The sequence below is a fragment of the Astatotilapia calliptera genome, chromosome 6 (assembly GCF_900246225.1).
Source record: "Astatotilapia calliptera chromosome 6, fAstCal1.2, whole genome shotgun sequence".
NCBI classification, from domain to species: Eukaryota; Metazoa; Chordata; class Actinopteri; order Cichliformes; family Cichlidae; genus Astatotilapia; species Astatotilapia calliptera.
This window is the reverse complement of record NC_039307.1, coordinates 11,073,657-11,139,587: the sequence shown is the minus strand read 5'-3', so window position 1 is coordinate 11,139,587 and position 65,931 is coordinate 11,073,657. Positions and strand designations below refer to the sequence as shown.

At 40.0% G+C, this 65,931-nt stretch overlaps 5 protein-coding genes across 6 annotated transcripts in view; 1 reads left to right on the top strand and 4 right to left on the bottom strand.

Moving 5' to 3' along the window:
* Positions 1-2,675, bottom strand: part of LOC113023406 (uncharacterized) — a 2,966-nt gene extending 291 nt beyond the window's left edge. The window contains exons 1-6 of the mRNA XM_026169407.1: positions 2,605-2,675; positions 2,159-2,479; positions 1,169-1,285; positions 1,048-1,089; positions 807-955; positions 1-112 (exon numbers count right to left, since the gene is read on the bottom strand). The exon at positions 1-112 is cut by the window's left edge and continues 171 nt beyond it. Of these exons, the coding sequence (XP_026025192.1) occupies positions 1-112; positions 807-955; positions 1,048-1,089; positions 1,169-1,285; positions 2,159-2,479; positions 2,605-2,641 (778 nt within the window). The 5' untranslated portion in view covers positions 2,642-2,675. The remainder of the gene's footprint in view (positions 113-806; positions 956-1,047; positions 1,090-1,168; positions 1,286-2,158; positions 2,480-2,604) is intronic.
* Positions 2,676-25,237: 22,562 nt separating this feature from the next.
* On the bottom strand, positions 25,238-29,922 carry LOC113023237 (uncharacterized). Its single transcript, XM_026169263.1, has 6 exons — positions 29,879-29,922; positions 27,944-28,288; positions 27,515-27,673; positions 25,649-25,744; positions 25,523-25,554; positions 25,238-25,407 (listed from the first exon to the last, which is right to left on the bottom strand). The coding sequence occupies exons 1-6, from the start codon at positions 29,916-29,918 to the stop codon at positions 25,252-25,254; spliced, it is 828 nt and encodes a 275-aa protein (XP_026025048.1). The 5' UTR covers positions 29,919-29,922; the 3' UTR covers positions 25,238-25,251.
* Positions 29,923-39,963: 10,041 nt separating this feature from the next.
* On the bottom strand, positions 39,964-43,664 carry dnajb1b (DnaJ heat shock protein family (Hsp40) member B1b). The gene is made up of 3 exons (XM_026170273.1): positions 42,998-43,664; positions 40,953-41,551; positions 39,964-40,799 (listed from the first exon to the last, which is right to left on the bottom strand). The coding sequence occupies exons 1-3, from the start codon at positions 43,206-43,208 to the stop codon at positions 40,566-40,568; spliced, it is 1,044 nt and encodes a 347-aa protein (XP_026026058.1). The 5' UTR covers positions 43,209-43,664; the 3' UTR covers positions 39,964-40,565.
* A 2,767-nt stretch (positions 43,665-46,431) lies between these two features.
* tecrb (trans-2,3-enoyl-CoA reductase b) lies at positions 46,432-62,440 on the top strand. Of its 2 annotated transcripts, XM_026170272.1 has the most exons (12): positions 46,432-46,568; positions 50,431-50,481; positions 55,629-55,680; positions 55,799-55,843; positions 55,955-56,058; positions 59,035-59,150; positions 59,813-59,918; positions 60,080-60,152; positions 60,265-60,308; positions 60,403-60,460; positions 60,900-60,988; positions 61,805-62,440. In XM_026170272.1, the coding sequence occupies exons 1-12, from the start codon at positions 46,554-46,556 to the stop codon at positions 61,976-61,978; spliced, it is 927 nt and encodes a 308-aa protein (XP_026026057.1). In that variant the 5' UTR covers positions 46,432-46,553; the 3' UTR covers positions 61,979-62,440. The 2 variants fall into 2 exon arrangements, with proteins under 2 accessions (XP_026026057.1, XP_026026056.1); XM_026170271.1 differs by lacking the exon at positions 46,432-46,568 and having other exon boundaries at positions 49,556-50,481.
* Positions 62,441-62,614: 174 nt separating this feature from the next.
* ndufb7 (NADH:ubiquinone oxidoreductase subunit B7) lies at positions 62,615-65,038 on the bottom strand. The gene is made up of 3 exons (XM_026170275.1): positions 64,782-65,038; positions 63,261-63,429; positions 62,615-62,777 (listed from the first exon to the last, which is right to left on the bottom strand). The coding sequence occupies exons 1-3, from the start codon at positions 64,891-64,893 to the stop codon at positions 62,690-62,692; spliced, it is 369 nt and encodes a 122-aa protein (XP_026026060.1). The 5' UTR covers positions 64,894-65,038; the 3' UTR covers positions 62,615-62,689.
* Positions 65,039-65,931: the final 893 nt, after the last annotated feature.

Genomic DNA, 65,931 nt, shown 5'->3' with positions numbered 1-65,931 from the left:
CATCAGATGTTAAAGGATCTGCTCTTTGTTGGTGAGCAGAGACAAATGAACTCTTAGGAGACTTGTTACTACCCTTTTTCGTCTTGTCAGTGTCATCATAACCACAGCTGCCCTGTTGACAAGTGAAAAAGAAAAAAAATCAGCATGCTCTTATATGATCCGCATTTATTGGGTTTGTGTAGAAAATCAATTTTTAAATGATTATTAATTTAAGTACAAAAAAAAGGATTTCTGTGAGTATCCATACATTTACAATTATCTGGATCTGTGTTACAGAGTAACCAGTCTAAGCAAAGCTGATCTACGTACCTCACCCTAATGAGGTACCCAGAGCTGTAACTCTGTCAAACAAGCTCAGTCCCAAAGAAAACAGATTGAAGTGTGTTCAAAGAGTGTTTTAAGCTCGTTTTTAACAATTCATTGGACAGGGTCAGTCATTTCCTAACACTGATTTTTGGCTAATCGGTGCATACTGCAGAAGCTAAAGAAACTCTACCAAAAATAAAACATGAGATCTAAAATATTGAATGATACCCTTCAGTGATGTTGTTGCACAGGTTTATCTGTGGATAGAGGCAGTATAAAGAATATTTTTCTACCATTACATGTAAAAGAAATGCATGAGGGTGGTAAGAGTATTTTTTCATCTAACAGCATGTTAGTTGTGTTTTGATATAACACAGAAGGATTTACTCACATTATACTCCTTTAACTACAAACATGAACATGGTTTTGTGCTTCAGTTTATATTGCCTCTTTATATTTGTGTACTACTTTCATAGTGATCCCCGTTTTCTGATTCATACCTCTCTTTTGTTTGCACTGGTGAGGTCTACACCTTTGGAGCAAATTAATTGTTTATGTTTTGAGGTTTTTCTGGACTTCCGGAAACATACTGCCAGCAGCAAGACGGAGATCAGACCAACACCACCAACGGTAGCAAACACGATGGTACCTGATGAAAACAAGACAATTATCAGATCTTGTTCATGTAAACACTTTAAGCCAATAAGCTATTAGCTAAGCTAATATCAAACAAAACTTTACCTTTGTTGATTTTAGGTTCTTCTTCAGCTGTGAAGTTTAGGGCTGTAGGAAGAATTAAGTATTACTTCATGTAAGTTTATCTGTGAGTCACATTCATAAGGACTGATATGTGTATTTATACCTGTTGAAAGTTCTATAGGCTTCATGGTTCCTGTTCCGGTTGTGAAGTTTGTTGTGTTGGTATTTTGATTTGTCCATGTGGCAACTCCCAGTACGACAGTTGTCTCGGTTGCAACAGCTGTTTAAGAGAGTGGTTATTTACAAGGTATTTATACTATTTGTACTTACCTTTGTCAGAACATATACAACCCCACTTCCAAAAAAGCTGGGATGTTGGGCACTGGTTCACCAATATGGGTGAACCTGTGCCAGTTTCCTCGGTGTGACAATAATCAAGAGATTCAGAGAATATGTAAAACTCTTTATAAGAGATAAGCCTGATACTCAGTACTGGATGTCCATGACGTTTGGGTCCTCAGTTGGCACTAAATTAAAAGCAGCATTGGTTCTGTTGTGGAATTAACTGCATGAGCCTCAAAATCATTGTCTGTGAACAAAGTTAACAATGCAATCCACAAGTGCAGGTTAAAGCTCTGTCCTGTAAAGAAGAAGTCATATGTGAACAAGATCCAGAAATACCACCGTCTTCTGTGAGTAAAAGTTGATTTTAAATGCACTGAGGCAAAGTTTAATGTGTTCAGACAAATCAAATCTGAAATTCTTTTTCACAAAAATAGGTGGTGACCATCATTGTTGAGATCGGGTTGAGAAGCGTTATATAAGAAGTGGTCCATTTACCACAATTATTGTGTACCACAGGATTATAAACATTTATAAATGCAATTCTAAGTATCATATATAATAAAACCTTAGCTGTAATAAATTTATGTTTATTTCTCTGAAATCAAAAAGCCATTTTTTTCATAACTGTTGTGTAGAAGAAGTAGTAATAAAAGCAAAACATTGAAATATGATACTGCAGTATGAGTGGGTAAAATTGTACAAAACTTTGTTGTTAAATTTATTTTGTTGCATTAACCCACAAACTGGGAATTGTACCTGCATGAATGTAAATACAAATATAAAATCAAGCGTATTCATGTATACCTACCTTTCTTTACTGTTAGGTGTACCTCAGCATATGTATCGAAACCAGTCCGCTCCACTGCACACCAGTATTTCTGTGAGTCTGACAACTGAAGATTGCTGAAGGTCACAGTGAAGAATCCATCCCCAGAGTCCACCAGAGCAATCCTCCCTGACTCTGCTCTTCGTCCAGATTCTACAGTAACCAGTATGTCTCCTGTGCTTTTACATGGATCTATGCAGAAATACTTGTTGTTGCTCCATGCATATGTGTGTGAGCACTGGAAGGACACACTTCTCCCTTCAAATTCCTCTACATTGATTATGACTCCATCAATCAATGTAACTGTTGAAATTGAAGCAATAATGTAATAAGTCATGTAGTAATAATAATAAGTGATGTGATAAGATACAAGACATCAAAATAAACATTTAAATGACATAAACTACTACACTTGTGTAGTCACTTACCATATAAAAGGCAGTAGAGGAAAGAAGTCTTCTTCATTGTAGCTGAAAAACTGACACTTGTACGTAGTTCTTTAATTTAAGTGATCTCTTAGACTCTACATTTACACATTACAACCCAGACCTGCTTCTGGAGGTCTGCTGTTAATCTGACTTTTGAAGGTTTGTGGGCATAAAGGGAGGAAATGACACCTACACAACCCACAACCTCGTTTATGACAGTTTCTTTTTACCGTTTCACGAACATTGTCAGTAGCTATATATATATATATATATATTGTTACACCCCGGCCTAGGCAACCGGGGTGCAACGTAGAAAAACAAAGATAAGGAAAATAAAAATAAGGAAAATAAAAATAAGGTAAAAAAAACACACGAGAAAAAACTAATACGGGTTTCCACAAAAATCATCCCAAAACGACCACTATTTTCTTTAAAGCAAAATGATATTTATTTACAACGCAAGGCGCCAAACTATTTACAACGGGGGGGGGGGGGAAAAGATCACGACCATGACAACTGACACACAGGGCTTAAATACATGGAGGGAACAATCAGGGAATGGACAACAGGAGGGAAACACAGCTGGGGCAAATCAGAACTGACGAGACAGGGAAAATGTAAACTGAACACACTAAGATGACACAGACTTTCAAAGTAAAGTAGGAAACACATAACAGTCACGCAAAAACAACACATTACCAACGCCAAATCGTCAATCCCGGAGGAGCACCTAGACACTCAAATCCACACACAATTACGGTCACAGCCGTAACAATATATATATATATATTTATACTCTATTATACTCTATTATACTCTATTCCTTATGCAAATAAAAGCAGTGAAAAATCACTGGCTGAGCAGGAGAGGAGATGAAAATAGTTTTTGATTTCGTTTTTTCCGTTGTTTTTTTTTTATTACAGACATGTTGGATAATTTCACACAATATCATAAATTTAATTGTAGCAATTGTTTAACATTTTGGAAACTTAATTGAATGCTTTCTTTGAGACAGCAATTTCACAGATATATATTAAACTGTTAACAATCGTCCTGGTTTGAAATTTGAAATGTTTGTCAAAATGTTTTTTTCTTCTTCTGTAATTACACTCCTTTTACAAACAGCCAAATACTGAGGTTTTCATTAGTACAGATATATTTTGAATATTTTTAGGTGCTATCTCAAACCTTTCAGTCAAAGGCTGACAGGTCAACAGTTGGCAGTTTACTCATAAGAGTCATTGTGTTTTAGAGTTATGGTTTTGTGGTTTATAAGCTGTCAGTGTCTACCCCTGACTTCTATCACCAAGAACATCCTTCCTGTAAAACGAGTAATCAAGACTTTCTAGCAGACATACATGTGTGCATGTATATGCAAACACATGTCATACAGACAACACTATACTAAAATCACGTCTCGTATAAAACAAAACAGTTATATTAAAACATTAAAGCAAAGCCACTTTACAAAATGAACATGTGTTTTAATGCCACCAAAGAAAATATTTTTTTGACTCCTTATGAATAATCCAATAACAAAATGATCAACTGGTTAAATGCTGTATGATCTTGCATGCATGTTACACTGAAGCTGGTTTTTTTTTTTTTTTTATCTCAGTGCAAATAAATCTGCCTACAAAAGTCACTTTACTCTTCTGTGTAGTTTCTTTAGGGTCTAGTAAGTACAATGAGTGACATGAACTGACAGACAAGCAGAAATTAAATGGTTGTTTTAAGGCTACATTTTACAAAGGCTGTCAGAAGAAAGTGGAACGCTTCAATCATAGCAAAGATGTTTAGCACCCTCTTTAGATTATATACAGGGTTCTTCTGCGTCTTTAAATCTGAGACATAGATGCACTGTAATTGGAACCCCTTCTGAAATCCTATGCCATAACGTAACAGCATGTGCACCTAGAAATATAACTCTATGTTACACAGGGTATGGCCTCCAAGAAATAATGTGTAACGCATATGAAACACAGGGCTACTAAACCCATTTACGTCATTTAAAGCTATTGCTTTTTATTGTCACACGGGGGCGTCGTGAGACTGTTTTGCATTACAACAACCTTAGGTCTGTGAGACTGTCATATCTTAGGTCTTGTCCACAGGAATTTTTTTCTGTCTCTGTCTTTGAGCTTTTTCCCTCTATTGTTTAAAGTGTGTGTTGGAGGAAGATGAAAAATATACTGGGCCCAAACTCTGAGCACAAAGACGCTAACATCTGAGTTATTTGTGTTATAAAATCGTAATTGGTTTTTTTTTTAACTACTAGAAAGGACTCTGGAGAACCCTTTATGACGGGCCCAGCACAAATGGGATTCTGGATGAAATTTCTGAAGAACTGAGTCAAGCCATTTCTTGAATTTTAGCCTTATGCACTATTAGTCCTAACTGGGTAGTAGACAATAGGGTCTGCACACTGACACTTCCTTGCAGTACTGATGTTTGGGTCTCAGTGAGCATTAAAGGACAATTCAGACTGGATTTTTTTCATTTCAAGATAGAAAGAGTTTATTTTGTTTAATTCATTTTGTTCAATAACTGAAGACCAGACACGTCTGATCCCCCAGATTTTTCCCCAAAGAAACTACAGGGGGCCGAGAAGATAAAGGCTGTGCAGAAGATAATTAACACCATGCAAAAAATCATTGCCAGCCCTGGAGACCATCGCCAGATCCTCCTGTCTCAGGAAAACCAGGGCCATCACAGGGGACTCCTTGCACCCCGCCCACCCCTCAGGTCAGTCAGGTCTCACACCTCCAGACTCACACTGGGCCAATTAGATAGTCAACAAATGTTTTATTTTCTATGCACTAGCTCCCAGCACTTTGCAAATATTCTGATCTCCAGTGTGTGCCTTTCTCTTATATTATATATATTTCTCCTGTTTGCTATGTATTTCTTCTGTCTACTATTTATATTTATTCCGGCACAGTTGGTGTGGAGCACCTACAATTTCGTTGTACATGTACAATGACAACAAAGAGCTAATCTATTCTATTTTATTCTATCCGCAGAAAGGACCAGTCCAATTTAACTATGACTGATAATCTGCCTGAGAGGGCAAATCTGCAGACACTGAGGATAGCTGCAAAAGTTAATAATCATAACTGGAGATTATGGTGCACATAATTGGAGAAATTAACTTGTCCATGAATGTTTATGAATAACATACAAATTTAGATTAAGTCTGATTAATTTCTGATAAATCTAAACCAAACCAAAGAGATTTTGGCTCCTTTGCGGTTGATCCACAGGAGACAGAAGGAGATGCCTTGTAGGTACAGCTCTCTATATTTTTGCACGACTTAGGTTTAGTTGTCTTTTTGACAAGTACCTGTTTGGGTTTTTTTGGCACTAGAGCTGGCAAAGTATTGACATGTATCCCAGAGTTATTATCATAGACATTTTGGTGCTGTGTTGTTGAACATTCTGAATCTGCAGGAAGGCTGGGGAAACAGATGGTTTCATAGATACGGGAAGGTACACTGCATTTGGCTGCTGCAGGTTCAGATTCAGATGGTGGATCTGAATGGCATCTTTGTTGGTGAGTAGAGACAGAAGAACTCTGAGATGACTTTTTACATTGGTTTGTCCTGTCGTCAGTGTCACTGTACTCACAGCTGACCTGTTGAAAAGTGACAAAGAAAAACAAAATAATCACATTCGTGAGTGCTCTATCTATGTATACTCTATGTATGCTCTACATCAACTGAGAAGTTCATCTATATTTCTTTATGGAATCTTTATTTATATATTATGAAACAAATTACTAAATAAATTAAGTATGTTGCATGAATTAGCCAAAAAAAAATGGGCTTATATAATTTATTCACACATACGTACATCTTCTAACATTATCTGGTTTTGTGTCCCAGAGCCTCGAGTCTAGGCAGAGCAGAGAGAGAACATTTTCAATACAATACAAAAAAATCAAACTAAAATAAGAAAACTCTGGAAACTAACAGAAACTTAACTAATTTAAAACCAAAAATCAAAATGAAATAAAAAATAAAAAGTAGTTAGAAAATTCAAAACTATAATTACTCAAACTCGGAAATGAATCCAGCCAAAGATGAGTTTGAAGTGGGTTTATGCTAGACAGTTACTTGGACAGGATGTGGGACTTTTCCTCAATCTGCCTAATGATGGTTAAGGATCTCAGTTTGCAGATCAGTGTCTATTTGCTCTACTGATTTGCAGCACAGCAAATTAAACTGAGATCTAACGTGCTAAACAGTGTTTCAGTGATGCACTTATATTTAGTTTTATCTGTGGAGAGAGCCAGACTGACAGTTTCCTTCAGTTCTAATGCATGCCATTTAAATGCATGCAATGCTAAAGACAGGAAATGATTACCTGGGCTTGCCAAATAAACTATTTCCATCTAACATCAGTTATTTGCGCTCTCACAAAATACAGACTCTAGGTGCCATAATGTGTCATGATTTACTCTCGTTGTAATTCTATAAATTCAACCCAGAACATTTTTATTATGCATTTGATTTATATCGATTGGCTTCAGAGACTGTTTTCAGGGCTTATCTCCAGTTTCTAACTCATACCTCTCTTTGGTTTTCATTGCTGAAGTCTGTGCTGTTGCAGTAATCTTGTAGTTTATGTTTTGAGGTTTTTCTGGACTTCCTGATGCATACTGCCAGTAGCAAGAGAGCAATCAAAGCTAAACCCACAGCAGTAGTAAACATGATGGTGCCTGAGGAAAACAGGTTGAATTTCAAAATCTTATTACTTACTTACTTACTTACTTAATCCTTCTAGGCTGGATTATTGTAACGCACTTTATTTTGGGGTTAGTGATGCGTCCATTAGGCGCCTGCAGGTTGTGCAAAATGCTGCAGCACGTCTTTTAACTGGAACAAAAAAGTTTGAGCACATTACCCCTATTTTAATTTCACTCCACTGGCTACCTGTACATTTTAGGATTGTTTTTAAAATTCTCTTATTTGCTTTTAAATCTCTTAATGGCCTGGCCCCCCCCTACCTCTCGGAGCTACTACAACCATATACACCTGCCCGTTCCCTTAGGTCCGCCAATCAGCAACTCCTTAAGGTACTGAAAACTAAGTATAAACTTAAAGGTGATCGTGCTTTTGCTGTAGCTGCTCCAAAGTTGTGGAATGATCTGCCCTTGCATGTTAGGCAGGCCTCTTCTCTCTCTGAATTTAAAAGTCTTCTTAAAACATATTTATTCGCTGAAGCCTTTGGCATTGATTAGAGGGGTTGACTCAATTTGTTTTAACATGTTTCAATTTATTGTATCTATTTATTTTATTGTATCTCATTTTAATTTTCCTTACGTATGCTATTAACATGTACAGCACTTTGTGAAACTCTGGTTTTATGTTAAAGTGCTTTAGAAATAAAGTTGGTATGGTATGGTATTCATGCAAAGTCTTTAAGTCATCATGTCAATCAGAACTTTACCTGTGTTGGTTTTAAGTTCTTCTTCAGCTGTGAAGTTTAAGACTGTAGGGCAAAATATAATATTAATTAATGTAAGTTTGTCTTTGATTTATTTTTATGTGGACTGAAATTTAATTATGTCAAATGTTTATTATACCTGTTGAAAGGTTTGTAGGTTTCATGGTTCCTGTTCCAGTTGTAAAATGTGTTATGTTGGTGTTTTGATATGTCCATGTAGAAGAAACATCAGATATGATAGTTGCTGTAACTGTATAAGGAGGAGAATTGAAAGAGTTACTTAGATTGTTGGTTTTTCACTCTTTTCAACATAATATGAATCAAAACAAAACCATAAATGTATTTCATTAAAAATCCCATCATGAGTATCATCAGCATACTGTACTTAAATCTTGTTTTTCATGTTGATACACTGCTCAACAAAATGGCTTTGTAGTAAAACAACTGAACTCAACTGCGTGCAGTCCGGAATTTTCACCAATTGAAAGTATTGTACACATTATCGCGTAACAAATATGACAAACACGACCAAAGACTGTGAAAAGGCTAAAGTCCTGTCTCAGACAAGAATGGGTCAACGGTCTTCTTCTAAACATCCAGCAACTGGTCCTCTCACTTCACAAACATTTGCAGACTGTTGTTCAAAGAGAACTGGCTGCTACACAGTGGTTCTGTGCCAACCTTTTTGAGATGTGTTGGCACCATCAATGTCAAAATAAGCAAAGTTTTTCTTAAGTCACAATTTCTCAGATTAAACGTTTGACATTTTTTCTCTGTCCTATATGACACAAATTTGACTTAATGAGATTTGCAAATAATTCCCCTCAGAGAATGAATGCATAGATGCACTTTATACTACCAATTAGGAGCTGTCCCTCCATTAATTTACAGGTGTAAAATTAAGAGTATTGGTGCATTTTATTTAAAAGTGATAGAACAATATACGTACTTTTCTTTACTGCAAGCTGCACTTCAGTATATGTGTCCAAACCAGGCCTATCCACTGCACACCAGTATTTCTGTGAGTCTGACAGCTGGAGATGACTGAAGGTCACGGTGAAGGATCCATCCCCAGAGTCCATCAGAGCAATCCTCCCTGACTCTGCTCTTCTGCCAGGTTCTACAGTAACCAGTTTTTCTCCTTCGTCTTTACATGGATCTTTGCAAAAATACTTGTTGCTGTTCGATGCAATTTTGTGTTTGCACTGGAAGGAGACATTTCTCCCCTCGAATCCCTCTACATTGATTATGGCTCCATCAGTAAGGGGAACTGCCAAAATTGATCATGTAACAAGATATGAAAGATGAAATTAAATCATTCAATGAAAAAATTTAAGTACTAAATTTGTGAATTCACTTACCAAACAAAAGGAAGTTGAGAAAAGAAATGGTCTTCATTGTTGCTGAAAAAGTAACAGCTATGTACCAGTAGTTCTTTCTTGCTCCCTTCAGGCTCAACATTTACAGCCTTAATTAAACTTATACAGTATACTAATAAATAAGACAACAAGGTGCATGTAGAATTAACTAGCCATAAGTGCACAAAGCACAGTTAGAATTGGTGAGCGGTGGAGGACAGAGTTGCTTCTGCAGGTAACTCAGATCTGCTTGCTTTGGTTTGTGGGCACAAAAGGGCGGAAATGACACCTACACAGCCTCCCTGACGAGAGCCTCTTTTAACTGGGTAGCGAACTGGGGCAGTAATTTAAGTGGCGTTTTATACCACATCTGCTTAAAATTAAAATTTGCTGCATCAACTATAAATTTAATTTTTTTTAATATGTGCCTTTAGATTTACTGACAGTTGAGCACTTCATTCTCGGACTGCAGGCTTACTTGTTGTTCATAGAGTGTTTAAAAGTAGAATGGGAGGGAGAGCCTTCAGCTTTCAGGCCCCTCTCCTGTGGAACCAGCTTCCAGTTTGGATTCGGGAGACAGACACTATCTCTACTTTTAACATTAACCTTAAAACTTTTCTTCTTCTTTAAGCATATAGTTAGGGCTGGATCAGGTGACCCTGAAACATCCCTTAGTTATGTTGCAATAGGCATAGGCTGCCGGGGGATTCCTATGATACATTGAGTATTTCTTCTTCAGTCACCCTCTCACTTATTATGTGTTAATAGACCTCTCTGCATTGAATTGTACTTGTTATTAATGTCTGGCTCTCTTCTGTAGCATGTCTTTTATCCTGTCTTCCCTCTCTCTAGTCCCAGCCAGTCCCAGCAGATGGCTGCTCCTTCCTGAGCCTGGTTCTGCCGGAGGTTTTTTCCTGTTAAAAGGGAGTTTTTTCTTCCACTGTCACCAAAGTGCTTGTTCATAAAGGGTCATAAGATTGTTGGGTTTTTGTCGGTATGTATTATTGTAGGATTTACCTTACAATATAAAGCACCTTGAGGCAACTGTTGTTGTGATTTCAAATCAAATCAAATCACTTTTATTGTCACATCACATGTGCAGGTACATTGGTACAGCACATTTGTACTGTATAAATAAAACTGAATTGAATAAAATCTAATTGAGTTGAATTTTAAAGTCCAAGAGATTCTGGGGTAAGTGCTGAAGCATCCAGGCCTAAATGCCTAATTCTAAAAGACTTGCCAGCATTGCCACCCAGCCTCCCCTGGCATTGCTTCCTGAACTCACTTGCCAGCAGCTGAGTCAAAAACTACACCCAGCCACCACAGTGTGCTACCAGCAAGTTAACTGGTAATAATTTTTGAATAATTTTGCCACTAACAGATATGTAATATATATTAATACTTAACACAGTTCTTCAGAAACTACAGTATTCCGGACGTGCCCACTTCAGAGATTGAAGACAATTCATGGCCCACGCTGCATCATTTTTATTAACTATTACCCACAAAAAGGAACCAAGTTGAGTTTTATGGGCGTGATGCTGTTTCTGCTTGGATCCGCTTGGATCGGTAAATAATATCATGAAATTCGCAAAAGGGCACCAGAAAAAATATGTATTTATTTTAAAAAGAGAATGCAGTCATATTCAGTGAACCTTGTTTGACTTCATTTTTTTTCCCCCCCAGGTTATCCTCGTCCCACCTTTTGCAACACCCTGCCCCACCAGTGGAGCCCTGTCCCACAGTTTGAGAAGCACTGTCTTACAAAGTGGCCTTAAAGAGAATCGAGATGTTTCAGATGGCCTCAGGGCCTGCGCCAAAATCCCAGCAAATGCCATGGGTGTTAGTTATCAACTCGAGAGAAATGAGAGGACATTGACTTTGTGTGTGTGTGTATACACTTAGTTTCAGTCAAATGATTCAATCTTCAGCATGAATTAACAAACTAAAACAAAGCAGGAACTGAAATCAAGGAAAGCTACAAATTGACAACAACAAAGCCAATTACACTTTGCTATATACTGCTACATTTTCATCTTCACAGCTTCGCTCATTCATATAGCCAGCTTTTTGCAAAGGATAAAATTTTATTATTTTAAACAATAGCGAGATAAATAATTCACAATATAATCTGTTCTTTTGTCAAGAGGACAAAACAAAAAGTAAACACTTTTTAACCATTTTTATTAAAAAAGTTGATTTCTTAACACACAATAAAAATAACTGGTGAAGCCATGAACACATATTCAATTTGAAAATGGTTGAAATACATAAAATAAAATATAGGTACATAAGATAATATAATTTCATGGTAATCTTTTGTATTATTTGGATGCAGCTTGTTTTGTTTGACCTCTCAATCACTGCTTTGTCTTTCTTTTTTCATTTAACTAATCATTTGCTTGTATATAATCCCTAATTTCTCACTTCTTCCTGCTTTGTTTTTAGAAAGTCTTTAGCATACTGAATTGTAGATGCACTGTATTAGTGCAGACACAAGCTCACTCACATTTTTCACAAGCTCTCACTCACTGCAAACACACAGATTGTTACATACACACTAATGTTCACCACAATATTCATGCATATACTCAGAAACACAGGGACAAATGCACAGGATACTACACTATCTAACATTTACCCACCAGAGATATAGCACAACACTTACCCTGACCTTAACCAGAAGTGTTTACCCTATTTCAGATCTGGTTAACCTTGTGTGGACAACTTTGGTGCAACAGAAGTTTGATTTATGTAAATACAGGGAGCCACAAACATGAAGTGGTAACAATGACAGCACAATTTAATGTACATGATTAGTAAGATAAAGACTCATTATTGAAGAGGTTCACTGGTCTTTGAATATCCATAACATTAATAAAAATTGTATCTCTAATATTAACTGATTTATTCCCATAAATCTAAACCGAATCAAAGTTCGCTGGGCTTTTTGAGGGATTCACAGGGGGCTCTGCAGACACAAGGACATTCACTGTTTGTAGAGCTTTCTGTATTTTTTTATTTTTTATTTTTTGCACATTTTCAATTTAAATGTGTAGTTTCTGAGGATACTATCACCTGTTCTTTCACATATACAAAGCTGGCAAAGGACTCACGTAGATCCCAGAGTTATTATCATGGTGATTTTGGTCCTCTGTGAGTGAATATCCTGAACCTGCAGGAAATTTGGAGAAAGAGATGTTTTCATAGATATCGAGGGGTACCCCCACATTTGGTTGGTGTTGGTGGATCTTGTCTGTATTGGTGAGCAGACAAAGAGAACCTCTCGTGTGACTTTTTACTACACTTTGTCTTCTTCTGTGTCATTGTAGCTGGTGATCTGTTGAAATGGACAAAGACAAAAGAAACGAGCATTTTATGTCCCACATTTATCCCATAATGTTTACTTATGTTAGAAAATCCAAATTCTTCCGCTTATCTTGGGCTGGGTTGCGGGGGCAGCAGCCCAAGTAGAGAAGCCCAGACCTCCCTCTCCCCAGCCACCTCCTCCAGCTTATCCAGCCAGCCGAGAGATGTAATCTCTCCAGCGTGTCCTGGGTCTGCCCTGCACCCTCCTCCCGGTGGGACATGCCCGGAACACCTCACCCAGAAGGTGCCCAGGAGGCATCCTTGTCAGATGCCCGAACCACCTCAACTGGCTCCTTTTGATGTGAAGGAGCAGCGACTCTACTCTGAGGGTTAGGGTTAGGGTTACTCCGCGAAAAGCAGAGATGAGATTCTGAGACCACCCAAGTGAAAGCCTTCCATCACTTGGCTACGCCTAGAAATTCTGTCCATAGAAATTACAAACAGAATCGGTGACAAAGGGCAGCCCTGGCGGAGCCCATCACCCACGAGGAAAGAGTCCGATTTATTGCCAGCTATGCGGACCAAGCTCTTGCAGCGGTTGTACAGTATAAGGATTGAATGGCCCGTAGGAATGGGCCAGACAACCCATACTCCCCGAGCACCCGCCACAGGACACCCCGAGGGAAACGGTTGAATGTCTGCAAAACACATGTAGACTGGTTGGGCAAACTCCCATGTACCCTCAAGAATCCTTGAGAGAATAAAGAGCTGATCCAGTGTTCTATGACCAGGACGAAAACCGCATTGTTCCTCCTGTATCCGAGGTTCGACTAGCAGACTAACTCTCCCTTCCAGCACTCTGGCATAGACCTTACCAGGGAGGCTGAGGAGTGTGATTCCCCTATAGTTGGAACACCTACCCGGTCTGCCAATCCAGGGGTACTGCCCCTGGTCTCCATGCAACATTGTAGAGGCATGTCAACCAAGACAGCCCTACAACATCCAGAGCCTTCAGGAACTCGGGGCGGACCTCATCCACCCCAGGGGCTATGCCACCAAGAAGTTGTTTAACTCCCTCAGTGACCTTGCTCCGGGGATTGGCGGGCCATCCCCTTTGTCCCCAGAATCTGCTTTCTCTGCGGAAGACATGCCAGTACGATTAAGGAGGTCCTCAAAGTATTTCTTCCTTCTTTTTTTTTTTAGAACACCTTAGAACACACATGCATCAACACTACAATGAGCGGGTGGAGGGAGGTTTGGAGTCTTCTCCCACCCCCATTCTCTGCGGCCTGCTGGAGCAGGAGGGCTAGGTGGAGTTGGCCGTCCGACTGCGGTCTGGAGTGTGGGGCCTCCCTGCTGCTACGGAGTCGGGGTGGTCTGCCTCTCCCCACCGCAGGGAAAAGGGTAACACCACCTGGGTCTGGGTGCAGTTCCCCCCTCCAGGGGCAAGGGTACCTAGACCCGGTTTGTAGAGTACGCTTGGGGAGTGTGATCGTGTGTACAGCGTCTCTTTATGTCTGTCTCCACGTTGGTTGAGTGTGGAGTGAGTGCATATGAGAGCATGAGGGGGGGAATGGATGTTTGTGTCTGTGTGTGCCTGTATGTCTGTGTCTATATGTCAGGTTGGGTATGAGACGCCACCTCTCTGGGGACACCTCAGGCCCTCCAAGGTTTGGAGGCCTATCTCCACCTACCACCACTTCCCCTGCCGGTGGCGGACTCCCTCAGGTGTCGGTGCGTTGGTGGTTCTTTGTGTCTGGGGGTGGGCGTCCAGGTACACACCGGCTCACTCCTTGGCGGCCGCTTATCGGGGCCTGGAGCCTGGGGCTCGCTCGGGCCCCTTCGGGGGTGGGGTGCCCCCGGCCTCTCGGCCTGGGGCTCGGTCACTCAGGCACAGCTGGCGGCCGGCGGAGCTCACGGGCGCGTCACTGCAACTCCCCCTGGCTTCTGCTCCGCGGCTGCTGAGTGAACCCTCATCTGGGACTCTCCTCAGCTCTTACTGGAACAGTGGCGCGGCTGCCCCTCTGTTGGTCTTCCATGGTTTCTTGTGTTCTGGGGGCCTCTGGATGTCTGGAGTTTTGATCTCCTCCATACCTGCTTCACACCCTGGAGGACGGGGCTGTGGCCCCCCCACACTCCCTAGCAGATCGTTACATGGAGAAACCTTTGGAATACAAGCGCGCTGATCCACACAGGTATGCACACGGGTGTTCACTGCTCGTAGACCCAAATTACACCTTTCTTGGCTGCTACCTCGAAGCACATCTGTCCTGCGTGCTGCACAACAACATTGAATATTTAGTATTTACTGCTGTTTACACTTAGCTAGATTAATGCGATGGTGTTGTGTTTAGTATGTTGCTTTGTTTCCTTTTTTTTTGTCTTTTTTTGCTTGTTTTCTATTCTTCTCTCAACAGGTGATCCAGGAGATTTTTATTTTTTTTCTCCCCCCCTTTCTCACTGTCCCTCTCCCCTTCTGTTTTTCCTTTCCTTCCTCTTTCTTTCTCCCTTTCCTATCTCTCACTCATGTCTGTCCCGTCTGTAACATCTGAAAAATAAAATATAATAAATAATAAAAACAAAGATCGACCAAATGGACCAATACGGCAATGCCACGATGATCCATTTGGCAAAGTAAATCCATTGGGTATCCTTGTTGGTCTTCAGACAACAATTCTGATGGCTAAAGAACCAAATGGGACAGGCGAAAAAACAAAAACAAAAAAAAAAACCAAAGTATTTCTTCCACCGCCCGACAACTTTCTTAGTCGAAGTCAGCAGTGGTCCGCCCGCACTATACACAGTGTAGGTAGAACACTGTTTTCCCATCCTGAGTCACCTGACGGTTTGCCAGAATCTTTTCGAGGCAGTCCAAAAGTCTTTTTCCATGGCTTCTCCGAACTCCTCCTACTCCCAAGTTTTTGCTTCAGCCACTACCCCCGCAGCGTTCCGCTTGGTCTGTCAATACCTATCAGCTGCTCCGAAGTCCCACAGGCTAACTATGCCTGATAGGACTCCTTCTTCAGCGTGGTGGCTCCCCTTGGTGACCCTGAACATGGTCCATTCGGACTCAATGTCCCCAGTCTCCCTCGGGGAGCTAGAAAATCCAATATTTTATTTTTTTTAGACTGCTAAAGTATATTGTGTGAATTAGGAAAAAAAAAAATCAGGACCTTTGTATCCATACATATATCTACTACAATTATCTGCAAGGATGCCCAGATCTGCCTCAGCCTAGTGGAATCCAGCTCTCCTGTCAAAATACCAACATTCTAAAATGACGATCTAACCACCAAAAGGCTACTTGAGGGAATTTAAGTCACTTCCAACTTGTGATTAAAAAACTGAGGTCAGCCCCTTGAGCTAAAAAAAAATACAGTGCAAAGAAAAAAGAACAGGACATCAGAACCAGTTACCTCACATGAGTGAAAAACTGGGTGGCTTTCTCCTGGCTTTTAGAAACAATTGTCAGGGTGATCTCCAGTTTCTGATTCATACCTCTCTTTTGTTTGCATTGCTGAGGTCTGTTATGTTGCAATAAACTTGTAGGTCATGTTTTGAGGTTTTTTTGTACTTCCTGAAGCATACTGCCAGTAGCAAAATAGAGATCAAAGCAAAACCCCAATGGTGGCGCCTGATAAAAGCAAAAGAATTGTCAAATTTTATTCATTTAGGTTCTTCAGTAATGAAATTCAAGGCTGTATAGGACAGAAAGGAATTTCACTTTGTTTTAATTTATATGTGACTCATATTTATATGGACTGAAATTTTATTATGTTATATATTTATTGTACCTGTTGAAAGGTATGTAGGCTTCATGGTTCCTGTCCAGTAAGTGGGTTCTGTTGGTGCTTTGATATGTCCTTTTGGTACTTTGATATGTCCTGTTGGTTACTCTGAAAGGGTGAATGAGGCAACTTGTATAAAGTTGACTAAAGTTGTATAAAGTGCTTTGATTGGTCAGGTAGAGTACAAAACTGCTATATAAGAACCAATCCATTTACCATTTTACCATTTACTATCTAAAAAGAGCATCTATAGAGAGTTTTTTAGAAGATGGGCGGAGGTACACCAATGTGCAAAAAACTCCTCTCCATAAATAGTAGAACAATTTCACAATTATCCTGAAAGTTTGATGCCCAGATGTACCCTACATTTCATGGTGGTGGGCTGCTCGCTGTAGGCCTTTGGGTCTATCCATATTGGCCCCACATCTGTCCCAAGGGGGCATGTATGGTAGAAAAATGGATTGGTGGATGTTACCTTCTCTTAGTTGAAACACATTTGATATGCTCTCTATGTTCTATTCTCAATAAACTGAGATTTGAATATCACTGTATTCTGTTTTTATTTACTCATCTGTCACAAGGAGTTACAGTCAAATCTTAATGCAAAAATACTGAGAAGCACAAAATTATTAACATTTATAAATACACTTTATTTTATAAGCTCTGCCTGTAACATAACTTCAACTGCTGTAAGGTTCTTATGGGGTAAATATATATTTACTTTTCTGTAATCAAAAAGCATGTTTTTCTGTTGATTAGTTGCAGAAACTTAAATTTCCTGACTTACACTACACCATTAATGGGGAACAATACCTTTGTTAATCCAGAAATAGCAATTAAATTAAGCGTAACTATACATTTTATTTAAATCAAATACAAGCACCTTTCTTTACTGTAAGATGAACTTCAGTATATGTGCCGAAACCACACCTGTCCACTCCACACCATTATTTCTGTGAGTCTGACAGCTGGAGATGACTGAAGGTCCCAGTGAAGGATCTATTCCCAGAGTCCACCAGAGTTATCCTCCCTAACCAGTATGTCTCCTGTGCTTGTACATGGATCTTTGCAGAAATACTTGTTGCTGTTCCATGAAAATTTGTGCGAGGACTGGAAAGAGACACTTCTCCCCTCAAATCCCTTCTACATTGATTATGGCTCCATCTGTAAGTGAAGCTGCTATAAAATTTGAGAGATATTAGGCATCAAAACGAATGTTTAATTAACTAAAGTATAAATTTTTGGAAATCACAAGGCAGGATATGAAAGAAATAGTCTTCATTCTCACTGATAAAGTATCATCTTTCTTATTCTAAGTGGTCCCTGCAGGCTCTACATTTACAACCTGAATAGTGAAAAACATAAAAAGGGGTAACATGCATCAACATAATCCACAACCGTGTGAGCTTGCCACAATCACGATAAAATATGTAAATGAATATTTAGCAAGTAAATATATTCACTGACAATTTCAAAGGCTGGACAATCAGGCCCTAAGCTCACACTGCAGTCACTGCACACAGACTTGCCTATTGAGTCGTGGAGGACATATATCTGTAAATGGGTCAGGTCTGCTATTAATCTGACTTTTGAAGGTTTGTCAGTACAAAAGCGAGTAAATGAGAGCTACATTTCCACCATGGTGACAGTGTTTAAACTGTTTTGACATACGTGCTGTTTTATGCCATATTTATTTATATTTTGAAAAGTAAATAAAAACTCGGTTTTAGCCATATGCTATTACATGTGCTGACAACTGTCAATAAAAAACATTCTTGCTGTTTGTTCTTTTTTATTCTGATATCAACATCAGAGGTCATTCCACCAATTATGAGAAACACAAGATCTAAGCAAAGGCTTATATTCAGACCACATGAGGGCAAATAAAAAAAATAACCAAGCATGATTTTTTATGTCAGCCCTGCGACAGACTGGTGACCTGTCCAGGGTGTACCCTGCCTCTCGCCCTATGACAGCTGGGATAGGCTCCAGAGCCCCCCGCGACCCTGAAAAGGATAAGCGGAAGCGAATGGATGGATGGGTGGATTTTTTATGTCATTTGTTGTGGGTAATGTAATAAGTTATTATCATACAGCATGTATACTGTTGCTAAGCTTCACTTACTTTCAAACATCCTGGAAATCTGTTTCAACTGCCTGGTTTTGGGAATTATCTCCTTGCCTCACCTGCCTGCCCTCCTGCCGTCACACTACCACAGAACCTTCAACGCTCAGGACAGCCGACACACACCACCAAACCCACCCGGACCGCACCACCTCTCCTTCAACGCTTCCGTCTCCCACCTGCACAGTAAGACAAAGAAATTCATAGCCTCCAGTCTCTCCAGAACTCCTCACTGGCTACCATTTGTTTTGTGACACACAGAGCTTATTCAAATTATTTTATTAAAAAAAAAAAACTAAAGCAGAACTTCTTTTTAGACTAAAAACATATTTTCATATCAAAATTACAAACATTCTACTTTTTATGTTTGCATTTACCTCCCAACCCAGTGTCAGGGAAAAACGTGAAATACAGTGGCTTGCAAAAGTATTCGGCCCCCTTGAACTTTTCCAGCCCTCCTCATCACCCGTGTCCAGAACATACAGCCACAGAGTTGATGATACAATTAAAAAAAACTGAAAGTCAACCTGAGGCCTAGGGTGTGAAACCCTAGGGGGCCATTACACATTACAGCCACAAACATGAATCAATTTTATTGGAATTCCACATGAAAGACCAATACAAAGTGGTGTACACGTGAGAAGTGGAACAAAAATCATACATGATTCCGAACATTTTTTACATATAAATAATTGAAAAGTGGGGTGTGCGAGCAAAGGGTCTTGGTCTGAGTGCAGTCAGTTGCCCATAGACATTGCCTGATGAGTGCTAATGACTAAACAGAGTGCACCTGTGTGTGTAATCTAATGTCAGTACAAATACAGCTGCTCTGTGATGGCTTCAGAGGTTGTCTAAGAGAATATTGGGAGCAACAACACCATGAAGTCCAAAGAACACACCAGACAGGTCAGGGATAAAGTTGTTGAGAAATTTAAAGCAGGATTAGGCTACAAAAAGATTTCCCAAGCCTTGAACATCCCAGGGAGCACTGTTCAAGCGATCATTCAGAAATGGAAGGAGTATGGCACAACTGTAAACCTACCAAGACAAGGCCGTCCACCTAAACTCACAGGCCGAACAAGGAGAGCGCTGATCAGAAATGCAGCCAAGAGGCCCATGGTGACTCTGGACGAGCTGCAGAGATCTACAGCTCAGGTGGGGGAATCTGTCCATAGGACAACTATCAGTCGTGCACTGCACAAAGTTGGCCTTTATGGAAGAGAGGCAAGAAGAAAGCCATTGTTAACAGAAAACCATAAGAAGTCCTGTTTGCAGTTTGCCACAAGCCATGTGGGGGACACAGCAAACATGTGGAAGAAGGTGCTCTGGTCAGATGAGACCAAAATTGAACTTTTTGGCCAAAATGCAAAATGCTATGTGTGGCGGAAAACTAACACTGTACATCACTCTGAACACACCATCCCCGCTGTCAGATATGGTGGTGGCAGCATCATGCTCGGGGGGTGCTTCTCTTCAGCAGGGACACGGAAGCTGGTCAGAGTTGATGGGACGATGGATGGAGCCAAATACAGGGCAATCTTGGAAGAAAACCTCTTTTAGTCTGCAAAAGACTTGAGACTGGGGCGGAGGTTCACCTTCCAGCAGGACAACGACCCTAAACATAAAGCCAGGGCAACAATGGAATGGTTTAAAACCAAACATATCCATGTGTTAGAATGGCCCAGTCAAAGTCCTAAATCCAATCAAGAATCTGTGGCAAGATCTGAAAACTGCTGATCACAAACGCTGTCCATCTAATCTGACTGAGCTGGAGCTGTTTTGCAAAGAAGAATGGGCAAGGATTTCAGTCTCTAGATGTGCAAAGCTGGTAGAGACATACCCTAAAAGACTGGCAGCTGTAATTGCAGCAAAAGGTGGTTCTACAAAGTATTGACTCAGGGGGCTGAATAATTACGCACACCCCACTTTGCTGTTATTTATTTGTAAAAAATGTTTGGAATCATGTATGATTTTCGTTCCACTTCTCACATGTACACCACTTTGTGTTGGTCTTTCACGTGGAATTCCAATAAAATTGATTCATGTTTGTGGCTGTAATGTGACAAAATGTGGAAAAGTTCAAGGGGGCTGAATACTTTTGGATACACAATGCCCTAGGGATCCTTCTCTGCCTGAGGCTCTCAACTGGTTCTATACCCACTTTGAGGACCCTAACCTAACCCCCTCCCCAACAAACAGACTCTCACCACCATCAGATGAAGAAACCCTCAGTGTGACCACAGCTGAAGTGAAGAGGACCCTCAAGAGGATTAAACCCCGCAAAGCTGCCGCCCCAGATAACATCCCCAGGCGGGTTTTGAGGAACTGGGCTGATCAGCTCACTGAGGTCCTGACAGACATCTTTAACTCCTCCCTCATCCAGGCAGCTCTCCCCACCTGTATGAAGACCGCCACCATCATCCCAGTCCCCAAGAGCTCTGCTGTGACAGGTCGAAATGACTATCACCCAGTAACCCTCACGCCGATTGTCACAAAATGCTTTGAGAGGCTGATTATGGCCCATATCAAAGCCACCATCAGTGTCACTTCAGACCCAGACCAGTACGCCTACCGGAAGAATCGATCCACAGAAGATGCCATCTCTTCTGTGGTTCAAACCACCCTCATCGACCTGGAGCAGAAGAATTCATACGTTCGAAAATGAGATTTTTATTCTCAATGAGATTTTTTTACCTGGATGAATAAAGGACTAATAGTATGCTCTTTATGGACTTCTCATCTGCATTCAACACAATGATCCCGCAGACACTTGTTGATAAGTTACTGACTCTTGGACTGAGTTCCTCTCTTTGTAACTGGGTTCTGGACTTGCTGGCCAACAGACCGCCGTCTGTGAGGATCCACAATGTCTCCTTATCTTCCATAGTCCTCAGCACTGGCTCCCCTCAGGGCTGTGTGCCAAGTCCCCTCCTGTTCATGCTGCTTACATATGACTGCTTACCCAACCATCCAGGCTGTCATATTGTGAAGTTTGCGGACGACACAGCTGTGGTTGGTTGCATCACAAACAATGATGAGACAGGTTGCAGGAAGGAGGTGGAACACTTGGAGGACCGGTGCAGGAAAAACAGTCTCTGAGGAGCATTAAATGCAAAACCACCAGACTGAGAAGCAGCTTCATTTTGAAGCTGTGAGACTTCTCAATGCATAAATGGACAAGAGCTGATATTGTAGCACCTTAATCACTAATGACACTTACTGACACTGTCACTTTATCAATGCTGGTCATCATGCCCTTTTGCTGCTAAAATATTTATACCTATATTTATACCTACATTTTATATCCATGCTCCATACTGGTACTCAGGTTGTTGCACTCTATGTCTATGTGAATGACAATAAAGCTCCTTGAATCCTTAAAAAGTGCTGAGCTGTCAGAGGAAGACTGGGGACATTTAGCCTAAGCAGACCATGTTCAGCACCTTCATTGGTGAAGCGGCTGCACTGAGCTGCAGCTGCAAGGTGGTTGGTGCCTGTCATGGTGCTAAACCTCAAACCAGATGGTGGACACTGGATCTGAAGTAAACCATCATGCTGAAGGAGCCGCATTACCAAAAACCAGGGGATGAAAGAAATGGTCTTCATTGTGGCTGAAAAACTGTTAGTTAAGTAGTTCTTTCTTTTCTAAATAGTCGCCTCAGGCTGTGCCTTTACAAGGCTAATTGTTAAAAACTTAAAACATATTTAAATATGTGCATATGATCCACAACTCTCCATCTTGTCCTATAAACAATTAGTACTTGGTAAATTATATTCAGACATTTTCAGTCTATTAAAAATAATACAACAAGGTGAGTGTAGACCTAACCAGCCATGAGCACACATAAGAAGCCACAATGAAGGACAGACTGGCTTCTGCAGGTTCTGCTTTTGAAAAATCATCTTTATAAAATAATCTGTCGATTTCTGTTGGCTCAGTTTCCTCCTGTTTATCACTTATAAGCTTAGGTAAGCAAGTTGTCTTTTGGTTGGGCTTAGGGCCCTTTAGAGTTTTGTTATTTTGGCATTGCTCACTGCTGACTTAAATAAATGGCTACATAGTATTTTGAAAAGTATTCTGTTTTTGCTCTTTCTTGGGTGGTGTGTGACTGGAGGGTCACTTTTCTTGTTGCGTTCAGTTCCCTCTTTAGACCAAGAATGTAACAGCATTAAATGACAGAAAAGCTTTTTTTTTTTTAAGAACAAATTAAATGGCCCACACAAAGTAATCTTTACCTTGAGAAAGCTCAGTAATATGAGTCATTGTTTTTTAGAGTAGTCGTTTAATGGTTTAAGAAATGACTGTGCCCCCCAATGACTTTGTCACCAAACACATCCTTCCTAGCAAGTAAGCCACAAAGAAGTCAACATTTTGTAGCAGACGTGCATGTCTGTACCAGTAGATGTCTGACTCATCGTGTGGTCACAGTGCTTGCGAACATTATGTTCTTTAAAGAATACTGAAGCAGAACCACTTTATAAACTAAAAGAATATTTTCATATCAACAAACGTTTTAATAATTTTTGTTTCCTTTTGTCTCCTTATGAATAATCTAACCAAAATAATCTACAGGGAGTGCAGAATTATTAGGCAAGTTGTATTTCTGAGGAATAATTTTATTATTGAACAACAACCATGTTCTCAGTGAATCCAAAAAACTCATTAATATCAAAGCTGAATGTTTTTGGAAGTAGTTTTTAGTTTGTTGTTAGTTTTAGCTATTTTAGGGGGATATCTGTGTGTGCAGGTGACTATTACTGTGCATGATTATTAGGCAACTTAACAAAAAACAAATATATACCCATTTCAATTTTTTTTTTTTACCAGTGAAACCAATATAACATCTCCACATTCACAAATATACATTTCTGATATTCAAAAACAAAACAAAAACAAATCAGCGACCAATATAGCCACCTTTCTTTGCAAGGACACTCAAAAGCCTGCCATCCATGGATTCTGTCAGTGTTTTGATCTGTTCACCATCAACATTGCGTGCAGCAGCAACCACAGCCTCCCAGACACTGTTCAGAGAGGTGTACTGTTTTCCCTCCTTGTAAATCTCACATTTGATGATGGACCACAGGTTCTCAATGGGGTTCAGATCAGGTGAACAAGGTGGCCATGTCATTAGTTTTTCTTCTTTTATACCCTTTCTTGCCAGCCACGCTGTGGAGTACTTGGACGCGTGTGATGGAGCATTGTCCTGCATGAAAATCATGTTTTTCTTGAAGGATGCAGACTTCTTCCTGTACCACTGCTTGAAGAAGGTGTCTTCCAGAAACTGGCAGTAGGACTGGGAGTTGAGCTTGACACCAACCTCAACCCGAAAAGGCCCCACAAGCTCATCTTTGATGATACCAGCCCAAACCAGTACTCCACCTCCACCTTGCTGGCGTCTGAGTCGGACTGGAGCTCTCTGCCCTTTACCAATCCAGCCACGGGCCCATCCATCTGGCCCATCAAGACTCACTCTCATTTCATCAGTCCATAAAACCTTAGAAAAACCAGTCTTGAGATATTTCTTGGCCCAGTCTTGACGTTTCAGCTTGTGTGTCTTGTTCAGTGGTGGTCGTCTTTCAGCCTTTCTTACTTTGGCCATGTCTCTGAGTATTGCACACCTTGTGCTTTTGGGCACTCCAGTGATGTTGCAGCTCTGAAATATGGCCAAACTGGTGGCAAGTGGCATCTTGGCAGCTGCACGCTTGACTTTTCTCAGTTCATGGGCAGTTATTTTGCGCCTTGGTTTTTCCACACGCTTCTTGCGACCCTGTTGACTATTTTGAATGAAACGCTTGATTGTTTGATGATCACGCTCCAGAAGCTTTGCAATTTTGAGACTGCCGCATCCCTCTGCAAGACATCTCACTATTTTTGACTTTTCTGAGCCTGTCAAGTCCTTCTTTTGACCCATTTTGCCAAAGGAAAGGACGTTGCCTAATAATTATGCACACCTGATATAGGGTGTTGATGTCATTAGACCACACCCCTTCTCATTACAGAGATGCACATCACCTAATATGCTTAATTGGTAGTAGGCTTTAGAGCCTATACAGCTTGGAGTAAGACAACATGCATGAAGAGGATGATGTGGACAAAATACTCATTTGCCTAATAATTCTGCACTCCCTGTACACCTATGCTGCATTATACTGCATGTATGATGTCCATCTAAATAATCTGTATACAAACATCCAAAGTCACTCTTCTATTTCCTTTCTGTAGGTTTAAGTAAGCCGTGTGATGTGACAGCAAGTAACAGACAAGCTAAATGAAATAAATGTGACCTAAGGCCACATTCTGTAAAGGCTGCTAGAAAAAAGTGTAAAGGTTGAATATACCGCTTGTGTGTCGGACCATGATTTGGTATGACTATGATACCACTTTGAATTTATGTTTAGAAATACAACCTTTAGTTGTTAATCATAGTTCTTTATGCTGTTGTTCATGTTTCTAATGTCTCAGCTTATTGTTTATGATATAAAACCAACTAAAGGCTCCAAATTCAAATATAGAAATATGAAAAATCTCTCAAAGAATTAGAGTCAAATAGTTTACTTTATTTTTTATGTAAAATTCAAAGAAGAAAATAAGCTGTCAGGACAAAAAAGACTTCTCAGTCCATGGTTTGAGGTTCTCGTGCCTCGTAGATGGCAGCATATGCGGAGGTGTAATTATCATCGGTCTCTGGAGCAACATCTGACTCAAAGGCCTGCAGCTCCACTGCAACCTGACCAGATCCAACATCTGTATTTTCCTCCCGATGATCACCCTGTGAATAAATCACCATTGTAGCTATTTTCTGAGCAGTGAACATTAGTGTTTGAAACAGCCTTTAGATATGGAAACTCAGTTTTAAAATAGTTGAATAACAAATGGTCACTCACCTCACCCTTGTTGTCTTCAGCTCTGTTCGGACCTTTTGAGATAAACAAAAAAATTTGTAATGTACCTGAACAATACCCTGCCATGGAATTATTATACTTTACTGTCTCTAAACCTGTGCTACTAGCCTGTGTGACTCCGCCAGTGTCCATAGAAAATAACAGGGATGATGGCACAGACCAGAAGAGCTAAGCTCCCTGAGACAATGATGACCATTGTAGTGTCTGCACAAAACAAAAGACTTTCCTTTAGTTTGGAGAACAGCAGGTTCAAAAAACAAATCAAGACAGTTGTCCTAAACACATTTTAAATCTTCTTATTTTTATGGAAAAAAAAGCACTGATCAATATCTTGTGTCATGTTAAAGTTTAATTCTGTTGATAATATTCCCTGTATTCTAGGAGTAAAGTTACTTTTATGGTGTACCACTTTGCCAAAATTTGTGTGACAAATGTGACAGTATAGTTAAAACTTTAAATTTTCATTTATTACATTTTTTTAATCTATGACAACATTTAAAAATTATCTCAGGTGAACTACAAAACATGACATTGTACACTGTGTCGTTATCTATTTAACAAAACCTAAACCAAAATGGAGAAGCACTGTGTGGAAAAACTAAGCAAACGTTTGATGCTTGCATGGGAATTAAGAAGGAAAGTGAAAGGTTTGTAGCTTGAACCTATTCGCTGGAACGTTGAAGGCAATATAATTACACAGCAAGCAAGACACGAAGTAGGCAAAGTTCTTCTTGTTACTCATGCATGAGGGAGACCTGCCTGGAGCCAAGTGTCGTTCCACCACTTGACCCCCATCAGGCTCTCAGCCAGGTTCCCCATAGCACTCCTTTTATTGTGGTTACATGAATATGCATAGGGTCATTAACATATAGCATCTTACATAGGTATACATGTGAACAAAGAATACTGTGTGTGTGTGTGTGGGGGGGGGGGGGGGGGGGGGGTCCTCTTGGTCAGGAAGAGGGTAGTCTCCCCCTCACCCTAGATGGTTCACCCTAGATAACACGGTGAGGAAGTCCAGCAGTTCATCTAAACAAAAAGCACTTAGACTAGAACAGACGTAGCTACGTTAATCCTACCGTAAAACAATAAAACAAGGTACGACCTCTCTCATGCTCCTAGAGTGCTCTCTAATGCACACAAAGTTTGCAGACTATTAAGGATCAAACCTCTACCAATCTACAACTAATTATAAAACTCTAAGCATACATAAGTAAATATTTCTAAGCATAAATGACAATCAACAATCCAAATCTAACAGAAAGCAGTAGCCAGGTGCTGCTAGTGTAAGTGGGACTACCTCTTGCACTAGTTGTAGCAGTTTGCAGGTCTGCAGTATTCAGGTATTCACCTGAATGTTCTTAAGACTTCTGGAACTATGTCCCTTAGACAGATGAGACCAAAGTGGAGATGTTTGGCATTTTAACAGTGCCACATTTGGTGAAAGCCAAAAACCCAAACCACTAAAACAATTATTATATTACAAGTAAAAATTTAAGTCCATTTTATCCATTCTCTTCCGCTTATCCTTATCAAGGTCGCAGGGGGCTGGAGCCTATTGCAGCTATCATAGGGCAAAAGTCAGGGTAGAGACCCTGGACAGCTGGATACCTGTCCAGGGTCTCTACCCTGGATACCTGTCCAGGGTAGAGACCCTGGACAGGTATCCAGCTGTAGCTAGATTGTGAGTACCACAAATACAACTATGACATCTGCACCATGAATACATCAAAACAACGAAATGGAGAATGTGTAAGCAAGACTGTGGAATGTCATTATTTTGTTATTACTGAGCAAGTATCTTCATGCCATCAGTTGGAAGCAATGCTATGCTGTAGCACCCAAAAAATCAACTTTGGTGTAATGTATAAATCTGAGTCTGATTAAACCATTCTTATCCAGAGTTTTTCTATACATACATGCTGTATTTGTTGTTGTTAAGCTTGCTATCAGATCCATTCAGCCTTGAAATACCTGTGAGTCGGGATGCTTCATGTCTGTTTCTCTTTCCATCTGAGGGTGAAGATGGTGCTGGTGATTGCTCGGTGCTGGATGTAAAGCTGTCATGTGACAGAAGTGCTGTTTTGTTCGGAATGATAGTAGTGGAGGAAGGAGATCTGGGAACAGTGGAAGCTTTGAGAGAAGAGGACGCAGGAAGACTGGTGAGAGATAATGCTTGTGTGCTCATGTGACACTGTTATTAACTTTGTTAATAACGAAGTTAATATACATTTCAGTCTTAATTTAGTTAAGTATTGCAAATGCCAGCCACATACTGGTGGGCTCAACATTAGTGCACAAAAATGGTCAAATGATTGCATTATGCTAACCTACAGTTAAAACTTTAACCTTAAAATGGGTCACCTGCACCAATGGAGGAAACCTGCAGGAAACTTAACCTACCTTCTACAACTATGAGATTAATTTCCCGATACAACACATTCAAGGTTTTCTCCACTCCACAGCGATATCTCCCTGTGTCCGCTTTCTCCAGCTTCTTTATGGCCACATTGAAGACTCCATCTTCTCTGCCATTGTTAATGCTGTATCTCCCTTGACTTGCGACGGTGGATCGCCTCCTCTCGCTCTGAATGAGAATGCTTTCGCTGGAGCAGACTCCTTTGCAGAAATACATGCTGTTGTGTTTGGCACCGCTGTCTCTGTTCCAGCTACCGGAGCAGAGGATGGAGACCTCACCACCAACACGGCCGCTCACCTCTAGCACTTCTGAGGCCACCATACTCACAGCTGCAGTTTGACACAAAAAGGCCTGGTTACAGCTTAACACTGGCTCTAACCAGCATACAAATGTGGTGAACACAAATTATAATTCTTGCTGTACTGACTTCTTTATTTAGTCAGTACAGCAAATGCATGATTTTTTCCAAAATCATGCATTTGGAAAAAACATTTCATTTCATTCAAATTGAAACTTGATGTCCACATGACATCATGGATCATGCCCTACTAACCTGCTCAGGGTTGATCTTTATGTTTGTTTTCTCTGAATGCTTGTCTTCTATCTTTCCATTTTCTCCTCACCCCAAATGGTTCATGCTTTTTTCCCCCTGAGTCTAACACCGGTGAGTTTCTTTCTTTCCAAGGGAACCATTCTCTTTAGCTTTACCTTATGATATAAAATGCACTGAGGAGAGTGCTGCTCTGCTATAAAAATAAGATCAACTGATATACCATAGTTAACTGTTGGTTTGAGTCAAGGAAATTATAAAATACAGTTTAATGGCATTAAAAGAAAGCACTGTAGACTTCTAATCCTTCAAACATTCTCTGCAAATTAGGAAAAAAATGCATATCCATGCAGAGAAGAGGCTAAACAAAGAAACCTTTTATTTCACAGCCAGAGTTAAGTATCCTCAAGCATTATAAAAACATTGATGAAAAGATAAACAGTTTAACTGATTTCTGCCAGACAAGCTCTCTGATATTTGTTTACTATTTTTGAAAGGGACTATTTTAACCCAAACCATGGTTCTTTCATAAACTTAACCAAAATGTGACTGAAGACTAAATTTAAAATATATATAAAATACAGACTACTTCATAATTTATTATACTTGCAATTCATTGCATTGAAATAACAACATTTCCCCACTCAATTCTATTCTATCATAATATTATGTTGCCATTTCATTATAAATATGTAAGTAATAAAGTTAAAAAAGCAAAAATATTAAGAATTGTATGACTGTAACTTATAATTAATATAACACAAAAATGATCACACCAAACATCTTAACTTACTCTCTTGTTGTACATATCAATTTAAGATGATATTAATGATATTTATATCATTAATTATATTAATGATAATATAATAAGAGTAGTACATTCAACTATACTGAATAAGATCGCTTTTGATGGCTTAACATTATGATTATATTGCATGCATTGCAAACAATTGCAAAAATTAGTTTTTATCTTTTTTTAGAGTTTAATCAAGATTCAAAGTCACTGCACTGCATTACAAATAAAAACCAGTTAAAGTCTATACATCATATTAGAGCAATCTTTGATTGTATTCAGAATAGCCTCATAATTCACATAAATTTAATTAATCAGACATTCATTAAAAGTAAAATATTCTATTTATTTTTGAAATTACTGGAGATGACCTGACAATTTCAAAACTGCTCTAACAGATCAAAAAGATCCATTTTCATTTAAGAAAATGCCATGAAGATAACTCCAAAAAATGATTCACCTACACATATTGCATTTATTTCTTCACTTCAATTCATGTATAAGTACACATTAAAATAGAATATAGCTTTTACTGATTAAAACAAATGCCTCTGGATAGAACTGATCAAAACTCACCTGAGAAGCAAAAAGACACGAGGACATGAAGGGGCTTCATTTTTTTATCCGAGTAGAAAATAAGGTAAGTAAAAAAAATAAATAGCGCAGCAGAAATGTCTAGCAGTCCGCCTCAAATTAGTCATCTGATTCACTGCTCAAAGATTGAGTAAAGCTACAAAGCTGTGATTGTACCAAGAAATGATTGCATCTTGTTTGCCTTCAGCTACTGTCATTATTAAATGGGCATGATGTTGTTTGACCGTCCCTCTTTAGCTAAAAAAAAGAGGGAGAAAGAAACAGGGAACATGCCATATGGAAGCCTTCATCAGTCTTCTAAGAAGAATTAGTTCATGACTCTTTCAGGGTATGAACTCTTCACCACTGGCTCTTCCATTTGTTTTAGTACATACAGTCCATTAAGCTCAAGGGCATCAAACTCAACAAGCAGACTCTGCTGACCATGTCACGGGTATCAGAGGACAGTCTGAGGATTCTTTCATATTGCAAAGTAGCCATTCAAACCACAGCTATATAAGAAAATCATACTTATGTTCATTAAATACTCCCAATGAACTCTAACTAACTGGGATGAGAAGGGGCCAATCCAAGGCATCTTCTTGGCATTGCTATCTCTATTATTAACTAAGAAACTGAAATGCCTTGTCTTCTCAATATCTTAATATTATAACTTTATTAAGAAATTTACTTATTATATTTATGTTTTACAGACATTACCTTGAGTGAACCAGGGCTGCACGGCCCTTTTGATTTAGTCCAAATTAGTCCTGCATGCAGGGTTCATACGCCTTTTTCAGGGCCAAATTCAAGCACTTTTTAAGCACTTTCAACGTCCCTTTTCAAGCTTTTCCACTAGTAGAACTGACACACAAAACAAAACAACGACTACACTACACACTAACTACACAAGACCAGTGTTGGTCAAGTTACTTGAAAAAAGTAATCAGTAACTAATTACTGATTACTTCCCCAAAAAAGTAATCCCGTTACTTTACTGATTACTTATTTTCAAAAGTAATTAATTACTTAGTTACTTAGTTACTTTTTAAAAACACGATTTACAACCTGAAGAGGTGATAAAGTGATAGATCTTTCAGCCCAATTCTACTTTTTCTGCATAATCCATCATACAAAATGTAATCAAATGGAAAAGTCTCTTTTTTAACTTGTTTTATTAGTTTTAATCTTTTAACTTTATGCATCAAGCAAAAATTTAATTGTATGCAACATTCTCTGACTTGAATAAATTAGTTTAACATTTAAACCTATTTTCTGCACATAAAATAAAATATTTTTTGTGTTTACACTCAGTCTTTCAAATAGATGCAAGTGAAACACAGCAGAAAATAAATAAAGTCAAAGACTCAGCGGCCCTGTTGCTCTATTTTCACCTGTAAAGCAGGACCGCGGTAGGCGGAGGTTTACCCTGGTGCAGGTGTGCCGTGGTCAGTTGAAGAATCCGCGAGTTTCTCTGTGAATTTCCCATTACGTCGTTGCGCACTCGGTGCTTGCTTGGAAGTTTAGGGTTTTTCGCTGTAAAAAGTTTTCTTCCCACGCACAACGGACACTAATGTTTTTGTCACTTTTTATGGAATCAAACTCAAAATAAGGTCAGTACTTCCACGCTTTAAACGCTGCACGCTCATACTCTCTCCCACAATCGATTTATGATCCATTGTTGATCTGCACACAGCTGTTGTCACCAGCGGCTCACTCGCTTATGTCACTGTCATGAGACATTCTCGCAAAAAAATCACGGTTTTAGTAACGCAGCCTTCCTACGGGAAAGTAACGGTAATCTAATTACCAATTTTGCAATAGTAATCCCTTACTTTACTCGTTACTTGAAAAAGTAATCAGATTACAGTAACATGTTACTGCCCATCTCTGCACAAGACAACACACTAACTTGAGACTCCAAACATGGTAAACGTCACAAATCTCTCACGTATCAAAACACTCTGGCTGTATCCCAATTCAGGGTCAGCAGCCTTTAAGTACTGAATATTATGTCACTCATTTATGTGAAAATGTTTAATAATGAGGAACATTAAAACATTACTGTTGGCCACATGTCAGCAAAGTTATTTGCCATTAGCGGTGTTTGTACTTTCAGTGTTTACTTGGTTTAAAAGCCTTTAAAATATAATAATACAATAGCTGACCTTAATCTTACAGAGAATGTGATGATTTTATGGATAATTAAAGTCAGTCATATATCCACAAACACAACAAGCTGAAAGTCAGTGATGCTGCTCGGTTTGCAGTCCTGAATATCACGGCACCAGCAGGATTCACTGCACTGTTAATGTTAGCTATGTTATATTGCTGGTGGTGTCGAACTATGAAAGACAGCAACAAGTTTAATATTCAGAAAAAATAAATTATGTATCAGCAGCAGAATGGACCTAAAAATAGATGTCTGTTTCAGTTCTATGAAGCTTTGAGTATTTTGGATTAGTAGCACTGCTGTGTTTGTTGCATCATATTGCTGTAATTGTTTATATGCTTTATATATTCTGAGGTAAGTTGATCTATAGTGTTACATCATATTCTATAAGGATGTTATGTGTTTGTATACTTTCTGCCCAGTTTGACCCATTTAGCAGAAGTCAGCCTGTTTAAGGCTCTGATATCTATTCTGTATGACGTAAAGCAGTTATGACATGGTCTGATTTTCTCACCCAATGAAGGAATGTTTTATATATCAGTCTACTCTTCATTCTATCAGAAACAGTTATCACAGCTCGTACATTTGCTTTTTACACATATATGTAAGCATTGAACCACATTTAGTAATGCCAACATATAAAACGAACAATATTTGTCTCTTATGTACAATACACCTATATATACAGTGTCAAAGATACTCGTCTTTGAGTGAAGATTTAAGGTGATAGGAACAATGAATAAATGCAACTTGAATCTTTATTGAAGCTCAGTATTTGACACGGAGTTCAAACTCCCTGCTGTAATGACTAATAATGATTAATATAATAACTATAATATTGGCCATATTATATTTACATTACCATTACTTTAGTCTCATGAACAACATTAGCTAATTGTTATTCACTAGCTAATCTTAAAATGACTGTTCAGTGTCACGGCCCAGCGGCACGAGGGAACAGAGATGGACACAGGTGCAGAAACCAACCCGGAAGCGAGACGATAGGGAATAAATGATTTATTTCCGCCCACAGGCAAACAAAAGCAAAAAACAAAGCGACGCCACCACACTAGTGGCGCGTAGGATTATCTAAGATAATGGAGGGCGACCTAGACACCTCTAGGGAACGGCTGAACAGCAGAGGCAGCGGGGAGGTAGAAACAGGACTAGGTAGGGGCCGGGGCACTGGAATAAGAGGAGATCACGGTCAGTGGGATCCAGCAGACAATCAACGATCCTCCACAGTTGAATTGAGTTGTCTTACTTGGTTTCAGGTGGAGGGGACAGGTGGGGCGGAAGGCCCGGAAACGGTCGAGACGTGGGGAGGCAGGTAAGTGAGTGGTGGGCCGGCAGGCCACGTCGTGTCAGCAGCAGGCGGCCCAGGTCCAGGAAGGCGGGAGTGAGGGAGACAAGATCTCCACTCCAGGTGCTACCTCTGAGAACAAGAAGAACAAGTAAGTCATCACACGGCTTCAGGACAGAGTTATGATGCTCCACTTGACTAACATGGGGATAGCAGATACTCAGGCGATGAATGGTTGAGAGCGCAGGTCTGATATACTGCTGGCATAATTGCTCACAGGTGGACAGCCAGGGAGGAGCAACCGAACTCCGCCTAAAGGAGGAGGGGCCGCTGTCGGAGACCTGCAGGTGCCCACCCAGACCATGACAGTTCAGTACAGAAATGAAACCCAACAATCATGTTTTTACAGTCCCGTGGTCTAAGCCTCAGATACTTATTAAATCACACAGAGCTCATGTAGAGACAAATGAACTAAATGTGTTCTCCTTCATTTCTGTCAAACAAAGCTGTATGACACGTTTCCAGCTGTTAGTATCATGGTTGCTAGGCAACCTGGGTAGCTCGACGGAGGCTAGACCGTCCCATGCAAGCCTCGCACTTCCGGCCTTAGCGGTCTTTGAGTACGCGGCCCTTTAGGACCGTTGAGGCTGTGTACTTTGAGGCTGCAGACTCTGAGTTGGGATACAGCCAGAGGCGCAAGACAGCCCAGGCAGGGAAATTTTGCTTTTACATTTTGTGACTCATTTTATTTTTCCATCTGATAAGAAAACTATTCAATCAGATAGTTATTTGTGGTGAATGAAATACAGTTACACTTTCAAGCACCACATGTGAAATTCAAGCACTTTTCAAACCTTAAAAAATGCAACATTAAATTCAAGCATTTTCAAGATTTCAAGCACCCGTACAAACCCTGTGCATGTTGTGAGCAAAATCTGTGATCTGCAATGTATAAAACTGAAATAAAGATATGACTTTTAGGAAGTTTTTTTTTACCATATGTCTATGCTTTAGCATGTAGTCGGGTAAAAACGACCCAAAACACAAAATAAAAAAATTAAATAACCTTCTACTAATACTTTTATTGAATTAGGACAAATGTTAACATCCTGTGCAGAAATACATGGGTTCAATAAATAAAATTAAATTTTCTTTTGTGAAATGGTTATCATGTGCATATATTTTGATAATAAAGAAAGCATTATTCAGAGATGTCAGAACTAGTCCGGATTCTGAATAAAGGCCATAAATGAACAACATTGAGATGAACATCAAATTCGAAATGTAAATGAAAAAGAAGCAAATCTAAGTAATAACCACTGCAGGTGCAGTCAAGCCTGCCTGGTGATGTTGGCTGGTGGTTTGTGTAGAGTGTGCCCTACCCAGCACCATCTTTTCTTCCTGATTTCTTCCTCTATTGGGAGTCGACAGGTTCTTTCCCATAGGTTGATGTTGCTGATGGTGTCTGGCCAACAAATGTGGGGGTTCCTTTTGAGACAGCTATTGAGGAATGTTTATTTTTTTGAGGTCTTTTTTTTCCCAGGTGTCATCCCCGTACAGCAGTACTGACTTCACGTTGGATGCCCAGATGTTCTTGATGTGGATGAAGGTGACTATTGTTTTGCCAATCCTTGCCTTGACATCTGCATCGGTTCCACCTTGTTGGTTGATGATGCTGCCCAAGTAGGGGAAACAGTGTACTTCCTCTAGAGCAGCGGTCCCCAACCCTCGGGCCTCGGACCGGTACCGGTCCGTGAGTCGTTTGGTACCGGGTCGCGAGAGTTGAAGCTCAGGTGTGAAATGTATGGTTTTCAGGGTTTTTATCGGTTTTCAGCGTTATTTTGTTATCGTTTTTATCGTTAACTCGGTTTCCCTGGGTCTTTTCACGTGTGTTATGAATAAATCTTCTTTTTTTTCGGTACCGGTAATAGTTTTATTTTGTTGTATTTATCCACGACACCTTAAAGGCAGGTCCGTGAAAATATTGTGGGCATAAACCGGTCCATGGCGCAAAAAAGGTTGGGGACCGCTGCTCTAGAGGACTTCCATTAAGGATGCTTGGGTTGTTGCTATTGGAGTTGATCTTGAGAATTTGGGTTTTCTTCTTGTTGATGATGAGTCCACCATGTGCTGATATAGCTGCCAGTGCATTGGTCTTTTTTTTGCATCTGCTGCTGGCTGTGAGAAAGAAGTGGCAGGTCGTCAGGAATGTCTAAGTCATCAAGCTGACTCCAAAGGGTCCACTAAATTCCATTCCTGCATTCACTGGTGGAAGTCTTCATGATCCAGTTGATGACGACAAACAGACAAGCAGGCATCCTTGTCGGTCTCCGGTCTTCACCTGGAAGCTGTTGGTGAGTTGCCCTTCGTGGATTACTCTTCAGGTCATGACCTAATATGAGCCCTTGATCATGTTGACCATCTTGGCTGGGATGCTGTAGTATGCTGGAGGAAGTTCCAATGGCCCTCTCAGTCCACACCAGGGGCGATTTTAGCCCATTTTTGGGGGCACCCCCAAAGATTTCTTACTTTTTTTGACAATATTTGCTGTTTGTGTGACACACTACTAAAAATATAAAAAGCATACAGTACTGTACTTGTTTGCGACATAACATTGTAACAACAAAAGTATAGATAACCCCCCCTCCCAAAATGGTTTGTTCCAGCTCGCCTCTCCCCTACTCTGGCTTTAGCACTCTTGCTGCCAGAGCGATGGTGGCTGAGACACAGCGGAGCAGAGGTGTAAGTGCCTGTATACATTGTATACATTGTATACATTCTACCACAGGCAAAGTTGCCTCCATTTTTATAGTTTTTATTAATATTTTGTAATAATTATTTTGAAATAATTCTGTTTTGGGAGTGTTTTTTATGTATCTGTATTATATTATACAAACACATTAAAAGTGAATCTCTGTCCAAAAAATGCACTGTTTACTTTTTACTCACTATGAGCATCATTCATAATTCTCCCCCAGTAATTAAGGAACTATATGTATTTTTTTTTTTTATTACAATCCATTCTTCTTTTGCAGCATTTAAATAACCTTGATCAGATTTGATGGTTTTGTTACAGACTTTTTAAAAAAGTGTTTTGCTTTTCTTTCACAAATGTGGGGATTAAATTGTGTTAAAATGTACAAAACAGTGATGTCATGTTTTGTGACGAGGACTAGGGATGGGTATCGAAAACCGGTTCTTGCTGAGAACCGGTTCCCACTGTTTCAATTCCTTGGAATCGTTTGCCATTTTTGCAAACGATTCCCTTATCGATTCCAGTCGCCCCGAATGACGTCACCACGTTGCGGAGCGTCATTTACCTGGCAGGAAACACGGCGCCTAAGCGGCTCAAACGCTCAAAAGTTTGATTATACTTTATGAGAACCGATGACAACAGGGCAACTTGCAAAGTAGATATTTCATTTAAGGGAGGAAACACTACGAATATGCAAAAGCATTTGCTCACAAAACACGCGATGACACGCGTTTTTAATTCCGCTCCGGACTCGTGACTCTCAACCCAGCAGCAGCGCTAACGTTTGCACGTCCTCTCCCGTTAATGCGGCAGGTAAATAATCAACTAACAGTGCATATTATGTTAGCGCAATCTGCCTTATTCCAAAACCTGCCATTACTGTACATGTAGGTGACCATGATGAGAGAGACAGACAGAGTCTGGCTGGCGCTCGCTGGTAGTTCTCGCTGCAGTCTACCGGGAGCGTCTCCTTTCAGGCCAGGATAGACTAATGTCACCGAGCAGTGTCTAAGTTTGTGGTCAAAGGCTTGCACCCATTTGCCACAGCAGATGCCCCCGATTTTTGGTAAGTGAATGTGTTTAATTGTGGGCAGGGACATTACTGGATATTCTTGTGTAATTGCCACAGAACAATTTATGTTATACTTTGTTATTGCTACAGAAGAATGTTGCAGCTTTAAGGCAGGGATGACTCCTGGAGTTGCTTTCTCACTGCATATGCTTTATTTCACAATCAGATCGATTCGATAACAAAAACATACAGCAGCTCCTCTCCTACTCCTAGCCCTTCGCTGCGGTGGAAAAAAGAACGACTTCAATCCCCTTCAAGGAACATACGTACAAAATAGTTTTCCTGATACACCAATGGGGCGTTCAATGCCATCTTGTAAATATGAGTACTCTGGCAGAGTAACAGTTCAAATGAAAAATACACCAGAACAAACAAGCAAACAAAAAAAGAAGTGTGGGGTACCTTTGAACCAATGAACAAAGTATAACAATTTATACTTTTTAACATAACCCGACCCCGTCAATATGTGATATGTCTCACAAGAATATTTATTTTATTATTTTACATTTACAATTTTTTTTCCTGGGGACCCTGTGACACCCCATTGAAGAGCCGTAGGCTGGATCTCTCAAGATCTCACTGTTGGGTTTGTAAGGCCATGTTACTCCTAAATTTCTATCTTGTTCAAAGAGAAGATATAAAACAAAGCTCTGAGCTAATCGACCTTAGTGTTCTCCTTTTTTAAAAAAAAAAAAAGAATCGATAAGAGAATCGATAAAGAATCGAATCGTTAAACAGAATCGAAAATGGAATCGGAATCGTTAAAATCTTATCAATACCCATCCCTAACGAGGACCCAGGCACAGAGAGACTTGATGAATTTAGGAATCTTATATTAATAAAGAAATTTGCAGACTTGCACAGAGATGGTAAAATTATGATGACTGATAACGGAGACGAAGACAACAGGCGATGAGGACAGGGAGGAACAGGGGTTTAAATGCACCAAAGTGACAGTCAGACAGAACTCGGGACAACATTTAAGGATGCAGGGACTGACAGAGACAGGTTTATCTTGCCTGGCTGGGCAGCTCTCCGGGTGCTCAGCACCCCCAAAGCTCTGATCCTAGAATCGTCCCTGGTCCACACTGTCAAATGCCTTCTCCAAAGACTGTTCAATTATGATGCATAATGTTGTGATCTGATCTGTGCATGATCGGTTCTGTTAGAAGTTGAATCTTGATGTGTACAGAGCTATACTCTACTCAGATTCAGCCAAATGCTGCAAAACTGATCAGGTCGTGAGTCACATTGCAAACTGATAAAAAACATACTGTAAAAGAAACCCAAAAATTTCTTAAAGCAAAGAAATTGTCATGGTCCTGAGTCTGAGGACTCAGTGTTTTGTGTTTCCTTATGCTTTTGTTCATTCCGAGTGTGTATTCTGTTGTGATTTTGCCATTTGTTAGGTTTCTGTTCTTTGCCTGCCTGCTCCCACTTCTCTGTGTTCCCTCTGTCTGTCCATGGTGTTATTGTGTCTGCTCATGAGTCTGCCTGTCATGTTCAGTGTCCTGTCTGATTCTCTGTGTCTGTTAGTTTCCTGTTTTATTCTGAAAGTTCATGTCTCATGTCAGTGTGTTCAGTTTTACCTCTCCCCTGTCTCGTTAGCCTTATTGCTCCCAGCTGTGTCTCCCTCCTGTGGCCCATTCCCTGATTACTCCCCGTGTATTTTAGCCCTGTGTTTTCCTGTGCTCTCTGTCGCGTCGTCTGTTTAACTCCGTGTCCGTCTGCATCATTCTGTGTAACCTGGTGTTTAGTCTGCGTCTCTCCGCCATCTTTCATTGTGTATTTTGTTCCTCCCCCTGTGCGTGTTTGGTTTAAGTTGAGTTCTTTAGTTTTCCCCAGTTTAGGTTGGTTTACTCCCCGCTCTGCTCCTCCTGTTTTTGTCCCCTTATCACCTCTGCAAATAAATATTCACTCGCACCCCAGTCAGTGCCTGCATCTTGGATCCTTTACTCAATTCACCACACGACTGCTGTGCAGCCGTGACAGAAATGGTATTCTTCAAAAGCAAGTCAATCACATGAGCCTATCCCAGTTGAGTTGGGAACCACAATGGTGTAAACAAACCTTTGGGTTCTTGACATTGTTTGTGGACTTGATTTCCATCCTAGTATTACAAAAAAAAAAAAATCATCTTAAAATGATTAAAATGGAAAATGTGCTAGGTTTTCTCTGGATTCAGATTAATAGTGGCTTTCAAAGCTTTTATCAATATTTTTTAAGACCTCATATTTAGAGTTCAAGTGAAAGTTATCATATACAAGCTCAAAACCTAGAATTAATTCCAGATCTTTAATCTGCTTAATTTGTCATAAAAGTAACAAGAGAACAGGACTCAGACCATGGAACCTATCAGCCAACAATCCAGTTACTTTTGAACCTCTAAAACTGGGGAAATATTTATTAAAAAAAAAAAAAAAGTTGCACGTCCATTAATACAATGTTAATACAATGGTTAAACCCCTTGAGATGTATCTTATAGTCGGCACTTTAGTTATATGCTGTTTGATTTAAACTTGACTGTGGTGGTTTACAAAGGCAAAATTTCAAAGAGATTAAATTATAGAATTAAGTACCGGTATGCATATTTATAGCGGCAGCAGACAAGACTTTGAATTTAAACCTTGTTAGTCAAAAGTGACATCGCACTTAGTGAATGTAGGAGACTCGGACAGTTCCCCTCATAGTGTTCCTTTCATCTCTGTAGAATAGCAGACATTATTTTGAAATACTCACAGAGCAATAAAAAAACCAAACAAACAAAAACAGTAAGACTACTCTCTTTAACATTAAACAATTTTAATGTCTTTATTGTCCAAAGATAGCACAACACTTGTGATTTAAATGTCACTCCTTACAGCATCAACTGCAACACCACTCATTCAAACACACATAAAATCTCTTGATGTCAAGAAGCAAGTCTCTCAGAAAAGGAAACTTTTTATCTATCATTAGAAATGTTATAAGACCTCTATACTAACTATGTAAACATTGCAATGGAAACGTTCCTGTTGCAATTTCTTACAAAAAAATAAAAACTTCTTAATGAGACTTTTAGAATGAACAAGAGCTCCCGCAGAATAGTGCACATGAATTTTATATACACTCAGTGTCATCAAAATATAATATTCAGTAAATCAAACACCACACAGTATCGGTCATATATTTACATTCTAGTATGTGAATTGCTTCACCCATTCAGGTAAGCGTGTTCCAAAAGGTGGTTCTGACACTACAGATGATCAAGTAGACCGAGGATGATCTGACTCATCAGTTTGTCCTATATTGGCTGGAGTGAGTTTAACCGCCACGAGTAACCACGTGATGTTTGAAAACATTTATATTGGCAGCTTTGTTTTCGTTTTGTTGGTATGATTGTCTTTTTTAAGATCGAGGAAGGACCTGAGCAATTGTGTCCCGCGCGCTCTGAGTGAGCCGCTCTGGGAACCTGACCTCATACTCTACTATTAGGTCTCCCCGACGATCAGGTCGTTTGGGATAAGGTAGCCCTTCTCCACTAATTCGTCGCTTCATCCCCGGATGCACAATATCTGTTGATGACACAGTGACTGTTCTGCCATCTACTGTGGGTGCATTGACTGTACAGCCACACAAAGCCTGGAGAATCAGAAGATAAGATAAAGAAGAAAAACATTAGGAATTCCAGTTAACTTCATATGTCATTTAGTTAACATTTAAATTGATTAAAAAAAAAAACAAAAAAAAAAACATTGAAAATGTATTTTTAAAGTTATATGTACTCTTACTTACATCTCTGAGTGAGATCTTAGCGGTGTAAATGATGTCAGAGCCGTCACGTTTGAACACTGGATGTGGCTTGTCTTTCAACACAAATGCAATGTCAGCTGGAATGTTTGTAGGAGTCTCGTCTCCCTCTTTAGGAAATGTAATTTTAGTGCCCTCTTTCCAGCCTTTCTTTATTTGCACCTCTAGGATTTTCTCTTCTTTCCTTAATGTTCGGCCATCAGGGTTCAGCCTTTTCCGTGAGATTTTCATTTTTTTGGTGCAACCTGACAACACTTCCTCCAAGGTCACCCGGAGATCGTGAACTACAGGAGGATCCTGCTGCTTCTTTACCACACTAGTGTGACCGCCCATACCAGAGCTGAAGGAGCGAGGGAACCCACCCATTCCCCCCATTCCGCCGCCACCCATCCCAAAGCGGGCAAATGGCTCATCAGTGTCCATTTCCTCATCCATGCCTCCATTCCGCCCGCCAAAGAACTGTTCAAATGGGTTACGTCCACCGAAGAACTCTGCAAAGATGGCATGGGGGTCACCCTGGAAGGTGTAGCTGAAGGTGCCAGGACCACCACCACCACCACCAGTAGGGCCTCCGCCTTTCAGTCCTGGAAGCATAGTAGAAACAATCAGATTAAAAGGATTCAGTTTGGGTTTGGCACACTGCAGTAAGTTTGTTTGTTTGTTTTTTTTATTCTTGTAAGAAACAGTTGTTAGTCATCATTATCTTACTTTTGTGCAACTTATTTAATGCAAATTACTAATTTTAGATTTTTATTAGTAATGATTTTAAAATATCCCATACACTAATGAGGTTCACGTGAATGCTGGTATAAAGAGAATTTTATCATGTTTTTTCATTTAAACAATAGTATGAACAAAGTTATTTTGTGCTTTGATTTTGCAAACACCCTTTAAAGTACAAAAGCAGATGTGAAACTAGCATAACACTAAAATCAGCCAGGAAACAGGGCTAAAACACATTTGTCATGTTAGAATTAATAGCCCCCCCCCCCAAAAAAAAGTGGCACAAACCGCTGCTGTATAACCAAAGTTATACAGCAGCTGCTGTTTAACTGTGTGCCAAAATATTACTTGTCAGCATCCTTATTTGGAAATGCTCTCAGTTCAGGAGGTACCAAGAAGAATGTGAAGAAACACAACACGAATGCTTGTGTAATGCTGTGATCACTGGGGATAACTGAGGTTTCCACTGCATGAGTGCACTGGGTAGGTGATTTTTCACAATTTTACCAGGCTTTACTAGGAGTAACTTAAGTATTCCATGAGAGTAGCTGGGATATGTCCAGTTGGGTGCATGGAGTGGCACTGCCCCCCTCTACCAATACCCTTGCGCTAGAGTACTGTTAATCTCACAATGTCCATCATTGTCTAACAGCATGAATAGGAGCAATGGTGGACTGCAGCTTAGTACAACGAGGACAACGCTGAAGCACTTGAAGGTTATGCTTCCACTTCACTATACTTTAGATGTACATTTTTTACATTGATATCCATTTATTTTAAATCTTTACTTTGTTGTTGACTTTGAAGACTTTAAACTATAAGCATTTTATGCTTTATACTTTGGCTTGTTGTAATGTTAAAAGCTCTGTGCTAATACTTAAGTAGAAGTTTCCACCATTTCAGGTTTTTGTGAACTAAAAATATCAACACCGAGGTTAGCTAGTCATCGTTAGGGCCTAAAAGCTGAACCCCCCGCCCCTTTCCTGTCCCGTCAGATGCAGAACCCTCCAGCTTCTCTACGTACTTCATCAAGTTCTTGCAGAAACATGCAATGCGAGTATTGCCGTCAGCAGACCAGCTCTCCTGTCCTGGCTCAGAGACAAGCCACTGACTGAAGGTCGGAGGACAGGAGAGCCAGGACAGCGCCATGACACACAGGATTATCCCAGTTTAGTCTACACATGTTCAGAACTGTTGTTTCCACCCAGCCTTGTTGACAGCTCGTAGCTCCAACTGTGTTAAACGTTATTCTGACGGCGCCTTGACGATTATTGGCCCCGCAATATTGCATGATTTAGAAAACTTACCTTCTTCGCCAAAACGGTCGTATATATCTTTTTTCTTAGGGTCGCTCAAAACGTCGTAAGCTTCAGCAATCTCCTTGAATTTCTCCTCGGCTCCCGGTGACTTGTTTTTGTCAGGATGATAACGCAGAGCCTGCTTACGATAAGCTTTCTTGATGTCGTCCTCCGATGCTCCTTTCTTAATCCCCAAAATCTCATAGTAGTCTTTACCCATTTTGACCAACCAGTGGTCTAACCTGTTGTAGCTGTTGGTAAATTGCTGGTGATGAACTTCTGCCGCACGTCCTCAATCCTGACTCAACTCGATCCGCTCAGCCCCGCATATTTTCTTTATAAACAGTGTGGAAACTTCCAGAGTTTTCCATAACCAGCCTGAACAATCTCCTCGGTGACGCTGCGCCAGGGACACGCCCAGCGGGACGTCACGCCATGATGCCTTCATGTGGTGTCGGACATATTTCTCAACCTACGTTTCATGCCTGATCCAAGAGTGTCAAACATTTTAGTTTACGGGCCACACACAGCCCAATTTGCTTTCAAAAGGGCCAGATCAGTACTCCAGTAAGTACTCCAGAACAACCTACTGAAAACATTTTCTGCTAATTAAGCAGAATTTGTTTTTATTTAAAATTATATTAATGACATATAAAGCCCCATATGGTCAGACTCGTGTATGTATATGTATGTATGTATGTATGCTTTATAACACCAAATGGCCTCTCAGATCATCTGATCAGGGTCTCCTTCAACAATCTTATTTTAAAACCAGAGGTGATCACTCATTTGAGGTTGGAGTGCCTAAACTTTGGAGAAGCCTTTCTCACCCTGTCAGGGCAACTGAATCAGTGGTCTGTTTCAAGGCACTGCTGAAAACCCTTTTTTATAGGTCAGCCTTTTCTGAATCCTTCTCCTATTATTTTTGGCCATAGTTTACATCTGATGTGTGCATTCAAGTGTGTATGTTAGAATTAGAACATAAGAACGTCTATTTGACTTTGTGTCTGTATGCTTGAACATATATACTTACCTTTAATATGGAGTTTTGTTTTTTACAAACTGTGTGTTTCAGAAAGCACCGTACAAATAAATAAATGACGTAAAAGCATAAAATTTTTATATGTAGAGTATTTGTAAGTAAAGAGCATAGTACTTTATGTCCATACATTTTTGTTCTTGTGTAGCAATGCTGGCAATACGTAACTTTACAGAGAATACCATTTCGTTGAAAAACTTTATTTCAGGGCTTTTCTCCAATTTTCACACCCCAGATTCTGCAAAGCCATGACTAAGTTGTTTCTGGTATGTTTGACGGCCCTCGCTGTCTTGATAAACATAACTTTAGGTTTATTTTGATGCAAAACAAGATCACAAGACCACTCTTGATTACTCTAAAATATTTCAAACATTAGAAAAAATCCATTCCTACATGTCCCGTGGGATTATTGGCTTGGCACACCAAATGCAATCTGAAGCTGAGTGAACTGCTGGCAGGAACTTTCACGCTTGGGTGCGGCCCAGATTTAAGACAAATAAATCCACTGCTTACTGACTGGTGGTGAACAGGAAGATGTAACAATAACACTGTGCCATCAGGAGGGATCAGCCTTTTTTAGACCTGTTACCTCAATCAGAGGAAAGCAGACAAGAAACATGTGAAAGAGATACAGTAACTGCCATGTTACTGTGACTTGGCTGTATTCTACCATGTAGCCACATCTGGAAGCCCACTTTTTTATCTCTTTAAACTGCATTTTTTTAAATCTCTGTTTTACACAAACTGATTTAAATGTTGAAGCTAGATAATACATAAATGTAATGATTTGCTGCCACTGCTAAGACCACCTTTTCATTATTATTATTATTATTATTATTAATCACTTATTTTAAAAAAGGATCCAAGCTAAATCTGACTTAAGTACAGAACCCACAATAGCATCAACAAACTCAAGTTTTCTTATGTACTCAATAGAAATCTACCATATTGAGTGAACATTTTTGTCTATCAGTGGGTAACCAACCCACAGTTTGAGAACCTCTGCCTGAGGAAAGGTTCACTACAAATTAATACAGACACCATCATCAAAACACCAAATGCTGTGATATTCTTTGGTAAAACGGGCCTCCATCTCTCTTGAGTTTCAGAGACTTTAATAAGTTAAAATAACGATGCACTGGAGCAACAGCGGAGTTTATGGTAACATAGCTCCTCATTACCATACTATATATATAATTCACTATGTTTTATCAAAACGTGACTAAATCTTTTTTTTTTTAATTACAAGTATCACTAGACTCCTGTCTGCACTCTGTGGGTTTCCTCAGTTTCATTTGCTGTTGTGCAAGACAGCACTGGGTTGTATAAAAGTAATATATTCCAATTTGTAAGATAAACTTCTTCGTCATGTGAAGGAAAACCTGTTTTCCAGGCGAGTGCTGCTGCCAGTACAAACTGAAAGGGTGGTAACAGAAAGACTCACCCAAATCACTGTAGCAGTCTCCATTTTTTTTTCTCATAGGACGAGAGGCAGGGTACACCCTGAACAGGTTGCCAGCCTATTGTAAGATTAACAACACACCACACTGAGTAGAGAGAGACAACCATTCACACTCATAGATTTGGCTAGTTTAGAATCACCAGTTAACCTAATCCTAAACCTTTTTGGGGGGGTTTGCTGTCATTCCCTTTGCTTATTACCAACCCTCAGTATCATCCATGTTGAGCAGCATGCAGAAGAATTTTGGAGGCTTGCACAGAAGCACTTTTACACCTATTGAAAACTAGGTGAATAGGTATAGGTAAACATAAGTTACATAGGTAAATAATGTGTATTTACCTATGCACAGTGGCAAACTGACACAATTGCACTACCATGCGTTAAGCACAAATCCCAACTGCATGTTGCTCGACTTGGAGGATGCTGTCCATTGGTCAAATGTTGAGTGGTTGAAAAGTGATTCTGAAAGAGGAAATGGAGTGACAAAAGAGTCCACCAGTAATGTGACAAACAAAAACATACAAATGCACTAATGCATTAAATTTGAGACATTGAAGTGACACATGACATGTAATTTAAAAAAATCAAACTTTATTAATACAACACTTAATTTACAGGGATAAGATGACCCATTAGCTAGATTAGATGACCCAAAGACTAAGCAAACGTTTAAAGTTTAAATGATGTAGTTCCAGTCAAAAAATATCCAAAGTAAAAGCAATTAAACATAAAAAGTACTAGATAATTGAAAACGGGTGACTGCAGGGAAAAACCGTTTTCTACAATCTCTTGTTCACTTGAGAGAGCTGCCCTTTAGACTACAAAAAAATCCAACAATATCGGCGTAGACGCGACCGCTCCCAATGCTCAAGTCCCATTGGCTACATCCTTGATAAGCCGGGCGTGTACGCGCAATTGATGCGGGAGCTGATTGGCTGCGGCGCGATCGCAGTGCTGACCTATGGTACACGGCTCTGTGCCTCAGCAGTTGTGTATTACTACGCTGATTGGACGGTCTCCTGTCACTCATCTGGGATACTAAGGAAGGGGTGCAAACTGCCAAGATGAAGCACTACGAGGTAAGTAGTATCTATGAAACTTTACCCGTCAGTGTGGCTACAAATGAATTAATTAAATAATCCCACAAGTTCTCAGACAATTCTCCAAATCAGCGAAAAGAGGTTCAAATTAAAAGCTTTAAACGTGAGCAGTGAAAATAGCACGCTGCTGCATCGCCGCCTCTCATATACTGTGCCCTATATGAACGAGGTGCTGTGGCCTGTTGTCGTTAAAGTCGCGGTTTAATTGGCAAATCCTGTATCCGAAACACAAACAACACCCGCTGATATGATTAATTATACTTACGCTGAGCGTTTGATAAGTTCTCATTGTAAAGTGTAGGCTACTTCTCTGTTAGCTGAAGACTGATAACTGGGTGTAGGTAGGATAATGCTCGGCATCATCGCCATCTCTGGCCGGAGTGACTCATGGCGCTTCTTATCTTATTCTTACCCAATGCAGGTGAACGGTCAAGTGCGCAATCTCAGCACTTCTAAATTAACCCCTGTAGTATAACTGTGGGTTTAAAAAATAATAATAAAAATACATTTTAAATGAGGTGGAATGAGTGAAATTAATTAGATATTTGTATATTAAGAAGGAAAAATGTGCATAAGGGCCTCTTTACTGCTTTATCGCAAACGTGAAAAGCTTCCTGTTTCAAACAGCCGTTTTACTTGTGCAAGCACCTTACGTTTCTCCAGATGTTAACCGTTTCATGAGCACAAAAAAACCCATCAGACAGGATCTGAAGCAGTCTGACAGAAACCAATCCACCCAGTAACTGCTCTGGCTGCCCCTTTCTCCGTTGACAGGTGTCGCTTTTGAGACCTGTTGGCAGGATTAGAATTTAAATGAGGAAAAAAAAGACCGAAAAAGATTTTTAAAAATATCTAAGAACAAACTCCATTAGATTATGTCTGAAGTAAAATGCATACTTGTATGCTTTTAAATTGTATAAAACTAAATCATTTATTAAACATTGGTTTAATTGAACAATTTCGTCTTCTTCACACTGCATCAACTTTATTTGCACTGTAAGGGCTTTTTTCCATGCTTACAATCTGTCTACACCACACTAGGGCATGCAGCCCTTATGTTGCATATGTTAAACTTTAATTAACATCATATCTGTGGTTCTTTCTCTTTTGGAAACCAAACAGCTAAACTGGATTCAGAGCGCTCTGTCATCTTGACTAACTTGACTTGAGCTAAAATCAGTCCACCACATCCTGGGTTCTGTACGATGAAGTGAATTCAACATACCCAGGCTGTCTTTCTGTTATCTAGATTCACTTAGTCAGGATAAGCAGTCACATGAAGCAGATTATTAACTAGCTAATACTCAGGTTCCCCCTGCGCGTTCACACAAAAGTGGTAGCATTGGCAGATAAATTACAAACATTCACAAGTGTACGGCCATCAGAAAGGCTGCTTTTTACAGATAGAACTGTAATATAAAAATATGACTCAGAATACTTTATTAATCCTTAAGGAAATTATGTGGTTCCAGTTGCTCCAAGACAATAAGAACAGTGACAGACTGAACTAAATGAAATAATACAATATATTACAAAATATAAGACATGAGTCTAACATATATATGAATAGCTCAATTACAAATATCCAGAATATTACAGAGATTAAATATATATGATTGACATTTTACTCTAGAGATCAACCAGTATAAAATAAAATATTCTGGCACATGGCCTTCTCTGTAGCAGGTTAGATTCATAGCATAAGTTACTATGGCGATGTAGCCCAGTAAGAAATGAACCACCTTTGTAGTCCTAAAAATCAGGTTTAGTCTGAAGTTAACTGGATAACACGAAATCCTAAATTCAGTCTGTTCTGATGTTATTGTCCTACTTTTATATATATATGTATATATTTTAGTTAACTGCCTCCTCAGAGAGTTACCTATGAAGATAAAAATAAATTAGGCTGCAGGTGTTATAGCTCATGATTCTTCCAAAACATTAGTGTGACTTTTTGGTTTTAACTGTTTAATCTCTGTTTTAATGCATTTACACAAGATAGCACCAGAGAGCAACTTCACAGTCATCAACATGTAATGAGTATCTAGAAATGCATACAAAGCCAAAATGTTTCTACTTTGATTGGTGAAAAATATTTTAAAATGATCTCTTACCTTGAATAAATAGGTTCTGTGTAGTCATTATGAAAGTCCACTTAAGCTTGGTGCTCCCTGTTTCCCACTCTCACCCCAGAGTGTATTAGCAGCACAGTCACTGCCAGAGCTTTTATATAGATAGATGAGACAGGGGGAGGTGCTCAGGCGGAGGGTATGCCTGACACAGAAACTGAGATAGGATTATTTTTCCCAAAGTCTCGGCAGCATTGTCATGTGTCTGCCTCGTTTTTTTTCCCCTTCCCAATCTATGTGACTACCTTTTTCAGGACAATAATAAACTAATTAAATCACTTCATTTAATCAGACAGGCTGCCTTGCAAAAATGACAAACAATGGTCAATGCGTCATCTGAGTCTTGTACATTTAATCAAAGCAGTGTGAAGGTGAACAAGTGTTCACAATTCTGACATTTAAAACTTGAATAGTAAATTATGAGCGACACGAAGTTATTTTTTATTTATTCCCCCCCCCCCCCCCCCCCTTTTTTTTTTTTTTTTAACCAGAATAACATTCAAATTTAGCCCCTGTTTAAATCTGATGTTTGGATACATGTAGTGGACATACGGGTAATTAGCTACATAAGATGGTCTGCATTTACACATCCAAATCCAAGTTCGTATCTGATCCTGCTGCCACTTGTGACTGCATGTCTTTCATTCATTTTTTGAAATTGTATCCCAAGTCTTCGTTCTTAGGTAATGGAATGGCGAAGTTTGCCAAGGGGAATACCCTGACTAAGCCCTCAGACTTTGGGGGGGGGGAATTATCACCCTGAGGTGGCAGAAATAGGCGACTGTAGACGTATGTGACTGAGACGTTTGGCTGTTCAGTTTGGTTTCATACTGTAAAACTCCTGTAGGCTGTGATAGTGAAACCTTAAACTGGTGTCACAGTGATGGACATGGGGGTTGAAGTTAGGAGCTGATTGAATGTCAGCATAGTATGGTTAACAGTAAGAGCGTGACATCACAAAATAGACACAGATGGCTGTGGGGTCTGTAGGGAGAGGTCAGGTTATGTGGACTTAGCAGGAGGTGTTTTATATTTAGCTGGGTAGATGAAGACTGGGGGGTCTAACTAGAAAGGGGTGTTGTCACTCTACCTCTTCTTCATCATCCTACTTAGCTGGGAGTTGAGAAGTGTCAGTGGTCATCAGGCGTCTGTTTTTAGAAACGAGTTATATTTCAAATGCAAGTCACTGCAGCTCTGAAAGGAAGCTGTTGCTCTCAGCTCCTGAAGTTTCTTTAATGATAAACACAGGTGACAGCTGGGGAATACTGGGCATTCCTACATATGCGCACACACACACACACACACAGGCGGCATATGTTTGTGCTGCAGGGGTCGCCTGGGAGTTAAAGTGGCACAACAGAAGTGAAGGAATGAGTGGGGTGCAGACAGGGAGGGAGGGAGAGTAAAAGAATGGCAGAGGTAGAGGGAGAGACAGATTTATTTCCACAGCTGAGAGCCTCCTCTCTCTTCTCCAGCTTAGCCCGCATCTGAGATAAACATTTGAGAGGTGGAGAGTGACGAGAGAACTGAGGGGAAGACGGGAATAAACCGAGAGCAGGAGAAGAACTGTGGACATGGATGCCCTAGCATTAGAGGCCACAGGCAACAAAAGGGTGGCTAACGGGGCAGTAGTGCCGGCCCCGCTGCCGGTCCAAGCCCAGAGTAAACGCAAACCTGCCAAAAAAACTAAAAAGGCTGTTGTTTTCTTTGAGGTGGAGATTCTGGACGCCAAGACCAAGGACAAGCTCTGCTTCCTGGACAAGGTAAGACGTCAGTCCTCTTTTTTTACACATTTGTGGAACCTTTTTTTTCTTAAATATTTATGCAACTTTAATTTTACTTTCACACCTAACTTACTTTGATACCTGATCTTTTTAAAAACTGCTTGTGCACATGTAATCATTGCTTCTATGCTCAGTCCAACAGACCCAATATTTCTCTCCTTATACTTCAGTAGAATGGTCTTTTTATGTAAGTCAGGTGTTTTCTAGAACATGGAAAAGCTGCTATAGCTGTAGTCCCCACTGTCTGTCAGTGGGTGTGCACAGCCTTTGAGTGCTGCTGTCTGTAAATGGTGCACACACAGAAGTGCCTTTCATACATACAGCACAGCACTACTGGTTTTATTTATCTGGATATGGTAGAGGTTATTGACGCACATACAAGAAGACATGTACAAAATAAGAGTAACAACTGCAGCCTAATGCAGTCTTGTGTTACATCTGTAGCCTGTATTTATCCCACACTTATTATTTTGGAGTGGTCGGACAGATGGTTCACTTAAAGCACTGGGCATTACAATATAAATGCAATCACAGTTGTGCATGGCCTCAGACATGCATGCGCTTATGTGCAGTGAAATATGTTGATAATGTATGATTAAATATTGCTAGACACTTTCAAGGCATTCCCATGTTGCACTATGACACTTTATAAAATATGACCAGAACCACACTTGAGTGGTTGCCTGGTGATTGTGAACAATCACAAGTAGGTGTGACGAACAGCTGGTTGCTCAGAAGTTCAACATGCAACACCCTCAACATTTGGGCACTTTTGAGGTTACAGGACACCTGGTGGGAGGCATCCTGTCTCCAAACAGTCACAGCCCAACTCAGACTAACAGCTGTTTGTTTTGCATATTGGCAATGGTTTGCAAGTAGCCGTGTAATTTCTAGACACAGAGAGTCTTTCAGCATGTTACAATCATTCGGAATCAGTCTGAGTCGATGACCGTAACTCAACTGCAACTCACCACTTTGCAGTGAGAGACTTGATTCAACTGGTTGCCAACTGGTTGTATTCTGGTTATTCTGGGTCCTGCAGCAACAATTTCACTATCTGTTGAGGAATTTCTGTTTCAAATCTATGTGCTTCTGGCTGAAGGTAGCTAATATGATTATCAATGTATGCAGACAGCAACACATTGCAATCTTTGCTACTTTATAACGAACAGATTGTGTATAATTGACAACACAAGTCCTTTCAATAGCAAACTAAATCGATCTTATTGCTATTTTTTTGCTGTCTTTGCACACCAAAGAAACTTTAAAGAATGCTACAAACTGTGGGTGTTCACAGACCTGGAGTCAGTTTTGCACACGTTGCAGTAATTTTGGTGGAGCTGTTGTCTCTAACCACTGTTTTCCACAGTGTGACTGCAGCATAAGAGCAAAAGAATGATTTCTACTATAGAAATGCACCTTAAATTGAGCAGCTACTACAGTATTGCAGCACATAGGTAGTTTTTCAGATTTACTTCTTGTTTGTCACTGTCTGGTCAGTGGTATTAATCATGACAATTATATTGATCATATATATAAAGTGTGCGTATATGTATGAGATTCAGGTTTGGCCCTATTTAACCACTCCTACAGTCTTTGAAAAATGCAAATATTTCTGCGTTTGTGCTGTTTATTCCAAAATGTGATTGAACCTGTTTGAAGATACATAAGATATTAAGACAAAAAATATGAACAATAGTCTGTTGATTGCATCAGTTTAACTCTAACAGCTTTAGTAGCTATAAAATCTATCACAACAGAAGCAGAATTAGTACAAGATTGCTTTAGACTTTACATTCATTGACATTTAACATCAGTTTTAAATTTCTTTTTAATTTTGAAATGTGTGCCCTTTTTCTGCAATATAACAAACCATTTGCACCGCTGTTACATTTGACCAATGTGTTGACTGATGGACTTCAGTTGTGTTTACAGTTGGGACTAAGTGGGTATCAGCACTGCATTAGCCATATTTACTTTGAAAGGATGTTTAAGCCAACTTTATCAGGCATATTTACAGTTATTTCTACTCCCCCTGTGCTTATGTTATTGTAATGTTTGACAGATTTAAATTGTTAGTGCTCAGCCTGCAGGTTATTGCTCTTGCATTAGAACTGTTTAGTGTATTGCTGTTGTGAGTCCGGTGAGTGTAGAGTTGCATTAGTCAAATTCACGGTGTGATCAGCCACGGCAGACTCTGCTTATTGAAGGCTACTCCTCAGGACCGCAGAGTATAAGGTTGTATCCTTATGGGATTATACTCTGTTGTCAGCTTAGCAGAGTTTCTATGGTGATAACATCATCAATCTTATCACCTCTTTGGAGGCAGCTCGACAGATGTGACAGATATAGATTTGGAATCTGGACAGAAGGCCCTTTGGGAGAGAGGCTTGGTCCTCCAAAGTAGGCTACCGGAGCTAAACTGACAAGCTGTGTGACACATTTAAAAAAATAAATAAATAAAAATCAAGTTCTGTATTATGTCTGGCTCAGTGTGTGTATATGACTGACTGACTTCATACTAAATGAGGCCTGCAGAAAGAGTGGGAGTCCAGAGAGGTGGTTGGTCCATCTAATTCAACCATAGTGATGTCATCCTGCTGAAAATGGCATGTAGTCTTCGGGGGGACATGAACAGAAGCCAAGTCAATTACAGCAGCAGACCTGCTCAGTCTACTACTGATTTGTCACACGATCTTTGAAAGCCAAGACGAGGGAGCGACACTTCAACAGGCAGATGATGACAGAATGTAAAGCAGTATCTCCTTACACTCCTTGTGAGCACTGAAATAAGCAATCAGCAAGACAATGCAAGTTTGATTTAAAGCTTAAAAAATAGTTCCCATCCTTTTTTAAAGACAATTGCAGAGATGGCTTACCATTGCTAAACTGTCTACACTGAAAAGTGCTGGCCTGGCTAAGAAACTGTAATGGCATTTTAGTCTTAACTTAGTGTAGTGGTTCTCACAATCACCCAATGTGCAAAAAAGGTCCCTGGTTCCCAGATGGAAAGAAACGCAGGTTCATCGAGGGTTGTGTTATTGATACTCACAGCTTGCAAACAGCAGCATTTTAGCAAGTTAAAGTAAATGAAAGACATTTTCCTTTTTTTATGAGCTACTGCTGTTTATGAGACCGTACCTAATTCAAAGAGCGACTACTGAAAAAGGTGCCCGCAGCAGCGTTATAGTACAATAGTAGTGACCCAGCAGTATATCCAGTGACATATTATAAACCAAATGTAAGCACAAATTTAGCTTAGGTAGTGTTTTCCCTGGAAATTTTAAGTTGAAGTATAAAACAACTGTCTTTAAATTAACCTTATTGTGGTTAAAATATTGTCAAATAGTAAAACACAAAAAAATATTTTGTACCAAGAAGTTGAAGCTTGGGTTGAGTTTTTTAACAAGATGCTTAAAACCTTCATTTTCAATCTGCTTGCTCTTCCTGTCATATTCAGCGCAGTTAGCGAGTGCTCCAGCAATTCTTTGGGTCATTTGTTTACATTAAGATCACTGACCACCAGTTGCTGCCATCTCCTCCTCCATAGCCTGGTTGTACTTGATGGTGTTTTCACCTTAACTGGTGAGAGAAGTTTGTTGTTTCCATTTTCAGCAGAAACAGTTTTCTTGTATGTTTTGTTTGTTAGAGGAGGTTGAAGTACCTCCCTTTTAAGGTAAATAAATCAGGCTGACGCACAGCTCTCGCGGTCAGACTTGCCCCGGCTTGTCTCAGTTTTATGGGCACTAGTAAGTGGAACAGGATCAGAATCAAATACTTAATTCCCAAGGAAAATATGTTGTTACAGTTGCTCTAAGACCATAAGAACAGTAACAGACTGAACTAAATTAAATAAGACAATATATTATAAAGTTAAAAAATGTCAAAATAGCTCTAATATTTACAAATGGCTCAATTATAGATATCCAGAATATCAAATGTATGGCGTTGTTGGAATAACAATATGACACTTTTGTCATGTAGAAATGTATACAGTGGCCCCTCGTTTATCACGGGAGATAAAGTAGCCAACTTTATTTATTACAGTTATTATAGATGTTTTAAGGCTGTAAAACCCCTCAGTATACACTTTTCTCAGACAGGCATGAATATTGTCACACTTTTCTCTCTTGTTTAAACACTCTCAAAGTTCAAACCTTTGTATCATAGAATGAAACCAAAGGCACCTGACGGTGCAAAACGTTTCGTGGACATTGTTGTTTGTTAGGGAGAAAACTTACATACAGTACAGCACCTCAGAGTCACACTGCTCGCGATTGAAGATTTATGTAAATTTGACAAGCTGAATGCAATCTACACTGTGCAGGAGACACAGCACGAGATTGATTGACAATGGTTTACAGCCAATCAGGGCGGAGAACACAATGCACAAAAAAAGAAAGAAAGAAAAACAGGCATAATTGCACCAAAAAAGTCCACGAGGCCGCGAAAGGTGAACCGCGAGGGACCACTGTATCTGTGCCAGATTTTATAATGGCAGTATGCTTGGAGTCAGATGACACAAAGATGTTAAATTCATTTCTGCCTAATTGTACATTGCTCCAAATAAATCATATCACAGATAACATTAGAAGTTAGTATGTGCCCTAAGATTAGCAGAACTCACCACACTGTCAACCTGCTAAAAGCAGACTGTAGTTTTGTTTTGGTTGTTCGTTTTGTTTGAATGCATGCCTCCTTAGCTTAAACAGATAAAACCCCTTGTTCAAATAATTGTGACAGTGATTATTACTTTAAACAACAAGATTCAAGCTAATTCCCCAGGGTTTCACTGTTTGTTGTCCTGTAACAACTGTTCATGTCCATATTTACCTTTGTGCGCTCTTCGTGTTTCTGTTTCGTCGTCATTCCTTTTTTATATTGGGGGGTTGTTGAGCCATTGCTGGCAGCCTGGCATGAGGTTGTGTACTTTGGCTGTGTGTCTCTGTGCCAAGTTTCTTTGAAACCCTAATACCAGCTGTTAAATAGCTCACATCCATGGGGTGTGCGCACACAGTCAAAGCTAAATTTACCCCTAATCACCATCATGAATGGAAAACAGGGTTATTATCTGTTCCTTTGTATGTAAACGTCCCTGCACTTATTTATTGTGATGTTATTTGTAGGTTGAGCCAAATGCCACCATCGGGGAGATCAAGTCTATGTTCCACAAAAGCCGTGAGTGCCATCTGTCTGCAGCCTCATAAATCTAAGTCAAGATCAAGGAAATCTTCTAACGTAGCCTAGATAAATACATCAAAACAGTCTTAAGAAGATCTGGTTTTGTTTGTTTCAGATCCTCAGTGGTACCCAGCCCGACAGTCCATTCGCCTCGACCCAAGTAGGTCCACTTAAATCAATGTTTTCCTTCTGACTTTAAATCATTTATTTTTATAATTTATTTATTTTAAATACATTTTAAATCTCATATTAAGTAACGTGTGTTTTTCAGAGGGGAAGTCTCTGAAGGACGAGGACGTTCTGCAGCATCTTCCTGTAGGGACTACAGCCACCTTCTATTTCAGAGACCTGGGAGCTCAGATCAGCTGGGTCACAGTGAGTACAACACAAAGACAGCTCCAAAGACAGGAACATATTGTGCTGCCATGAATGGGTCCAACAGCCCTGTCAAGCCCAGATACATCAGTGCAAGTGGGATCAAGCAGAGCTATATAGAGTTTTCCCTGTGTGTAGAAATTGAGTGTGTGTTTGTGGGTCAGACGTTTAGACCTAACTTTGAGGTTAATTTGCTACACAGAAGTCGACTTTGACAGTGAAGGTTGTTTTGACTCTGCAGGGAGATGCAGGACAAGCAGATGGAAAATAATTTACAGTGGGGCAAAAAAGTATTTAGTCAGCCACCGATTGTGCAAGTTCCCCCATCTAAAATGATGACAGAGGTCAGTAATTTGCACCAGAGGTACACTTCAACTGTGAGAGACAGAATGTGAAAAAAAAATCCATGAATGCACATGGTAGGATTTGTAAAGAATTTATTCGTAAATTAGGGTGGAAAATAAGTATTTGGTCACCTCAAACAAGGAAAATCTCTGGCTCTCACAGACCTGTAACGTCTTCTGTAAGAAGCTTTTCTGTCCCCCACTCGTTACCTGTATGAATGGCACCTGTTTGAACCCATCATCTGTATAAAAGACACCTGTCCACAGCCTCAAACAGTCAGACTCCAAACTCCGCCATGGCCAAGACCAAAGAGCTTTCGAAGGACACCAGGAAAAGTATTGTAGACCTGCACCAGACTGGGAAGAGTGAATCTACAATAGGCAAGCAGCTTGGTGTGAAAAAATCAACTGTGGGAGCAATCATCAGAAAATGGAAGACATACAAGACCACTGATAATCTCCCTCGATCTGGGGCTCCACGCAGGATCTCATCCCGTGGGGTCAAAATGATCATGAGAACGGTGAGCAAAGATCCCAGAACCACACGGGGGGACCTGGTGAATGACCTGCAGAGAGCTGGGACCAAAGTAACAAAGGTCACCATCAGTAACACACTACAACGGCAGGGAATCAAATCCCGCAGTGCCAGACGTGTTCCGCTGCTGAAGCCAGTGCATGTCCAGGCCCGTCTGAAGTTTGCCAGAGAGCACATGGATGATACAGCAGAGGATTGGGAGAATGTCATGTGGTCAGATGAAACCAAAGTAGAACTTTTTGGTATAAACTCAACTCGTCGTGTTTGGAGGAAGAAGAATACTGAGTTGCATCCCAAGAACACCATACCTACTGTGAAGCATGGGGGTGGAAACATCATGCTATGGGGCTGTTTTTCTGCCAAGGGGACAGGACGACTGATCCGTGTTAAGGACAGAATGAATGGGGCCATGTATCGTGAGATTTTGAGCCAAAACCTCCTTCCATCAGTGAGAACTTTGAAGATGAAACGAGGCTGCGTCTTCCAACATGACAATGATCCAAAACACACCGCCCGGGCAACAAAGGAGTGGCTCCGTAAGAAGCATTTGAAAGTCCTGGAGTGGCCTAGCCAGTCTCCAGACCTCAACCCCATAGAAAATCTGTGGCGGGAGTTGAAAGTCCGTGTTGCTCGGCGACAGCCCCAAAACATCACTGCTCTCGAGAAGATCTGCATGGAGGAATGGGCCAAAATACCAGCTACTGTGTGTGCAAACCTGGTAAAGACCTATAGTAAACGTTTGACCTCTGTTATTGCCAACAAAGGTTATGTTACAAAGTATTGAGTTGTATTTTTGTTATTGACCAAATACCGTATTTCCCGGACTACAAAGCGCACCTGAATATTAGCCGCACAAGCTAAAATCAGGGGAAAATCCTGTTTTGTACATACATTAGCCGCACCTGACCAAAAGCCGCAGGTGTTTCAATGTTGACTCATCATATGTAAGAGAATATGCACAAAGGGAATTGTCAGGAAAGAGATGGCTGTTTGGAGACACACCCCTTTTATTAATATTTTGAAAAACAAGTTATGGGTACATATTTGCACATGTGCTGTGCTTCATAAATGAGTAACAAATGTATTACATAACAATAACCTACAGCACACCAGAAAAATAGATTCGGACTACCTTTTAGGCTCAGGTGCAGTGACACGGCTTTAACAAGAAGAAAAGTCAGTCATTCACCACCATCTTCCTGCGCACTAAAACCACCAAAGTCCTCTTCTCCAGTGTCGGATACGAACAGGCTCAGGATGGCTTCGTCATCCACTCTCAGCTTCTTTCCTTCGTTGTCACTTTCAAAACCAAAGAAATCCTCATTGTCATTGTCAGTGTCGGAGTCGAACACCCTCTGAAGGGCCGTGGCGGTGTCCTCCTCTTCATCATGCAGCAGTCCAGCCCTTCGAAATCCGTTGGTGATCGTGGATGTTTTCACACTTTTCCACGCTGTCAGAATCCACCGGTGGAGTTGAGCACAACTTGCTTTTCGCAAGTTTATCGCCGCTCGTCATCCACGACTCCCGCTGAACGCGTAGCGCTACTTTGAAGTTTGTTTTTCGCGCTACTTGTACGGCACTATGTTGCCTGGCGGATGGACATGTGACCAACATACCACTCTTGAACCCCGATCCTTCCGCCAGGCAACGTAGTGCCGTACAACAGCGGAACAAACAAAACAAATCGTCTTACGATATCACAAAAATCATGGACAATCTATAGAAAAGCCGCACCTGACTAAAAGCCGCAGGGTTCAAAGCTTGTGCAAAAAGTAGCGGCTTATAGCCCGACAATTACGGTACTTATTTTCCACCCTGGTTTACGAATAAATTCTTTACAAATCCTACCATGTGGATTCATGGATTTTTTTTTTTTCACATTCTGTCTCTCACAGTTGAAGTGTACCTCTGGTGCAAATTACTGACCTCTGTCATCATTTTAGGTGGGGGAACTTGCACAATCGGTGGCTGACTAAATACTTTTTTGCCCCACTGTATGACCAAGGTTAAAATAACTGAGAGTGTATGTTCATTGTTTGAGTCTCCAAAGTTCTGACTAATCTTTCTTGTTCCTTTGTTTTTTTTTTGTTTTTCCAGGTTTTCCTAACAGAGTACACCGGTCCACTGGTCATCTATCTGTTGTTCTACTTCAGGGTTCCCTTCATCTACCCACCCAAATATGACTTTACCACCAGTAAACACTGGGTTGTACAGTGAGTGTCTCAAACACACTTTCAGAACACTTAGGTAGTCAAACAGAGCCTGCTTGTCCTCTTTTGTGACCATCTCAACAGCTCAAATAGAAGATAACACTCTTGTGCCTGTCACCTAAATATAAAGCTTTAGCTGTAGTAAACAACATTGTAAGCTTAGTGTTGTAAACACTTCTGATGAGTTTTATCCCTAATTGTATATCAAATACTTTAATGTCTGCTTATCAGTGTTTGTATTTGCCTTATTTTAGCTCAGTGGTGTCAAATGTGGTCGTATAGTGTGAACATTGCACATTTAGGATCAAACTAATGACCTGCCAGAATTTTAGATGTAGACTACAAACTGTGTTCATCGGTTTATAAATGGATTTTATTAAATGTGAACTAGTCTGTAGTCTGACAGAACCCCAGAAACCTGCCGTAAGCAGTCAAAAGAAAGTTGCATTAAATAATCTAAACTAAAAGAAGCATTGCTTTGTTTGCAACTTAATGAAGGACACCTATTTTATTTTTTTATTTATTTTAAAAAGGCTGATGGGTTATTGTTGTCACCCTGCCGGGGAGGCAGCAAGGCTTAAAAAATACTAGCAGCCGCCAATATTTTTTAAGTTATTTAAAAAAAAAAATTTAATAAGGCTAATCAAGTGCCTATATTTTTCCAGTCTTGCCTGTATGTGTCACTCTTTCCACTACGTTAAGAGACTCCTGGAGACGCTGTTTGTCCATCGCTTCTCTCATGGAACAATGCCGTTACGCAACATCTTCAAGGTGATTTAGAAATGCATATCATTTACATTCATCCATGTTACCTTACCGCATACAAATATGTGTTTTGAAGATCTGGTTTAAGTACGGTACAAGATGAAAAGTGTTTCATTTTCTGACTGAAAATGTTGGGCTGACAATGCTTCTGTCACATTCTGTTTTAGAACTGTACCTACTACTGGGGCTTTGCAGCATGGATGGCTTATTACATCAACCACCCGCTATATACGCCACCCAGTGAGTATGCATGCAGCTACAATTTCTTACAATCAACGCTCACACGTGCCAGTGTGTCATTGTAACTCTTTTTTTCCCCCTTTGCTGATTACATTGATTGCCTCTCTTGCAGTTTATGGGGAGCAACAGATAAGAATTGCCCTCATCATATTCTTGGTAAGAACATTTCTACGATTAGATTTTTTTTAAAACACTTTTTTTGTTTTGTTTTGATTTAACACGTTAGGAGTGACATGGTTTCTTTTTCCAGTTCTGTCAGATCGGCAACTTCTCCATCCACATTGCTCTTCGGAACCTTCGTCCACCAGGTAAACACACCTGTCAAATCTGTACATCAATATCTCCATACCTTTTCTTCTCTTTCTAGAAATAATATTTGAAGAGTATTATGATTTTAATATTTCCTAATAGAAAATGACAAAAACTCAAACTACACCTATGACTATGAACAAAAAGTGACTTCCTCAAGATGTTGATAAGTTATAATGAAGTATAATATGTGACATTAGACATTTTCAATGTAAAATAAAAACTTCATATAGAAACTTCATATAGAACCCTGGTTTCGTGTGTGTGTGCGCGCGTGCTATTTTCATAGTCCAAATCTGACTGAAAAATAAAATTGTGGTCTCTCTGCAGTCTCAGTAGTTTTAAACAAAACATTATTCTGTCAGCAAATAATAAAACTAAAGATGACTGCATGGATTGAAAATATTTTGAATTTTCATTCACCCACCCTAAATCCAGGCTCTAAGACCAGGAAGATTCCCTATCCAACCAAGAACCCCTTCACCTGGATCTTTCTGCTGGTCTCCTGTCCCAACTACACCTATGAGGTAACAGGTTTAATGACTTTGGTGGCTAAAGGTTTTCTGTCCACTGTAGTAACAAATCAGTTTTAAGAGGGTCATTGATGCTTTAACCATGCAGCTGAATGTTCTCTCACTTGAATATATAAATTGTAGTGTCTCACTTGTATTGAAGTATGTTCAGTTTGTTAAACTATGGGGTGAGCCAGTATAGGTCTGGGGGAAAATATGGATTGAAACTGCAGATTTAATCTTTCCCCCCCTTTGCTTTCCTTGTGCTTTAATTCAACTCCGGACCCTTTTGTTGTTAACAGCCTTTTTTCCTTCTTCTCAAGGGGGGGAGCAAGTCTGAAGGGTTCAGCTGCTGCATTAATCAAAGAGTTTGCTGCCCTCTGGTGGCATTAGTACATCTTTATCGCATAACTGGCTTTTCTCCTTGAGAGAACTATACGTTGTTCATCGGTCAGGTTATGGACCCAGGACCTTTGATGTCTTACAGCAGAATTTTTGGACTTGTAGTTGGATTGTTGGAGCTCTGTTTGACAATCTAGTGATTGGATTCTGAAGTCTGGAAGTTAGGTCAATGATTGGTGGTGGGGGGGAAAAATCTGTTCATCCCACCAGATTTTAATCTGACTGTAAAGTAAATCCATTGTGTAGTTACCTCATTAATCTTTAGTGGAAAAAAAGTCATTTCCATCACATGTATATGGATTCATAAAAATCTGAAAACTCAGTGTACAGCTCACTGTTGACAACCGTCTCTGTAGGAGTGTAGTGACAAAGGAACCAGATAAGGGGAAAAGGAAAGTTTGTCTCACATCCTTCTCCTTCCTCCTGCAGTTGGGCTCCTGGCTTGGTTTCACCCTCATGACCCAGTGTCTGCCAGTGGCCTTCTTTACTTTGGTGGGCTTCATCCAGATGACCGTTTGGGCAAAGGGGAAGCACCGCAGCTACCTGAAGGAGTTCCGAGACTACCCTCCTCTCCGCTCGCCCATCCTGCCTTTCATCCTGTAGAGGACTAGTCAGCACTGCCTGTTTGTAGGAATCAAACCCTCCCCTTTTCCTTGCTTTAAAACCTACACTGGGAAAAAGGAGCCTGTTTTTTTCCCCCCCCCCATGATGTTCAACCTTTGTTTTCCCTTCCTGTAATCTGTCCCCTTTTGTTTTGTGTGAGAATGTAAAACACTAGTATTGCTCTAAAAATTTTTTATTGAAGACAGACAAACCCTTATTGGTAAATTGAGTTTTGATGTATGTTTGCTTTCCCAGAGCAGTTTTCACCCTTAAACTAACCAGTGTATATATGACACCAGTTCCTTTTTTTTCATCCAGTACTGTTGTTTAGGGGTTGAATTTGCACCTGGTGATATTCAGCATAGAGTTCTCAGTTTTTATTTCCATAAATCTAAATCTGAAACCGTGACAGAACTTAATTTGTTAATGTCTGATGTAATTTATTAAAAAAGTAAACCAACATGTGGTTGTGTCATTTCAGGTTAATTCATGACATCTACACTACTTGAAAATTACCTTTTAAAACAGTAATGATCAAATAAATCAAAATCATTTTATGGTGAAATGGTTCATCTGAATAGGCTGAGTTGTCTTTTATAACATCAGTTTGTATTTTCGGTAATAAGATGCTGGATGTAGAGCTTAAACAATATTGTTTAATGTGAACAGTAGCAGGTATATACAAAGAAGTAGAATCAGAGGATGAACTGATTATGCCGCTTGAGCCTGAGCCTCAATTCTCTTCTTCCTCAGCTGGAGCCTCCTCTCCCTCTCGTACTCTTTCATACGCATCACATAGCTGCAGGCAGAAACACACAAGCATCAGGGTGAAGTTTATTGATGAAATCTGGGGTTTTGTGTTGCTTTGATACTCGAAGAAGAAAACTAGTTGCTCTGCTCAGCCCAAATAGTAAAAAGAGAAATTAAAAATGCATGCCATGAAAGAGTTCGGCTCTTAGGAGGTTAAAGGAAAGCTAAATGGACCTTGTGTTTTTTAGACTCCGCATGACCAGATTGTTTTCATAGACTTCATAAGTATTTTAGATATGAATCATGTGTGGCTAAGATTTATTTACATCTGACAGTAATACATGCTTCCTCAATATCAATAGTTTTAAAAAAGTGAATCTACCATATATAAAGATCTACTCATAGGAGCAGACCTCAGTTTTCACTTTATATATATGGGGGTTTTTTTAAGTTTTATTTTTAAGTTTGATTATTATTTATCGTTTTAAATTGCAGCACTAACAACAATGTCTATACAACTGTAAGCACTTACTCCTGGTGCTCGCAGTAGTCCCAGTCGTGTCTCTCATGCTTGCAGGCTAAGAAGTTGGGCCAGTTGTCCCTCTTGCACTTCATGAGTTTCAGGAGGTAATGGGCACAGTAGTCCCTCTGCTCCACAGGCAACTGGGCCAAGTTCATCTGCTCCTGTGTCGCAATCATCTCTGACAAAGGGACACAAATTTTGAATTATTACCAAGTAAAACACCCTGATGTGCTAAATAGAATATGATATAGAAGCTTGCAATAAAAAGTAATTGGTCTGACCTTATTCTTAGTCACAATTATGGATAAACACAATATGGCTAAACTAATATCACCAAACATTTTCATGTCTTGATTGAAGATATTGAGAAAGCAGTAAAAGTTAATCACAAAAGTAGTTGCTTCTGACACTTTTCAAACCATTGCTTGCACAAAATGGTTTGATTTTATCAAAGTTTCTGGGGTGATTTAACTTTACAGCCCTTTCAATATCGCACAAAAACGTGCCAGCTGGGTCGAGGTCAGAACTGTTTTTCAAACAGGAAATTCATTCTTATTCTCTACCCTTTCCCCTCACCCCCCATGTGGCGATTGGAGACAGAAGTTCTTCCAAGGACCTGGTTCTACTGGAAGTCTCTTCCTAGTAAAAATGAGTTATTTTTCCCACCGTCGCTAAGTGTTTGCCAAAAGTGGCCTGCTGGATAATTGGGGTTCTCTGTACAGATTCTTTACACTGCATTAAAACGTTCTTTAAAATGATTGTTGTTGCTATATGAATATGTACCTCTGCTAAATATAGTATCCTGGGAAAAATCATTTTTTGCGACCAAGGATCTCTCTGTGTATTTTAGATAGCTTTGCCTCATCTCCCCAAAGTAGTATTGAGGAGCTTCCTAGAGGACTTCTGCAATGTTGCACTGGCTTCTGTCACTTTTATTACAGTGGATACATAAATATAGGTTAAGCAAGTCAGAGGTAGGCATTTTGAAGTTGCTTTTGTGACGCCCATTCATCATGAGAATCGAGAATTTCCTCCATTTCTAGACAGGATGTCTAATTGTAGTTTGATGAACACTCAGGTCTTATGTAAACTGTTGCGAAAGAGAATGCTCAAACTAAACTCTTGAGAAGAGTAAACTTTGTCAGTATAGACTTTGTTTGTATACTTTTGTACATCTGACTCCAAGTATCTTGGCACAGAGGTCCATAGAAAGTTTCTAGCCTAATCTGAACTGTGAGTGATTAAACCAGTTGTGCAATGCAACCATGAAAATACAACTTTCTTGTGACAGAAACGGAGATAAGAATCCCCTTCATGAGTAATCTGTGCCGAAATCCTGGTACAGCTCATGACAAACTAACAAAACCAGTTAGCTGGTAAGCTAACCAACACATTACCGCAAAGCTAACGTAAGCTAACACTTGACAGGCCAAACTAGCTGCTAATAAATCAATTCCAGTCTCAATTAATAAAAAAAATAAATACATAATGCAGCTGTAAAAGACGCCGAGCTGCTAGCTGCAGACCAACCTCTCTCCTTCCTTTCTGCAAAGCCGAACTGCGGGTCGAACTCGAATTTCTTCGCCGGGTCGGGTTCGGTGTCCGTCTCGGTGACATATCTTCTGACCAGGTGGGCTCCCATGACACCGAGTAAACGTACACTGTTGAAATCAACAAATTCTGGTCGCTTTTCTTTGGCGCTAACGAAATCTTTACAGAATTATTCTGCTATCAGCCATTCGGTCACCTCCACAAGCCTCCTGCTACCACTTCCGGCTGTCACCGGAAAAAAACAGCCGAGCCGAGCCAGTCGGGAAACAAGACAAATGAGAAAGGTTCCGCTTGTTACCCCGTCACTGCACTCCAATTCACCTTTCTCGTTGTATTTTTGTAAACTGTTGTTTCTACATATAATTCACTACTACTGATGAGTTTCTCATTTGAATCTCACAACTCATCAAAACAGTTTGTGCTTTTGTCAATCAGAACTGCAGAGTTGTCACTTACCTAAATGCTGTCCAGCATTGCACTGGTGCCTTCAATGAAATCTTTTTGTTTTGTTTTTTAGATATGGATTTCTCTTCGCTTTGGAGACGGTGGCAATGACAATAAGATAAGACGCAGAGCTAAAGATGTTAGATTGTCACTGGGAGTGACCAGGAGGGATAGCTCAGCTTTAGAGACAAAGCTGAAATTGTTTGGACATGTGGAGTTCAGGGTTAGTCTACATTGAACAAAGGATGTTGAAGATGGAGCTGGCAGGCAGAAAAGAAAAGGGGAAGACGCCAGAATTTTTTTCATAGATGTAGTCAAGGAGGAAAACGTTGCATCGAGAAAAACAGAGTCAACTTTTTGGGACTTCCTTTCATGGATAGCTGAGCATACATTAAGACAAAGTTAATTTTTCCAGAGCTGAAACCTCATCAACTAGCTTATATTTTCATTATTATTAATGATTAATATAAGTAATATTATTAATGTTTAAACTCTAATTAATTCATTATTATTTTTATGGTCATGTTAGTTAACTAAATAGCTTTGAGTGATGGTGTATGAAACAAAGACCCTGAAAATGTATCTAAATTGGGGCTTTTCCTGGCTAAGAATGGGGCTCTGGAAGTGACTATGTACTACAGTCACTCTGTATGCAGTAAAGATTTGTTTTTGCAGATTATTTTCC

Bases quoted from the DNA above. Each gene is read 5' to 3' on its own strand.
- LOC113023237 (XM_026169263.1), bottom strand. From the start codon at position 29,918: ATGAAGCCCCTTCATGTCCTCGTGTCTTTTTGCTTCTCAG. The intron at 25,555-25,648 runs GCTAGTAGCACA...TTATCTCAAAAG, and splicing joins ACACTGGCGGAGTCACACAG to GTCCGAACAGAGCTGAAGAC. The intron at 25,408-25,522 runs GTGAGTGACCAT...ATTTATTCACAG, and splicing joins CTGAAGACAACAAGGGTGAG to GGTGATCATCGGGAGGAAAA.
- ndufb7 (XM_026170275.1), bottom strand. From the start codon at position 64,893: ATGGGAGCCCACCTGGTCAGAAGATATGTCACCGAGACGGACACCGAA. The intron at 63,430-64,781 runs GTTGGTCTGCAG...TCCCTTTGTCAG, and splicing joins TGCAGAAAGGAAGGAGAGAG to AGATGATTGCGACACAGGAG. The intron at 62,778-63,260 runs GTAAGTGCTTAC...TTCTGCCTGCAG, and splicing joins GACTACTGCGAGCACCAGGA to CTATGTGATGCGTATGAAAG.
- dnajb1b (XM_026170273.1), bottom strand. From the start codon at position 43,208: ATGGGTAAAGACTACTATGAGATTTTGGGGATTAAGAAAGGAGCATCG. The intron at 41,552-42,997 runs GTAAGTTTTCTA...CTATGCTTCCAG, and splicing joins CGACCGTTTTGGCGAAGAAG to GACTGAAAGGCGGAGGCCCT. The intron at 40,800-40,952 runs GTAAGTAAGAGT...CTGATTCTCCAG, and splicing joins CTAAGATCTCACTCAGAGAT to GCTTTGTGTGGCTGTACAGT.
- tecrb (XM_026170271.1), top strand. From the start codon at position 50,293: ATGGATGCCCTAGCATTAGAGGCCACAGGCAACAAAAGGGTGGCTAAC. The intron at 55,681-55,798 runs GTGAGTGCCATC...TGTTTGTTTCAG, and splicing joins GTCTATGTTCCACAAAAGCC to ATCCTCAGTGGTACCCAGCC. The intron at 56,059-59,034 runs GTGAGTACAACA...TTGTTTTTCCAG, and splicing joins CTCAGATCAGCTGGGTCACA to GTTTTCCTAACAGAGTACAC.